Source organism: Styela clava, chromosome 5 (assembly GCF_964204865.1).
Source record: "Styela clava chromosome 5, kaStyClav1.hap1.2, whole genome shotgun sequence".
Taxonomy (NCBI): Eukaryota; Metazoa; Chordata; class Ascidiacea; order Stolidobranchia; family Styelidae; genus Styela; species Styela clava.
Window position 1 is genome coordinate 13,838,880 of NC_135254.1, and position 69,341 is coordinate 13,908,220.

The following is a 69,341-nucleotide window of genomic DNA, read 5'->3' on the forward strand; positions in this document are numbered from 1 at the left end:
ATTGTTAATTGGTATTATCCTACTATACGTAGGTAGACAATTGTATTGTTTCGTAGCAATGCGAGGTTAGCAGTAGTCTTGCTTGATAAAGACAGATGATGAGATTTGTCCATTCTAAATTAAATAGTTGGGATGCTGTTACATTTGTTATTGTAAGATATTCTTGGTTAAATTCAAATTTTAGCGAAGTTAAAAATTTTAAAGGTAGTTTTAGTCACAAATAATGTTGACAAACTGAAGAATACTCGAAAAAAGCCGCGAGCGTAAGATACGAAGGAGAAATTAAGTGAGAACAGAACACCGCACCTTCAGACATCTTTGCGTCTTCAATCAGTGCGGATCAACGCCCGACAAAAGACTCATCTCCTCACCCTCATCGGATAGAAATACATCACTCAAACCATCCTTATAAGCGGAAGTACAGCGAAACAATTATAAAGCTTGGTTTCAGGAAAGGAATTGTTAGGCGAAAAGAAAACAATGACAAAGTATCTCACAATCTTAGAAAAATCCATTAAGGCATTGTATGAAGTGGCATATTTAATCGCAAAAGATAAAAAACCACACATCATCGGAGAAACACTAATCAAAACTATTGCAATTAGTCAAAATAAGAATGGAGACAAGGTAACTAAGGAAATGAAAGAAATATCAATGTCTGTATTTACCATTCGCCGACGTCTCACCGAAATGGGTCAAGATATTAGGTGCCAACTGATTGATAGAGTCAAAGGAGGAAAATACGCTTTGCAATTGGATGAATCCACGGATACGTCTGGATTAGCGCAGTTGATTGTGTTCGTTAGGTATATAAGTTACTCAATTGTGACACTATGATGCTGATCCGAAATAAGCAACAGTGCTCTGGTGCGTATAAAGTATTTTTCTTCAACATTTTATGGTAAAAGTGATGCCAAAGATTACGTACGAACTGCTGCGTCCTTTGCAACTTCATTAAGTTGCAGATAACATAAGTTCAATTTTGGGAGTATACGCTGAAATATTTTGGGCGACTTACATTTTTGACTTTTCAGCCTTCTCAGCCACGCAAAAGAAATTTGTATATACACCTATCTGAGTTGGATTAAAAAATGCAGGATATGGAAGAACATTCGTTGAAAAAGACCAAGCGTGCCAATACCATCATCTTGCCCTGCACGGAAATACAGGCGACATTGAATGAGTTTATGAAAAGGAACTCAGATATGTCGATACCGAATGACCTGTTAAAATTTTAAAAACAGTGACTCCAAACCCGATGCTATCAGTAGCCTAATTAGTAGCACATTTTAAGCCACTAATTATGGTTATTGATAACCAAATGAGATTCCAGCCTACATTTACGAATGCCGTCAATCATGTTTTGTCGACGTACGATTGAATCATCTCAATGGCATTCTCGACCAGTATAACACATGGAAGTTAGTTTCAAGGTGGTAAAGTTTATTTTGACAATCGAGTGGTGATTATAGCGCCGTTAGGTTAAGTACTGAGTGGTATAGCCCCGTGGGTTGAAGGTGAGTAAGTTGAGGGAGGTCGGACAGTGGGTTGAGGGTGGGAAGTTTGAGGTAGATAGTGCATTGGATCGAGGATAGAAAAGTTGAAGGAGATAGGAAGGTTGGGAGAAATAGGACAGTGAGTCGAGGATAGGAATGTTGAGGGAGATCGGGCGGTGGAACGAGGATAGGGAGGTGAAGCAGATGTGCGAGGGAGGCAGATTAGCGGATCGAGAATAGGAAAGTGGAGGAAGTGGAAATCATATTTTGGAGTTGCTCTTCCAGCACCTAGGATTATCGCAGTGTTTCGTTGTTAAAGGGAGAGTTTGCAGTTATGAAGCCAATTATATTTGATACCTTGATATATTTGATCGAATTCAGTCTATGCATGAATGGATCAGTGATTTCTAGATGCAGTAATGGGACAAATATCGGCCGACACAGTAAAATGATCAAACTTTCATTGAAGGGTTTAGATCAGGCAATGGGTAGAGGATTTGAATTGGGATGACTGTATAACTTCACTGACTCTAAAGTCTAAACCAGAAGTCGGCAAACTTTTGTCGTTTGCGGGCCAAAATAAAGGTTGCAAGTTATTGGCGGGCCGCACGTATTTTTAGAAAGTTTAAAACCAAAGGAATGTCCATTGAATCAAATTTTTTCACCAAGATTTCAGTTAAATTTCAAGCAGTGCGCAAAGACTGATCATTTAAATATTTTCAGCGTCATTAAACCATTTGCGCTCAGCATCAACTTTTTTATGTTCTTTTGCCATTTTTCTAATTATATTCAATCATGGGCTCATTAAACGAGTGATTGTGAATTATATACTTGTTAGGTTATAATATAATTTAGTTTCTCGAAACGAATTCTGTCACGTAAAGAATATAATCGTCAATAAAGCTGTTTTGTAAATATAATTCAGTGAAGCGTCGCGGGCCGGATGCGGCCCGCGAGCCGTAGTGTGCCGAACCCTGATCTAAACCCTTCAATGGAAGTTTGACCATTTTAGTGCGTCGGCCGATATTTGTCCCAATACTGCATCTAGAAATCACTGATCCATTCATGCATAGACTGAATTCGATCAAATATATCAAGGTATCAAATATAATTGGCTTCATACCTGCAAACTCTCCCTTTAACAACGAAACACTGCGACAATCCTAGGTGCTGGAAGAGCAACTCAAAAATACGATTTCAATCCATTCATTGCTAGTAGATGATTTAACAAGTATTTCATGGTTGCCGTAGTATATTAGTCAACTCAAAGACGAGCAACGATGAACACAATTGAATTGATATGAAAAGACATTTTAAATTCTCGGGTCGGCCATGAATCAAATATTTTACGCAACAGAAATCTCGTTATCCGATGAAAAAGACGTTTTTTATAAAGTGGTCTAATCGCGATGTGTTGTTCGGGAATTTTCTAACCTGAACCCTCTCCCTTTTAGAAAACCATGGCTGCTGCGCCCTTGGTTATAGATAATGTTATATTTGAATCACTACCACATTTCGACACCACCGTCGTAAAACTTTATTATTGACGTTAATGCTTCTTCACAGATACAAAATTAACCAAGTCAGTTTTTTGTGAACGAATAGCTCGCGGAGCCCTGAGGCTCCGTACGGAGCACTTATAGCAGTGGGGATCAACGCCCGACAAAAGACTCATCTTTTCACCCTCATCAGATAGAAAAACATCACTCAAACCATACATATAAGCGGAATAACAGCGAACTAATGTATAAAGATTGGTTTCACGTTTATTCTTATAAATGATGATTCACGTCCTCAATGTGTTGTTTGTTCCAACGAACAAACGTTTCTCACGCTCTTACTAACAAAAGCTTGAAAGCAGCGATCTTGAAACGCAAAGCATCCAAAATTAATTAAAAAACCAATACATTTTTTCCCGCCAATCAGCGTTTTCATACATCAAATACAATTACAGTTCAAGGCTAGAGGTAGAAAAATATCTTCGTGCTGCCGTCTGCCAAATTAAACCTCGATAAGATATGTTGTGTTTTATGCACAAAGCTTATAATTTGCATTCGTCATAATAAACGCTATTATTCACAATTTTATGTGCTAAGTACCATATAATTTTGTGCAAGAAAAATGCTAGCGTCGACAATAGTCTTAAAATCAATAACTAATTACATGTTTACCAAATGCTTGGGTCGCAAGAATTTAAAAAAAATATTTTGGGTCGCACTAAAAAGCAGTTGCGGACCCCTGGTCTATACTGTGACAGATTGCATACCAGTACTAATTCGTTTTCGCCTATATATATTTGATTATCGATCACTTGTTTACATTTATTATTGGAGAGCGATCGGTCTGCATTCCGACGCTCTGCATTAGTACGTTTTTAATCATATTTTACACTACAGGTTAGGTGACATTCTATGCCAGGGGTGGGCAATTTACGGTCCGCGGGCCGGATCCTGCCCACTGGAATGTTTCATCCCGCCCACTTGTTCCGGCTAGAATTATGACTATAGTTTTTGTGGATATAAATTTCCGTTGAAAATATCGAAAAAATAACAAATCGTATGCCGTAATTCTCCTCGTATTATCAGCACCTGAATATAATGTGCAAAATCATCCATCCGAATTATTTATGTCATCCAAAAACCCTAGGGCCTGATATATCAGCGTTTAAACCTGCCCATTTTTGTATTATTTCCGCAACACATGTTCTTTACTTTTACCCGGTACATCAATTTCAGTACTTAAATCCAATTATTCTGCCTCCCATCACTTGCTAATCTTTCAATGTTATTACTGCACCCCCTGCTGCAAATACATACCTATTGCAAGGTGGTCCAAGGTTATCGGCCTCGAGGGCCACACTATTATTTTTGTATTATTCGCGGGCCACAATATTGCCAAGAATAGGTAAACAGTGCAATACAAAACAAACACACAGCAGTTAATAATTTAGACCAGCCAAGCACATTGTTCAACTACGCTAGTCTCAGCTAGCTATAAAACTAGTCAATTCAGTGATGTAGCAATAGGTCAAAAGATTTTTCTGGCTATTTTTATGACGAAACGACACCAAATGAGATTTTTTTGTTTACCCTGCCGGAAATGCGACGCGGAACACAGATAATGAAGCGACTGGGTCTGGACCACCCTGACCTATTGCTTTACATCAGTGAACTTGAATTTATCAAAAAACGTCTTAATGACTCTTGTTGTTACATTGTACTGCACTCACTTTTGCTTAATGGTTAAATCGGCGCTGACTACAGCATCCTTGATTTATTATACGCCTACAACTAAATAGAGTTAGTCACTGTATTAACCCAAACTGATGCTCTCAGTAAAATCGGGTATTAATGGTATTGAAGTTACGGTGAAATGCTATTTAAACGTTTTAGGACTGGCGATTTTAAACAGTATCACTGTTAAAAATGGCCAGTCTTTAAATATTTTAACCAGTATTTCACCGTAACTTCAAAGAGTAACGGATTAATGCCATTTAATTGTTGAACGACTGTTTTTTTTAACAGTATTACTGTTAAAAACGGTCAGTCATCACTTATTTTACATAGCATTTCACCGTAACTTTAAAGAGTAACGGTGAAATGCCATTTAAACGTTGAACAGCTGGCTTTTTTAACAGCATTACTGTTCAAAATGGTCAGTCTTTTAACGGTTAAATGGCATTTTTCTGTAAGGGTAATACTTGAAAAACGTCAGTTGTCAGTAATTCGGAGATTTGTTTTTTTATACATACCAGTATTTAAAATTGTAGTAGTGCACCGTTACTTTAATATTCCTAATGGCTAAATGCCCGAATACCGATTCCGGGATATCGGTACGGTAGTTGCACCACACTCAGCCACTCTAAGCAGAACAGTGTTAATTAAGCTTCTTACTAACACACCGACTGTACTTAGGTCTCTTCTATGTTCTCACGTCATAATGTTATGAACTTACTAGTATTCTGAAGCAGCGGCAATGAAGGTTCCTATAATTCAAAAGTTCAGTATAACCTGTCCAGGGCCGGATCATGCCTTTTCCAGTTTTAGAGGCCCTAAGTAGTCGAGCTGGGAGATTCGTAACAACCGGAACGCAGCTAATTTTTGAAAGTGTAATATATATTTACAACATGACGCGGACGCTACCACAAATTTTTGTCTGTCCTGAGATAGAGCCGAAGGACTGCAATGAAATATGAAGAAATTATCTGGTATATGTCTGTTCAAAATTACAAGAATATGTATACCAATTCAATACGAATGTGTTTATTAGAAAGGTATAGGATGAAATTTCACGGGGTCAGAGGTCGGCGAAACATCCATTACACGTTATTGCTGTGCACTAAATATTTTTCTGCTGTAATGTAAAAAAAGTTATGGCGTAACAAGACGTAAGTTAATAAGTAAGTTTACAAGATGTACTAGAACTAGACTTTCTATGACATAATTTTATTTCATCAACCGGAACGCAAATGCAATTAAAAGTCCAATAACCGGATCGCCGTTCCGGTGCGCTCCGGCTACAGCTCATTACTGCCTATGTGTTCACACAATAGAAGTGCTAGTTTTGTATTGCACTGTTTACCTATTCTTGATACTATTGTGGCCCGCGACCAATGCCAAAATAATTCTGTGGCCCGCGGAGCCCATAATCTTGGACCACCCTGACGTAGATGTTTGCATTGTTAATTGGTATTATTCTACTATACGTAGGTAGACAATTGTATTGTTTCGTAGCAATGCGAGGTTAGCAGTAGTCGTGTGGAATTGCTTGATAGAGACAGATGATGAGATTTGTCCATTCTAAATTAAATAGTTGGGATGCTGTTACATTTGTTATTGTAAGATATTCTTGGTTAAATTCAAAATTTAGTGGGGTTAAAAATTTTAAAGGTAGTTTTAGTCACAAATAATGTTGACAAACAGAAGAATACTCGAAAAAAGCCGCGAGCGGAAGATACGAAGGAGAAATTAGGTGAGAACAGAACACCGCATGCACCTTCAGACATCTTTGCGTCTTGAATCAGTGGGGATCAACGCCCGACAAAAGACTCATCTCCTCACCCTCATCGGATAGAAATACATCACTCAAACCATCTTTATAAGCGGAAGTACAGCGAAACAATTATAAAGCTTGGTTTCAGGAAAGGAATTGTTAGACGAAAAGAAAACAATGACAAAGTATATCACAATCTTAGAAAAATCTCAAAGGGCATTGTATGAAGTGGCATATTTAATCGCAAAAGATAAAAAACCACACACCATCGGAGAAACACTAATCAAAACTATTGCAATTAGTCCAAAAAGGTAAAAAAGGATAAAAAGGTTGAAGGGGATAGGAAGGTTGGGAGAAATAGGACAGTGAGTCGAGGATAGGAATGTTGAGGGAGATCGGACGGTGGAACGAGGATAGGGAGGGGAAGCAGATGTGCGAGGGAGACAGATTAGCGGATCGAGAATAGGAAAGTGGAGGGAGTGGAAATCGTATTTTTGAGTTGCTCTTCCAGCACCTAGGATTAACGCAGTGTTTCGTTGTTAAAGGGAGAGTTTGCAGTTATGATGCCAATTATATTTGATACCTTGATATATTTGATCGAATTCAGTCTATGCATGAATGTATCAGTGATTTCTAGATGCAGTAATGGGACAAATATCGCCGACACAGTAAAATGATCAAACTTTCATTGAAGGGTTTAGATCAGGCAGTGGGTAGGGATTTGAATTGGGATGACTGTATAACTTCACTGACTCTAAAGTCTAAACCAGAAGTCGGCAAACTTTTGTCGTTCGCGGGCCAAAATTAAAGGTTGCAAGTTATTGGCGGGCTCATTAAACGAGTGATAGTGAATTATATACTTGTTAGGTTATAATATAATTTAGTTTCTCGAAACGAATTCTGTCACGTAAAGAATATATTCATCAATAAAGCTGTTTTGTAAATATAATTCAGTGACGCGTCGCGGGCCGAACCCTTCAATGAAAGTTTGATCATTTTACTGTGTCGGCCGATATTTGTCCCATTACTGCATCTAGAAATCACTGATCCATTCATGCATAGACTGAATTCGATCAAATATATCAAGATATCAAATATATTTGGCTTCATAACTGCAAACTCTCCCTTTAACAACGAAACACTGCGACAATCCTAGGTGCTGGAAGAGCAACTCAAAAATACGATTTCAATCCATTCATTGCTAGTAGATGATTTAACAAGTATTTCATGGTTGCCGTAGTATATTAGTCAACTCAAAAACGAGCAACGATGAACACAATTGAATTGATATGAAAAGACATTTTAAATTCTCGGGTCGGCCATGAATCAAATATTTTACGCAACAGAAATCTCGTTATCCGATGAAGAAGACGTTTTTTATGAAGTGGTCTAATCGCGATGTGTTGTTCGGGAATTTTCTATCCTGAACCCTCTCCCTTTTAGAAAACCATGGCTGCTGCGCCCTTGGTTATAGATAATGTTATATTTGAATCACTACCACATTTCGACACCACCGTCGTAAAACTTTATTATTGACGTTAATGCTTCTTCACAGATACAAAATTAACCAAGTCAGTTTTTTGTGAACGAATAGCTCGCGGAGCCCTGAGGCTCCGTACGGAGCACTTATAGCAGTGGGGATCAACGCCCGACAAAAGACTCATCTTTTCACCCTCATCAGATAGAAAAACATCACTCAATCCATACATATAAGCGGAATAACAGCGAACTAATGTATAAAGATTGGTTTAACGTTTATTCCTATAAATGATGATTCACGTCCTCAATGTGTTGTTTGTTCCAACGAACAAACGTTTCTCACGCTCTTACTAACAAAAGCTTGAAAGGAGCGATTTTGATTCGCAAAGCATCCAAAATTAATTAAAAAACCAATACATTTTTTCCGCAAATCAGCGTTTTCATACATCAAATACAATTACAGGTCAAGGCTAGAGGTAGAAAAATATCTTCGTGCTGCCGTCTGCCAAATTAAACCTCGATAAGATATGTTGTGTATTATGCACAAAGCTTATATGTTGCATTTGTCATAATAAACGCTATTATTCACAATTTTATGTGCTAAGTACCATATAATTTTGTGCAAGAAAAATGCTAGCGTCGACAATAGTCTTAAAATCAATAACTAATTACATGTTTACCAAATGCTTGGGTCGCAAGAATTTAAAAAAAATATTTTGGGTCGCACTAAAAAGCAGTTGCGGACCCCTGGTCTATACTGTGACAGATTGCATACCAGTACTAATTCGTTTTCGCCTATATATATTTGATTATCGATCACTTGTTTACATTTATTATTGAAGAGCGATCGGTCTGCATTCCGACGCTCTGCATTAGTACGTTTTTAATCATATTTTACACTACAGGTTAGGTGACATTCTATGCCAGGGGTGGGCAATTTACGGTCCGCGGGCCGGATCCTGCCCACTGGAATGTTTCATCCCGCCCACTTGTTCCGGCTAGAATTATGACTATAGTTTTTGTGGATATAAATTTCCGTTGAAAATATCGAAAAAATAACAAATCGTATACCGTAAATCCCCTCGTATTATCAGCACCTGAATATAAAGTGCAAAATCATCCATCCGAATTATTTATGTCATCCAAAAACCCTAGGCCTGATATATCAACGTTTAAACCTGCCCATTTTTTTTTATTTCCGCAACACATGTTCTTTAATTTTACCCGGTACATCAATTTCAGTACTTAAATCCAATTATTCTGCCTCCCATCACTTGCTAATCTTTCAATGTTATTACTGCACTCCCTGCTGCAAATACATACCTATTGCAGGGTGGTACAAGGTTATCGGCCTCGAGGGCCACACTATTATTTTTGTATTATTCGCGTGCCACAATATTGCCAAGAATAGGTGAACAGTGCAATACAAAACAAACACACAGCATTTAATAATTCAGACTAGCCGAGCACATTATTCAACTACGCTAGTCTCAGCTAGCCATAAAACTAGTCAATTCAGTGATGTAGCAATATGTCAAAAGATTTTTCTGGCTATTTTTAGGACGAAACGACACCAAATGAGATTTTTTTGTTCACCATGCCGGAAATGCGACGCGGAACACAGATAATGAAGCGACTGGACCACCCTGACCTATTGCTTTACATCAGTGAACTTGAATTTATCAAAAAACGTCTTAATGACTCTTGTTGTTACATTGTACTGCACTCACTTTTGCTTGATGGTTAAATCGGCGCTGACTACAGCATCCTTGATTTATTATACGCCTGCAACTAAATAGAGTTAGTCACTGTATTAACCCAAACTGATGCTTTCAGTAAAATCGGGTATTAATGGTATTGAAGTTACGGTGAAATGCTATTTAAACGTTTTAGGACTGGCGATTTTTAACAGTATCACTGTTAAAAATGGCCAGTCTTTGAATATTTTAACTAGTATTTCACCGTAACTTCAAAGAGTAACGGATAAATGCCATTTAATTGTTGAACGACTGTTTTTTTAACAGTATTACTGTTAAAAACGGTCAGTCATCACTTATTTTACATAGCATTTCACCGTAACTTTAAAGAGTAACGGTGAAATGCCATTTAAACGTTGAACAGCTGGCTTTTTTAACAGCATTACTGTTCAAAATGATCAGTCGTTTAACGGTTTTCTGTAAGTTTAATACTTGAAAAACGTCAGTTGTCAGTAATTCGGAGATTTGTTTTTTTATACATACCAGTATTTAAAATTGTAGTAGTGCACCGTTACTTTAATATTCCTAATGGCTAAATGCCCGAATACCGATTCCGGGATATCGGTACGGTAGTTGCACCACACTCAGCCACTCTAAGCAGAACAGTGTCAATTAAGCTTCTTACTAACACACCGACTGTACTTAGGTCTCTTCTATGTTCTCACGTCATAATGTTATGAACTTACTAGTATTCTGAAGCAGCGGCAATGAAGGTTCCTATAATTCAAAAGTTCAGTATAACCTGTCCAGGGCCGGATCATGCCTTTTCCAGTTTTAGAGGCCCTAAGTAGTCGAGCTGGGAAATTCGTAACAACCGGAACGCAGCTAATTTGTGAAAGTGTAATATATATTTACAACATGACGCGGACGCTACCACAAATTTTTGTCTGTCCTGAGATAGAGCCGAAGGACTGCAATGAAATATGAAGAAATTATCTGGTATATGTCTGTTCAAAATTACAAGAATATGTATACCAATTCAATACGAATGTGTTTATTAGAAAGGTATAGGATGAAATTTCACGGGGTCAGAGGTCGGCGAAACATTCATTACACGTTATTGCTGTGCACTAAATATTTTTCTGCTGTAATGTAAAAAAAGTTATGGCGTAACAAGACGTAAGTTAATAAGTAAGTTTACAAGATGTACTAGAACTAGACTTTCTATGACATAATTTTATTTCATCAACCGGAACGCAAATGCAATTAAAAGTCCAATAACCGGATCGCCGTTCCGGTGCGCTCCGGCTACAGCTCATTACTGCCTATGTGTTCACACAATAGAAGTGCTAGTTTTGTATTGCACTGTTTACCTATTCTTGATACTATTGTGGCCCGCGACCAATGCCAAAATAATTCTGTGGCCCGCGGAGCCCATAACCTTGGACCACCCTGACGTAGATGTTTGCATTGTTAATTGGTATTATCCTACTATACGTAGGTAGACAATTGTATTGTTTCGTAGCAATGCGAGGTTAGCAGTAGTCGTGTGGAATTGCTTGATAAAGACAGATGATGAGATTTGTCCATTCTAAATTAAATAGTTGGGATGCTGTTACATTTGTTATTGTAAGATATTCTTGGTTAAATTCAAAATTTAGCGGGGTTAAAAATTTTAAAGGTAGTTTTAGTCACAAATAATGTTGACAAACTGAAGAATACTCGAAAAAAGCTGCGAGCGGAAGATACGAAGGAGAAATTAGGTGAGAACAGAACACCGCATGCACCTTCAGACATCTTTGCGTCTTGAATCAGTGGGGATCAACGCCCGACAAAAGACTCATCTCCTCACCCTCATCGGATAGAAATACATCACTCAAACCATCTTTATAAGCGGAAGTACAGCGAAACAATTATAAAGCTTGGTTTCAGGAAAGGAATTGTTAGACGAAAAGAAAACAATGACAAAGTATATCAAAATCTTAGAAAAATCTCAAAGGGCATTGTATGAAGTGGCATATTTAATCGCAAAAGATAAAAAACCACACACCATCGGAGAAACACTAATCAAAACTATTGCAATTAGTCCAAAAAGGTAAAAAAGGATAAAAAGGTTGAAGGGGATAGGAAGGTTGGGAGAAGTAGGACAGTGAGTCGAGGATAGGAATGTTGAGGGAGATCGGACGGTGGAACGAGGATAGGGAGGGGAAGCAGATGTGCGAGGGAGACAGATTAGCGGATCGAGAATAGGAAAGTGGAGGGAGTGGAAATCGTATTTTTGAGTTGCTCTTCCAGCACCTAGGATTAACGCAGTGTTTCGTTGTTAAAGGGAGAGTTTGCAGTTATGATGCCAATTATATTTGATACCTTGATATATTTGATCGAATTCAGTCTATGCATGAATGTATCAGTGATTTCTAGATGCAGTAATGGGACAAATATCGCCGACACAGTAAAATGATCAAACTTTCATTGAAGGGTTTAGATCAGGCAGTGGGTAGGGATTTGAATTGGGATGACTGTATAACTTCACTGACTCTAAAGTCTAAACCAGAAGTCGGCAAACTTTTGTCGTTCGCGGGCCAAAATTAAAGGTTGCAAGTTATTGGCGGGCTCATTAAACGAGTGATTGTGAATTATATACTTGTTAGGTTATAATATAATTTAGTTTCTCGAAACGAATTCTGTCACGTAAAGAATATATTCATCAATAAAGCTGTTTTGTAAATATAATTCAGTGACGCGTCGCGGGCCGAACCCTTCAATGAAAGTTTGATCATTTTACTGTGTCGGCCGATATTTGTCCCATTACTGCATCTAGAAATCACTGATCCATTCATGCATAGACTGAATTCGATCAAATATATCAAGATATCAAATATATTTGGCTTCATAACTGCAAACTCTCCCTTTAACAACGAAACACTGCGACAATCCTAGGTGCTGGAAGAGCAACTCAAAAATACGATTTCAATCCATTCATTGCTAGTAGATGATTTAACAAGTATTTCATGGTTGCCGTAGTATATTAGTCAACTCAAAGACGAGCAACGATGAACACAATTGAATTGATATGAAAAGACATTTTAAATTCTCGGGTCGGCCATGAATCAAATATTTTACGCAACAGAAATCTCGTTATCCGATGAAAAAGACGTTTTTTATAAAGTGGTCTAATCGCGATGTGTTGTTCGGGAGTTTTCTATCCTGAACCCTCTCCCTTTTAGAAAACCATGGCTGCTGCGCCCTTGGTTATAGATAATGTTATATTTGAATCACTACCACATTTCGACACCACCATCGTCAAATTTTATTAGTGACGTTAATGCTTCTTCACAGATACAAAATTAACCAAGTCAGTTTTTTGTGAACGAATAGCTCGCGGAGCCCTGAGGCTCCGTACGGAGCACTTATAGCAGTGGGGATCAACGCCCGACAAAAGACTCATCTTTTCACCCTCATCAGATAGAAAAACATCACTCAAACCATACATATAAGCGGAATAACAGCGAACTAATGTATAAAGATTGGTTTCACGTTTATTCTTATAAATGATGATTCACGTCCTCAATGTGTTGTTTGTTCCAACGAACAAACGTTTCTCACGCTCTTACTAACAAAAGCTTGAAAGCAGCGATCTTGAAACGCAAAGCATCCAAAATTAATTAAAAAACCAATACATTTTTTCCCGCCAATCAGCGTTTTCATACATAAAATACAATTACAGATCAAGGCTAGAGGTAGAAAAATATCTTCGTGCTGCCGTCTGCCAAATTAAACCTCGATAAGATATGTTGTGTATTATGTACAAAGCTTATAATTTGTATCTGTCATAATAAACGCTATTATTCACAATTTTATGTGCTAAGTACCATATAATTTTGTGCAAGAAAAATGCTAGCGTCGACAATAGTCTTAAAATCAATAACTAATTACATGTTTACCAAATGCTTGGGTCGCAAAAATTTAAAAAAAATATTTTGGGTCGCACTAAAAAGCAGTTGCGGACCCCTGGTCTATACTGTGACAGATTGCATACCAGTACTAATTCGTTTTCGCCTATATATATTTGATTATGCTCACTTGTTTACATTTATTATTGAAGAGCGATCGGTCTGCATTCCGACGCTCTGCATTAGTACGTTTTTAATCATATTTTACACTACAGGTTAGGTGACATTCTATGCCAGGGGTGGGCAATTTACGGTCCGCGGGCCGGATCCTGCCCACTGAAATGTTTCATCCCGCCCACTTGTTCCGGCTAGAATTATGACTATAGTTTTTTTGGATATAAATTTCCGTTGAAAATATCGAAAAAATAACAAATCGTATACCGTAATTCCCCTCGTATTATCAGCACCTGAATATAATGTGCAAAATCATCCATCCGAATTATTTATGTCATCCAAAAGCCCTAGGGCCTGATATATCAGCGTTTAAACCTGCCCATTTTTTTTATTTCCGCAACACATGTTCTTTACTTTTACCCGGTACATCAATTTCAGTACTTAAATCCAATTATTCTGCCTCCCATCACTTGCTAATCTTTCAATGTTATTACTGCACCCCCTGCTGCAAATACATACCTATTGCAGGGTGGTCCAAGGTTATCGGCCTCGAGGGCCACACTATTATTTTTGTATTATTCGCGGGCCACAATATTGCCAAGAATAGGTAAACAGTGCAATACAAACAAACACACAGCAGTTAATAATTTAGACTAGCCAAGCACATTATTCAACTACGCTAGTCTCAGCTAGCCATAAAACTAGTCAATTCAGTGATGTAGCAATATGTCAAAAGATTTTTCTGGCTATTTTTATAACGAAACGACACCAAATGAGATTTTTTTGTTTACCCTGCCGAAAATGCGACGCGGAACACAGATAATGAAGCGACTGGGTCTGGACCACCCTGACCTATTGCTTTACATCAGTGAACTTGAATTTATCAAAAAACGTCTTAATGACTCTTGTTGTTACATTGTACTGCACTCACTTTTGCTTAATGGTTAAATCGGCGCTGACTACAGCATCCTTGATTTATTACACGCCTACAACTAAATGGAGTTAGTCACTGTATTAACCCAAACTGATGCTTTCAGTAAAATCGGGTAATAAAGGTATTGAAGTTACGGTGAAATGCTATTTAAAGGTTTTAGGACTGGTGATTTTTAACAGTATTACTGTTAAAAACGGCCAGTCATTAAATATTTTAACTAGTATTTCACCGTAACTTTAAAGAGTAACGGATAAATGCCATTTAAACGTTGAACGACAGTTTTTTTTTACAGTATTACTGTTAAAAACGGTCAGTCATCACTTATTTTACATAGCATTTCACCTTAACTTCAAAGAGTAACGGTGAAATGTCATTTAAACGTTGAACAGCTGGCTTTTTTAACAGCATTACTGTTCAAAACGTTCAGTCGTTTAACGGTTAAATGGCATTTTTCTGTAAGTTTAATACTTGAAAAACGTCAGTTTTCAGTAATTCGGAGATTTGTTCTTTTATACGTACCAGTATTTAAAATTGTAGTAGTGCACCGTTACTTCAATATTCCTAATGGCTAAATGCCTGAATACCGATTCCGGGATATCGGTACGGTAGTTGCACCACACTCAGCCACTCTAAGCAGAACAGTGTTCATTAAGCTTCTTACTAACACACTGACTGTACTTAGGTCTCTTCTATGTTCTAACGTCATAATGTTATGAACTTACCAGTATCCTGAAGCAGCGGCAATGAAGGTTCCTATAATTCAAAAGTTCAGTATAACCTGTCCAGGGCCGGATCATGCCTTTTCCAGTTTTAGAGGCCCTAAGTATTCGAGCTGGGAAACTCGTAACAACCGGAACGCAGCTAATTTGTGAAAGTGTAATATATATTTACAACATGACGCGGACGCTACCACAAATTTTTGTCTGTCCTGAGATAGAGCCGAAGGACTGCAATGAAATATGAAGAAATTATCTGGTATATGTCTGTTCAAAATTACAAGAATATGTATACCAATTCAATACGAATGTGTTTATTAGAAAGGTATAGGATGAAATTTCACGGGGTCAGAGGTCGGCGAAACATCCATTACACGTGATTGCTGTGTACTAAATATTTTTCTGCTGTAATGTAAAAAAAAGTTATGGCGTAACAAGACGTAAGTTAATAAGTAAGTTTACTAGATGTACTAGAACTAGACTTTCTATGACATAATTTTATTTCATCAACCGGAACGCAAATGCAATTAAAAGTCCAACAACCGGAACGCCGTTCCGGTGCGTTCCGGCTACAGCTCATCATTGCCTATCTGTTTACACAATAAAAGTGCTAGTTTTGTATTGCACTGTTCACCTATTCTTGATACTATTGTTGCCCGCGACCAATGCCAAAATAATTCTGTGGCCCTCGGAGCCCACAACCTTGGACCACCCTGACGTAGATATTTGCATTGTTAATTGGTATTATCCTACTATACGTAGGTAGACAATTGTATTGTTCCGTAGCAATGCGAGGTTAGCAGTAGTCGTGTGGAATTGCTTGATAAAGACAGATGATGAGATTTGTCCATTCTAAATTAAATAGTTGGGATGCTGTTACATTTGTTATTGTAAGATATTCTTGGTTAAATTCAAAATTTAGCGGGGTTAAAAATTTTAAAGGTAGTTTTAGTCACAAATAATGTTGACAAACTGAAGAATACACGAAAAAAGCCGCGAGCGGAGGATACGAAGGAGAAATTAAGTGAGAACAGAACACCGCATGCACCTTCAGACATCTTTGCGTCTTCAATCAGTGGGGATCAACGCCCGACAAAAGACTCATCTCCTCACCCTCATAGGATAGAAATACATCACTAAAACCATCCTTATAAGCGGAAGTACAGCGAAACAATTATAAAGCTTGGTTTCAGGAAAGGAATTGTTAGGCGAAAAGAAAACAATGACAAAAAACCACATAATCTTAGAAAAATCTCAAAAGGCATTGTATGAAGTGGCATATTTAATCACAAAAGATAAAAAACCACACACCATCGGAGAAACACTAATCAAAACTATTGCAATTAGTCAAATTATGAATGGAGACAAGGTAACTAAGGAAATGAAAGAAATATCAATCTCTGTATTTACCATTCGCCGACGTATCAGCCAAATGGGTCAAGATACTAGGTGCCAACTGATTGATAGAGTCAAAGGAGGAAAATACGCTTTGCAATTGGATGAATCCACGGATACGTCTGGTTTAGCGCAGTTGCTTGTGTTCGTTAGGTATATAAGTTACTCAATTGTGACAATATGATGCTGATCCGAAATAAGCAATAGTGCTCTGGTACGTATAAAGTATTTTTCTTCAACATTTTATAGTAAAAGTGATGCCAAAGATTACGTACGAACTGCGTCCTTTGCTGCATCTTCATTAAGTTGCAGATAAGATAAGTTCAATTTTGGGAGTATACGCTGAATTAAAGGGCAGTTGGCAACGCTACATTTCATGGCTTAAAAATAGTTTGGAAGGGATTACACTCACTGGGCGACTAATATTTTTGACTTTTCAGCCTTCTCAGCCACGCAAAAGAAATTTGTATATAAACCTATCTGAGTTGGATTAAAAATGCAGGATATGGCAGAACATTCGTTGAAAAAGACCAAGCGTGCCAAGACCATCGTCTTGCCTTGCATGGAAATACAGACGACATTTGAATGAGTTTATGAAAAGGAACTCAGATATGTCGATATATAATGACCTGTTGAAATTTTAAAAACAGTGACTCCAAACCCGATGCTATCAGTAGCCTAATTAGTAGCACATTTTAAGCCACTAATTATGGTTATTGATAACCAAATGAGATTCCAGCCTACATTTACAAATGCCGTCAATCATGTTTTGTCGACGTACGATTGAATCATCTCAATGGCATTCTCGACCAGTATAACACATGGAAGTTAGTCGCAAGGTGGTAAAGTTTATTTTGACGATCGAGTCGTGATTATAGCGCCGTTAGGTTAGGTACTGAGTGGTATAGCGCCGTGGGTTGAAGGTGAGTAAGTTGAGGGAGGTCGGACAGTGGGTTGAGGGTGGGAAGTTTGAGGCAGATAGTGCATTGGATCGAGGATAGAAAAGTTGAAGGAGATAGGGCAATGAGTCGAGGATAAAAAGGTTGAAGGGGATAGGAAGGTTGGGAGAAATAGGACAGTGAGTCGAGGATAGGAATGTTGAGGGAGATCGGACGGTGGAACGAGGATAGGGAGGTGAAGCAGATGTGCGCGGGAGACAGATTAGCGGATCGAGAATAGGAAAGTGGAGGGAGTGGAAATCGTATTTTTGAGTTGCTCTTCCAGCAACTAGGATTATCGCAGTGCTTCGTTGTTAAAGGGAAAGTTTGCAGTTATGATGCTAATTATATTTGATACCTTGATATATTTGATCGAATTCAGTCTATGCATGAGCCCTGAGGCTCCGTACGGAGCACGTATAGCAGTTGGATCAACGCCCAAACAAAGACTCATCTTTTCACCCTCATCAGATAGAAATACATCACTCAAACCATACATATAAGCGGAATAACATCGAACTAATGTATAAAGATTGGTTTCACGTTTATTCTTATAAATGATGATTCACGCCCTCAATGCGTTGTTTGTTCCAACGAACAAACGTTTTTCACGTTCTTACTAACAAAAGCTTGAAAGCAGCGATCTTGAAACGCAAAGCATCCAAAATTAATTAAAAAACCAATACATTTTTCCCTGCCAATCAGCGTTTTTATACTTAAAATACAATTACAGATCAAGGCTAGAGGTAGAAAAATATCTTCGTGCTGCCGTGTGCCAAATTAAACCTCGATAAGATATGTTGTGTATTATGCACAAAGCTTATAATTTGCATTCGTCATAATAAACGCTATTATTCACAATTTTATGTGCTAAGTACCATATAATTTTATGCAAGAAAAATGCTAGCGTCGACAATAGTCTTAAAATCAATAACTAATTACATGGTTACCAAATGCTTGGGTCGCAAGAATTTAAAAAAAATATTTTGGGTCGCACTAAAAAGCAGTTGCGGACCCCTGGTCTATACTGCGACAGATTGCATACCAGTACTAATTCGTTTTCGCCTATATATATTTGATTATCGCTCACTTGTTTACATTTATTATTGAAGAGCGATCGGTCTGCATTCCGACGCTCTGCATTAGTACGTTTTTAATCATATTTTACACTACAGGTTAGGTGACATTCTATGCCAGGGGTGGGTAATTTACGGTCCGCGGGCCGGATCCTGCCCACTGGAATGTTTCATCCCGCCCACTTGTTCCGGCTAGAATTATGACTATAGTTTTTGTGGATATAAATTTCCGTTGAAAATATCGAAAAAATAACAAATCGTATACCGTAACTCCCCTCGTATTATCAGCACCTGAATATAATGTGCAAAATCGTCCATCCGAATTATTTATGTCATCCAAAAACCCTAGGGCCTGATATATCAGCGTTTAAACCTGCCCATTTTTTTTATTATTTCCGCAACACATGTTCTTTACTTTCACCCGGTACATCAATTTCAGTACTTTAATCCAATTATTCTGCCTCCCATCACTTGCTAATCTTTCAATGTTATTACTGCACCCCCTGCTGCAAATACATACCTATTGCAGGGTGGTCCAAGGTTATCGGCCTCGAGGGCCACACTATTATTTTTGTATTATTCGCGGGCCACAATATTGCCAAGAATAGGTAAACAGTGCAATACAAAACAAACACACAGCAGTTAATAATTTAGACTAGCCAAACACATTGTTCAACTACGCTAGTCTCAGCTAGCTATAAAACTAGTCAATTCAGTGATGTAGCAATATGTCAAAAGATTTTTCTGGCTATTTTTATGACGAAACGACACCAAATGAGATTTTTTTGTTTACCCTGCCGGAAATGCGACGCGGAACACAGATAATGAAGCGACTGGGTCTGGACCACCCTGACCTATTGCTTTACATCAGTGAACTTGAATTTATCAAAAAACGTCTTAATGACTCTTGTTGTTACATTGTACTGCACTCACTTTTGCTTAATGGTTAAATCGGCGCTGACTACAGCATCCTTGATTTATTATACGCCTGCAACTAAATAGAGTTAGTCACTGTATTAACCCAAACTGATGCTTTCAGTAAAATCGGGTATTAATGGTATTGAAGTTACGGTGAAATGCTATTTAAACGTTTTAAGACTGGCGATTTTTAACAGTATCACTGTAAAAAATGGCCAGTCATTAAATATTTTAACTAGTATTTCACCGTAACTTCGAAAAGTAACGGATAAATGCCATTTAATTGTTGAACGACTGTTTTTTTTAACAGTATTACTGTTAAAAACGGTCAGTCATCACTTATTTTACATAGCATTTCACCGTAACTTCAAAGAGTAACGGTGAAATGCCATTCAAACGTTGAACAGCTGGCTTTTTTTAAAAGCATTACTGTTCAAAATGGTCAGTCGTTTAACGGTTAAATGGCATTTTTCTGTAAGTTTAATACTTGAAAAACGTCAGTTGTCAGTAATTCGGAGATTTGTTTTTTTATACATACCAGTATTCAAAATTGTAGTAGTGCACCGTTACTTTAATATTCCTAGTGGCTAAATGCCTGAATACCGATTCCGGGATATCGGTACGGTAGTTGCACCACACTCAGCCACTCTAAGCAGAACAGTGTTAATTAAGCTTCTTACTAACACACCGACTGTACTTAGGTCTCTTCTATGTTCTCACGTCATAATGTTATGAACTTACTAGTATTCTGAAGCAGCGGCAATGAAGGTTCCTATAATTCAAAAGTTCAGTATAACCTGTCCAGGGCCGGATCATGCCTTTTTCAGTTTAAGAGGCCCTAAGTAGTCGAGCTGGGAAAATCGTAACAACCGGAACGCAGCTAATTTGTGAAAGTGTAATATATATTTACAACATGACGCGGACGCTACCACAAATTTTTGTCTGTCCTGAGATAGAGCCGAAGGACTGCAATGAAATATGAAGAAATTATCTGGTATATGTCTGTTCAAAATTACAAGAATATGTATACCAATTCAATACGAATGTGTTTATTAGAAAGGTATAGAATGAAATTTCACGGGGTCAGAGGTCGGCGAAACATCCATTACACGTTATTGCTGTGCACTAAATATTTTTCTGCTGTAATGTAAAAAAAGTTATGGCGTAACAAGACGTAAGTTAATAAGTAAGTTTACAAGATGTACTAGAACTAGACTTTCTATGACATAATTTTATTTCATCAACCGGAACGCAAATGCAAATAAAAATCCAACAACCGGAACGCCGTTCCGGTGCGTTCCGGCTACAGCTCATCACCGCCTATGTGTTTACACAATAGAAGTGCTAGTTTTGTATTGCACTGTTTACTGCACTGTGGCCCGCAACCAATGCCAAAATAATTCTGTGGCCCGCGGAGCCCACAACCTTGGACCACCCTGACGTAGATGTTTGCATTGTTAATTGGAATTATCCTACTATACGTAGGTAGACAATTGTATTGTTTCGTAGCAATGCGAGGTTAGCAGTAGTCGTGTGGAATTGCTTGATAAAGACAGATGATGAGATTTGTCCATTCTACATTAAATAGTTGGGATGCTGTTACATTTGTTATTGCTATTGTTTTTTTTTCATTTGCTTATAGTCTTTCTGTAATATATATTCAAAAGTGTGAGATTTAAAAATAAATTCTCTCATGTTTATTCTGTAAGATAATTTGATTAAAACTGTTATGTTCATGTTATGAAAAAATACTCTTATGTCTGTGTTATTGAGTAATATTACTATTTATTTCTTTCTATGTTTTTATATATAAAATCCAAAATTATCTATGGAATGGTTTATGGAATTTATTAATATTGTTTACTGCTATAATGTTCTATCATTTATGAAAATCCAAAAAATGCATGACCTATAGAGTGATCTGAAATGATATTGTTACTCATTGTTTTTTGATTTTGAACGATATTGTTTATTGCAATATTGTATTTATTTAATAAAAATCCAATAACAAAAAATAAATTACAAAATTTAAAATTTTTTTTATTCACAGTCTGACATATCATTGAGCTGAGTAAACCTAATAGGCTATACTAGGAAATTATGCTCACATTGAAATTAGTTAGGCGCGAGATAAAAATATTTGATTCTGTTCTGTATACATATGCAGCTGAGTTGCGGACATTTGCTTTTCATTTGGATAGGTTGTTCATATGAAAAACTCAATAATTCGATAACGGATACAAATACCATGTGGAATACAATGTGATCAAGACAGTCCACGAAAGAGCCACGAAAACTACACTGTTTGTGCATTGCTGAAAAAGTTTCTTAAGATACATACAAACTCATATCAAAACTATGTTGTAACAACTGATATATATTGCTGAGATGATCATATCTACATGGGAAATGGACACAAAATTTGGGGTATAGTTGGTAATGGCAGAATAGGGCTAGTAGTGTTAATAATAATTCTAGACAAGAGGAAAGCCGCCAAAGGGCTTAAATATTTGTCCGCTGTTCGATGATGAAGAAAGCTGAAACATCTATAAGCGGTTACATCCGCAAAATCTTTCAGAAGTCATCAGTGCGAGCAAAATATTTCTCCTTCCTAAACTTTTTTGATTAAACAATAACTTTATTTATACATTTACGGTCTAATCTAAGTTCATATTTGGCATATCGCATAGCGTTTCTTTTTTGACCTTATGAAAGTATTTGTCGGCTTTGACTGAATCTGGCAGAATTTATCTGATCAGCACCCCGATATTGCTTCTTCTGTATTATTTGGATTTTACATTCTTTTGTTAATTGTAGTATCTCTATCAATTGGTAACAAATTACATAACTGAATTATAAACTTACAATTCAAATGACCTGCTATCAGTAACTGCTACAACATTCGGTTTCATTTTAAATCTGAACACTGTTTGACTAGTATAAACGCTAACAAGTTGAATGATCAGAACCGTGGGTTACGGCACAGCGCCTTCTCGCCAACGTTTAATAAAAGGTAGCATACCTTCTTGTTATAAGTATAAGAAACACTTAGTTACTTGAAATAACTGTGTATTAAATTTTTGAAAGATCTTTCCCTATATACCGGAATATATGTGAGACTTTTGACTATCAAAGTCAAAAGGGGAGCACGCAGCCTACACATAGATTGCGGCTGTTGTCCGATTGTGACGCATATTCGGATCTTCAATCAAAGGAGTGGCTAGACTGTGTACTCCAGAATTTTATATGATCGTAATTAACATCGAATGTTGTTTGTACTCATTTTCTTTATATTATTATATTTACACTACATATCTGATGTTTTCACGCAGTAAACTAATAAAAACTAATTACTAAACGATAAATTGATTTGATTTTTATTTTCAAAAAATGTGAGAGTTCAGAATTCCACAGGCAGATTTAGAATAATTTCAAGTTCAGTGAAGATCGTCTGATGCCTATTGAAAGCAAATAAAGTTCTATAAATTCCATATATATCAACTCCATAAAAGATATCAGAATTAATTGTTCTTCAATTATAATATTTTGAATACTCCAACAAACTATTTATATACTGAATATTAGATAATTAAATTGATTATCCCCTGTAAAAATCCGGCTTCGTTCGTGTCGGTAGGATTTTTCCCTTAATGCACCATGTGGTTATTTAGTGAAGCGAAATACCTTCACCCTGGAATGTAATCTAATTTGTATACTTTGCATGCGTGAGTTGTGTTTTCGGTGGAAAAAATAAGACTGATTGTCGAATGTATGTACAATATCGATATATATATTAAGTTGATCGCACCAACATTGAAATCTTGAGCTAAGGTGAAAATCCTTTAACGGCAATTGGGAATAAATACTGCGATATGATTGAACTATACGACATTATTAGACGTACAAAAGAAAATTGGTTTGTTAATATGACAATGATTGCTATTCGGTGTTAATTTCACAGTTTTAAATAAAAACACTACAGATGTTGAATCATCAACATCATTTTGAAGAAACTTCAACTCCCATTGACTGTATTCGTCACCTCCACGACCACAATATACCTGCTCACAAAGTGATTCGACAGGGTAGACAATGCTGTGTGACTTTTGTGAATATCAAAACATCGCTTGAGCGCAAAGAAAGAAACTCGGAGAGTGTTGACACAAGCATCGATACGGTACTCAAAAGCACTCCGTCGACAATCCCGTACAAATCATTTTGTGTGCTTTTCCTCGCCAAATAGTGAACGTAGATTGCGACAGATAATAGGATTCCAAGTCCACAGACATTGTTTAACCAGGATCAGGTTAGCTTTGTATGTAATACGCAGAGATTTCAGGATCGGCAGTGGGACAAAACGAATGAATTAAAACATTATATTAGCAATATGTTCAGACCACCATAGTGGCATCAAAAATCTTGATGAGGAATGATTCTCAGTAAAAATAGAATTGGTAGATTCTCTTCTGGTAGCGAGATTTTAGACAAATCATGTTTACAGACAAAAATATACCGCAGAAGGACCATTTTTATTATAAAAAGATAAGATATAAGCAAAAAAAAAGTTATTGTTGAAGGCGGAAGTAGTGCAGTGGAATACACATAATAAACAAATCGCAGTATTATCAGAATATTGTGTATAGCTAAACAAAATGTATTTTGCCATCGAAATTTAATTTTAAAAAAAAAATTGAATTTTTCAAGAGGAATATAAAACCATTGTTTTATCACCTAATTTAATTGGTTTTAATTTTTTAACTAAAACTAACGATTTTTGTTGACGAAGTTTCGTAATGGATGAAGCAAATGTATAGATGTAATATGACTAGTTTGAGTAATATACTTCAAAGTGGCAAAAACGGCCGATCGTGCGGGTGTTGTTGGTGTGTGTGTCCTTGATTGTATAAGTAAATCTCCTTGGCCACTGTTCGAGAACAATAATTGTTAGAAAGATGACAAAATCAGACTTAAGAATTTTGTGGTAGTACAAGTGACAGAATCACTAGTTAGAAAGGTCCCTTCATTTCAATACTCACTGCTACAACTTTGATAATGATGAGTGAAATTTTCAAGACGTCCTTTTTAGTTTATATTCTGGAATTTGTTATGCAAGCTTTAATTTCTATCGAACAAAACTGCCATGAAATTTTTTATTTATTATTTTAAAACCGTACAAAAATTAATTATTCTAAAATGCAATACATACAATATTTTTGTACAATTTCAAACGTAGATTCATATTTCGTCTTGTTACTTCTGGTGACCTCCATACGCTACAGCAAAGACGCGTTTCTAATATGTTAACTTATGTATATTTACAAAATACACTAGTTGTTAGTGATCTGTCAATAATATGACTCCTGAGTACACGGATGACGTGATTACTGGAAATCAAATCAGCGGGCACGTAACAACAAGTTCCCCGCATAAACACTATAGAAGGGGAAAGACAGGGCGCCAAAGAAAGTAAGGGTATATATTTTGTTGCGATCTATTGAAGCCGCGAAGGCTTGTGTTAATAGCTAACGGTTTATTGGTTAACCGTATAGCCAACATTAAATAACTAATCGATTTTTAAGTATATCGTTGATATATTCAACATATGGTCTTAAAAATATAGAAAACGTAAGGTGAAATAGACAACTGATAAACGTAAATGGATAGTTATTTTTGTTATATACAATAATGTGTTAGTCACTAATCTTGAATAAAGTCTCAAATTCATTTTGACCGATATAACATGACCTGTACCAAAAGGGCGATAAAGGATACGCAAAAAGTATAAGGTGGCCTTTTGTGTATTGTTCAAATTGGCTGCGTTTAAATCCCATTTCCATTGTGCGATTCCAAACGAGTGAAAGAGTACGTTTGACGTATGTTTGCTCCCCACATTACTATAGTATCAATTTCATAATTAAATAAACGTTCGTTTCTTTACAAATACATTAAGAAACACAATAGTACATTGTGTCTCCAACACAGCGATATATGTTTCTCCGCCCACAGGTCAGTCGAAGGCCACACAAGAATCCCGACCAATAGCAGTGATCTGATAAGTTTTGAGTTGTTGCCAATGCTACGATATTTCCCATGTTGCATTTTAATGTTTGAACAAACAAAAATTCCCAAATAGATTATTATTAAAACGGAGGTTAAAATAAATGCTCATAATGTAGGTTGTTCAGTTATGGTAATATACAAGGATTATCATGATGAATCCTTCTGGAGAGATCCAGTGGTCTTTCTTTTTTCCTCTAAACTGAATACATGAGAGAGAGACCGTCTATTCTTATTAATACCTCTTTTCATATCAGCATTTTACCGGTGTAACTTGTGGTTTTGGAAATTTTAATTTTCTCCTCATTCATCGCTGCGATGCACTATGCTTTCTGAAAACCTTATCGTCGTTATCTTACAAAGTTACAAGATATGCAGAAAATCTATCCAACATGAAAATATAATGCTTTTTTGCAGAAAACGCAAGCATTGGGGACTTTTCTCAAGGTGGAGAACACAAGGAGATAGTGATGATGAGAATGATATCGGTAAGTTCTTTTTCTATATATACTAACTTAACCTGTCTATATGCATGGTCAACATTGAGTCTTTAAGGCGCCATTCATAAATGACGCATTTCGACTAAAAACCAATCAATTGCGCCCATACACTGTGTCACACGATGTCGAGTTAAGATTCACATAGGTCAATACGTAAGCACTTTGGCGGTGTTTATTGATTGTCCGTGAACTCTTTAATATCACATGAACTGCGTTACCTCAGAATGCTAACCAACTGACGTCTTAACAGGTCAAAGTCCAGCGAATATGTAATTCATTTGGTTACGAAAGAATTGATTTGCATCACGTGCAATGTCCACTTGTCACTTTGTTTCTATTATCATTCTCAGAACTTTATCAATGGAGTAAATCACGAGGCCTTACATCACGGAATCACTCTTTTTCTTCGGAGACTACAAAATCCGCGCCAGTCCAGAATCGAACGAAAGCTTTAAATGCAGTATCTCATTCAAAAACTATACATCGTTCTAGTAGCACCCACAATGTCTCTACAAGCGGTAAAAACCAACCGACAGAAAACAGCAGACGCATTCCGTCAGCGGATGCGACGGCCACAGCAGCACAAGAAAGAATATTTTTGGCCAAATTGTGTTCTTCCATCGACGACAAGAAACTCTTCATTGAACGAAGCCAAAATCCAAGAATTGAGGGCAATGACAAGCCAAAGAAAATTACTACTGAACAATCATCTCCGAATCCACCAAAATCGAACTATTCCGTACGTTTAGAAACACGTTGTGTGAAAAGTGCACGGATTGACTCAACAAAACCAGACCGCAAGTTCCAATCTCCCACAAAGGAGATCGTGGAACCCAAAATTGAATCAAACGAAAGAAAAAATTTCACTCAGTCAAAATCCACCGCAACAATGGAGAATATCACGTATGACGTGAATGGAAGGAGAGTGGTACAAAAACCAGGGTAATGGCGTTAATACGAATCCTTTTACAACACTCTTCATAAAATCTTACCTTGTGGCAACCTCAAATTCGGTTTCGGTTTGGGCATCCTCTAGGATTAAAAAGATTTATTTTATCCAGTTATGGTTTCTTTTTTCGGAATTAGAGACAATTCCTGGTTACTCCGAACTTCCATGTAAGGTAACAGTAAATCACTTGACGTTTGAATGTTCCTGAACTTGAATGAGTACAATTCAAATCGATAAACTAGTCCTTCACTTGTGTTTGTTTTTCTATTCCGTGACACTTAAACACCGATATGCTTTCAAAAGTTTTTGTTGGTGGTTTATACTAAATTGACAATATTATTTGACAAAATAGTTCAGACATAAGTACAACGACTCAGTAAATAGTCTAGCATTTAACTTTTGTCAAGGTCACTCGCTGCCTAAAGGGGAGAAGGGATAACCATACTTTTATTTAACATGACAAAACATTTTATGAATGTCTACGCGAGATCCAATTTTGCGACAACCTATAGTTTTATCATAAATCCCACTTCATACGCTTTTTCTATTCATATGCCAGAAGTTTATATCTATTCCAACTTCTGACTATATTACCTGTAACTATTCTCATCATGCTGTTGGTCGCACCGTACTGTAAAGTAAACCATTTTCTGGTATTATATTGATAATTGCATTTTCCCCTGTATTATTATTATTGTAGGAAATCGGGAGAAGGAACGACATCACCAACTATGCTTAAAAAAGAGTGGAGTGCAAAAGTAGAGAGTGACATTCTTCATTTATATGAAAGTGGCTGTTATACATCATCAACCAATGTTGGTACAAGTTTGGTCAGCAGTTGGGCAACTCCGGGAACTCACAAAAAAGATGGCCGACAATCCGCATATGATTTAACAACAGATATATCTCACTCCATTGATAAAAAGCTAGAAAACACAGAACAGACACCAAGCTACGTCCAGTCTCTGGCAATTATGCTAAAATGTAGGATAAAGGCAAGTGGAATATATATAAATATATATCATATGTAAAAGGGTAAATTACATTTCAGACATTTTTGTTTCCCTACCCTGATTCCATTGCCTTTTACATGGTCATTGAATGCTCTAATACTGTTAAAGGCAATTACCAAAAGTTATTTCTTGCCACAGTTTCGACTCCAGTTTGATATTACCGGTACATTCTTAAAATCTCATTTTTGTACAGTTGCGGAAGGAGCGTGAACAAATTCTTGAACATAATATGAAGAAGATGGAACGGCTTCAAGTCGGAACAAATAAATCCCAAAATAGCGACAAGAGAGAAATAATTTCCTCTGATTCAACATCCACTGTTGAAATGTCGCATAAAGGTGAGGCTTTCTTTTATCATCGCAGGCTAGCTATGACAAAACAGCCGAAAACTCTAAAATTCAATGACACAGCATCTCCGATAATTTAAAGCCAATTTCAGAGTGAACACACGTTAAGTCACCAAGAGTTGTCAGAGGCTCCATTGAACTCGGGGACCTTGTCGCCTCATTATAACCTGTTATGTATACCTAGTTCGAAGTCGTTGTGCGAATCAGCAAAGTTATTGTTTTAAAACGAGATACATTCCAATATGTCTTTTTAAACCTCAAAACAAATTAGTTAAATTAAATTTATACTTATTTATGCATTTTGTAGCTCCGTCTTCGTCAGCTCATCTTCGTTACCGCCATATTGACGACAATCTGCCAGGAAGTGTTGGCGGTTCTCAATTTCAGACTGAAGATAAAAGATTCAGTCCAACCTATTCTCTTGCCTCACAGTCTTCGTCACTTCGTCCATTACATGATGTCTCTTTCAAAACTAATTCCGCAGATTTCAGTGACACTTACTCAAACGAAAACAGAAGCAGCTGGAATTCACCGCAGTTGAACCGACTTGAGCGAAAACAATCTAATGTAAAACCGCATTTCAACTCAAGAGCTATTTCGCCTAAATCCAGTAAAGTAGGTCAAAATCAAATGCGGTTGCCAGATTTTACCTGGGATAATGCTGCTCCAGGCACTATTAAAAAACAAGTTCGGTCTCAGTTGTGGGATGACGATGAGTTTGATAACAGTGAAATGATTATTAGCACCATTACAAAACGGCTGGAAAAAGAAGCAAGAGCTTGTGCAGATGACACTCGGGCGTGTAGATTAGGCAGTGGAAATGAACACCATGCCACCAAACTTCAAAAACCTACGCCGATGTTATATTATATGGAAAGCACTCGTAACCCAGTTCAAACCGTATCCAAAAAAGCAAGAATGTGCTTGGAGTCAAATTCTCGATTAAAAACAAACTTTACTGATGAACGAATTGTCAAGCAGAGAAATGCGGACTTGAATTCAATCTCAAAGACAGATTTAAAAAGTGTTCGAGTTGGAAATCAAGTGCACTGGCCTGCTTCTACTGGAAGTTTATATCTCCGTCCTCCAGGAAAAACTGTCCTTAAAGCACCCGTCCAAAAGGCATAATATAAGAACATTGTTTTTTTCACAAAAAAGCTAGAGAGCATATCCCCAACACCGTCATCCATTTGACAAATACGCCCATAAGCCATACGGAAATAACCATTTTTGTTTTTCAGTCTATGAATCTTTATTAAAATTTGTATCGTTTAGGCTAAAATTGCATCCAGAATATATACTGTATAATGATTTAGTATATTAATTGAGTATATTTTCTAAATCGAATTTGTTACATTTATGACTTTGGTATGGCCTTCTATTCATTCGTGTTAAGTTTTAGTTGACTGCAACTTTAATTGACCTATACGTCTTGAGCGCTGGCGACAAAAAAGAATGTTATGAATAGTATCCGACTTCTTTTTGAATCAATTGGTCGTAGAGCAGAACCTGAATCAATTCCAATGAAATTTTCCATTCGTACGTAGCAAAATGATTAACTAAAAACGAGGTTATACAATTACTTACTCGGCGATTAGATATGTTTGTCTGACATCATAAATTTACCAGTTATTTGACAACTGTTAAAGTTTTTAAAAAACGAAGCTAAAAGCGAACCTTGTAATAGGGTATACGGCTTCCAGCAAACTATTGCAAAAGACCGAAACAGGACTGACTTCAGTTTAGTTAGAATAGTTTTTTTTTCTGCATTGAGGATAATTACGATAAGCACTCAATAAACGAGTCTATTTTTTTTTCTGGGATTGTAGAAGCCATCGATTTGGAAATGTAATTAGCCTAGCATAGCTCAGGACATGAAGTCTGATAAAAACTTCGTTATTAATTGAATTGTTATCAAGGAGTTGCACGCATTTACAGCTTCATTGTTTTGTCAATTTGCTTTATCTGTAACATCGATTAAGTTAAATGTATCCTTTAATAGATGACTGGTATTAAAAAAAATTGTTTTTAATTTACCAATCAAGCCTGATAAGTTATTTGTTTGCAAATAGTTATAAACTGAATAATAAAAATAATAAAATAAATTTTATTACATTTACATTTTAAATGGATTACAATCAAAATTTGTGTCTAACGACCTCATGCTACCGAACGAATTCATGCATTCGTAAAGATTGTTGTTTGAGTGACTTTCCTCTCCCGAGATACCTATGAGAATAATACTTAATGAAGTCCTAAGCTATGTTTAACTCGAGGTATGTAATGGATACAAAACTTATTATTTTATATGTTTTTATTATAATATAAGTGCAAAGACAGTGATGATATAAAGCACAACTAACAGCGACAAAACAAACATTACATTAAAAATAGGAACAGTGTGATTATTCAGCGTAAAAAGGTGTTATCTTGACATTGAAACGATTAAATTCTCATAATAGAGTAAAGATTTTACTACAGTTAAACAGCAAGCATTTCAAATATTTCATTTTCCTGCTAAATTGATCAAGTTCAAGATAGAGTAAACCAGAAAACCCTTGAATGAAAATGGAGCTTTCCATCCTTATCCTAAATTTGCAACGCTGCTATTCGTGGTCTTAGATGGATTTGAATTTATAACAGTAGACTCGTTATTTCATTGTTTTTGAGTATTCCAAATCCCATATTATGAATCTAGTATTACAGGAAATATTAAACAAAAGATTGGACAGTTTGCCATTTTGTTTTAGTTTTCAGTTGTTTTGATTTTCTTTGTCGTCGTTGCTGAAGAATCACTTTCAAAGTTTCTTTTCTGTGAAATTTTTGCCATTTTTATTTTCTTTTTTCTGCTTTCCGTAGCCAATTTCATTTTTTGATAAACGTCCGATTCTTGAAATCGTCGATATGAATCTTTGTTCATCAAATCGTATATATGACTTTGAGCTTCGTGGAATATTGAACTATCTGGACTATCCAACTTTGCTTCAATGTTTTTGCGGATTTGAACATCGACGTTGACCTAGAATTAATAATTCACTGTTATGTATTGCTTGTTGATATCGAGTTTTGGGGTTCAAAAAACCGACCTGACATTGCTAATCAAGATTCATGTTTGGAACCTTCCGCTAGACGATGATAAAGTGTCCACAAAATCTGTCACGATAGGTATGTCAAGCTCAACAGAATATGATCGCTTAGATTGTGATTATTTCTAATTAAAATTCATTATGAGACTAGATATTCAGTAGCTGATATGCTTACTTCTCTCAGGGCATCAGTTGCCAGATATTTGGCAAAAATCTTTGTAGCTGTCTTAGTTTGTCGGGATAGTTTTTGGTATTTGTAAGCTTCACACTCCAACCAAAAGTCCAAATTTTCTTCACTGAATTCGGATTCGAGAAATGTTCGGAACGACCATGCAAATACTGAAATAAGTGAATTGTATTAGATAAGATATATGCATGAATATATCATAATTGCGATAAGCTAAAGAATTCCGATGGAGTTTATTTACGGCCCATCATTTTCGACGTCACACTCAATCAGATTAAACTTTTGTATGATTGATGAAAACTACTTACATTTAATTGAAAGAAAACTTCTTAAATTATTCATTTCGCTAAGCTTGTCAAGATTTCTGTAAAAAAAAAAAATTTCAAACATTAGTATATTTTTACACAAAAAGCTATAAAGTTTTCTGAATTGTTTTCAAGGTAATAAAGTTCTAACAAAATCAAATTACTGTAAATTATTGAATATGTAAACAATGTTCCTGTAATTCTGGGACGTTAGTTCGAGTCATTATTTTTGTACCATTACTTGCAGTGATATAAACCAAAGATTGTAAAGTTTTGTAAGGTTTTATCAATTTCTCAAAAAGTGATATAAAATACTCACAGGCCCTCTCCACTTGAGTATTTCTTTTCAAATGTTCTTGTTGGTGTATGAGGCAGACTATTTCGTCTCCATCTTCCTGAGTATCTTATAGCATTGTCTGAACTTCTCATTTTGAAGCCAAGTACTTGTTTCGATAGCTGCCTGCAGAAGTTAGCCATGGTTAGTTAACTATTATTACTCTCAAACTTCGAACTTCATATATATATAAGGTATATAAATGTTTGATATCGGAAATTGGTAAAACAATGTCTGCAGGTTCTTGTATATACAATAAACAATCCAATTTTAGCGTAAGGGAATTTCACGTAGAGTCATTGTAGTATTATTTGGTTTTACTTGTAAAGCGCGCACACAATATATTCGGAAGTTTATTGATGACATTAGTATACGTTTTCCACAAAAACAAACACACATTTCATTGTGTCCGCACATCGTTACAACTTGCGTCGGAAGTTGATGACCGTTAAGTTTCAAATAGTATAAATAACATATATACAAATGCTTACGGTTCATCTTGACCGGAGTTTGTGATTTCGGCGAATTCTTCCCACAAGCGCTCAGCAGACAATATGGAGATTTCGTCTTCTTTTTTTTGAACCGATTTCAAGTTTAATTTATCGTTTATTTTACAAGGGTGTGGCGAAAAAGTTGTTTTGGTTGGTTCTTGTGTTCTTCTCTTCGTCAAATTTTGAGATTTTGTGATAGCTTTTGTTTTTTGCACATTCGGTGAAGATACGACGTTGTTGTCCGAAATTAAACGTCCGCTTACGGATTTTCTCGCCCGTGGTTTTCTCCATAATCTAGACTTTGTTACTGCTGACAAAAATCCCTTTCCTTTGACTTTTTTTGATGCACACACACTGAGAGTAGAACCGAAGCGGCGGCGAGATTTGAGAAGTTCCATGACTGCCTCGCTTGCAACAGGAATGTAATTTTCATCCATTCGTTGATACTGGAATAAGAATAAGAATTTTTGAATTAGCAAATTTGTAGGATCGTCTCGTTTATGATTATATATCACTTTTTACTGTTAAGCAAATTGTGAGGATTTTAAAAAACGAATAGATAAAAATACCTTTGGAGAACATGATTCATCAATATCAAATCTGTTGATGTTTCTATATTGAGCTGGAGGTGGGGTGGAGAACATTGTGTGTAAACCCATATTTTTAGTTTCTTTTTCTTTCAATCCTGATATATTCTTATTCAGTCTTTCGTCCACAACGCTTGTTACTTCCTGATCCAATATTGGATATCTTTGAATAATATCGTTCGCACAATCACCACAAATACGGGAACAGCCTAAAATAATATTTCTAAATAAATTTGCTTTAAAACTCTAATCGTTGTTTTGATTTTGATTACAAAATGAATGACCTACATTCTAATTACGTTACTTATATACCACAGACGCTAAAATAAACAACTTTTTCGTTGAATTTGCTTAGAAACCTCACGGGTCGCGTTATCGGCGATTTGAAACGATTTCAGTGCCCCCTATTGTCATGCATTGAGGATAATTATGATAAGAACTGAATAAGCGCGTCGGTTTCGCTCTTCAAAGGGTTATAAGGTGTGACCGATATCATGAGGTAGTTAGCATCTAACAAGATAAGGATTTTGCCGACGTTAATTGTAATGTTATCAGCTAAATTGAACGTTATTACAGCTTTATTGTTCTGTTAATTAGTACTACCGGATAAGTTCAAGCCATTTTCGTTGAATTAAAGGTACTGAAAATTAATGTCATTCCACGAAAGAAAATTGCAACAGTTTGGCAGATAAGACTGAATGTAATGTCTGGAACGGCTTATGTTAATTAAATAAAAATTTATCTTGATTTTTATAAATTGGCTGAATTATTAATCGTAAAATATAATTCATGACTCTAAATAGATCTTCACTCAAAACTTGGTTTGTTGACAGGCTCATTCATACCAAAACATGCAAAACTGGGAAGTAAACAGTATAAACATTAATAAATGAGTCCATTTCCTATTTCTTAATTAGTCTTATCAAATTGTACAAATAACTAGAATAAAAATTGTATTTATTGTATTATATTTTGAGTTTGTGTTGAATATGTGAGTGTACGAATTACAAGCGAAACAGAGTAATTATTATATTTTTGACGAAAACCTAATTTAACATTTCCGTTATTTTTGAGTTTCTACCACTTTGCATTGGACTAATCGGTTTAAAAATTATTTCCATTTTATTTGTGCAAAAAACGAACATTTTATTTTGAATTCAAATGGATAGCATTCGCAGACATAAAAAGATTTGTTTTTCAATTCAACTTGTTTTCAAAATACTTAAACGTATTTGGAAACTTTATTCAATCTTACCATGATTTTGTCTGCAGAACATCGACCTTTCTTCATACGAATCCTCGCGTATTCTCGAAGTTGGAATTTCATTCCATTTTACAGAAATGGCTAATCCTGAACTTCTCCGAGTATGAATTGCACGCACAAGATTATTCATTTTATCACTGGTGGGACTTTCTTTGCGTAACACCGCAACTGAATGCCTTCTGTTTCCGACTTCCGTAACTCCAGATATTGGTCTGTGGGAATTCCGACCCAAACGAAATGCGCCTGTCCGTCGAAGTTCTGCGCTTTTGATCAAATGAGCAGAATTTTCTCTTCTCGCTCGTACAAACGATTCCCCTCCTGCACTGACTGTCAAACAAAAAGAAAATGTTATTATCCGTTTAGAGAAACGGAATTCATAAATAGCAACAAATAATACCCTTCGGCCAGTATTTAATAATTCAATGAAATTAAATCTTTTTGTATAGGATGTAAAAACAATAGAATAACAATGCTTGGAACTAGGTTAGGAGAGCATTCAAAATCGATATAAATTATCTGATTGGCCAAGTTTATGCCGTGGATAAACCTCGACCAAAAATGCTAACAATAAATATATAAAATATTCACCACGTCTTGAGTTGATGACGTCACTAGAATTGACGATTTTTGCGACTTTGGATATATCGGTTGTTGAAGTAACAGCGTTGCCAGGTTTTGTTTTCGTTGAACGTCTTCTTGCTATTTTTATAATACGGCCATTGTTGTTTGAAAACGCTAAAAATTAGAAAATAGACTGGAATTAGCGCTTTTAAATTGAGCATTTTCATAAATTTGTTCTGAACAATGCACGAAACTTTATTCAAATTGCAACCCGGAAAGTTAAGGGCTTTATCTATCTAACTAACTGTATAGCTAGTTACCCTTGTACAAACTCGGATTATCTTTCTTGCGTACGTAAGACCCGGCCCGACTAGTATCAACACACTAATAGATTTTTCAATTACTGCTCATTCCTCATTCTTGCCCATCTCTAGCGCTATAAGATCAATTCAGTAATGTCCAGGAGTCTTATAAAAAAAAACAGTTCTAACTAAGTACGCAACAGAAATTAAAACGGATTATAACATTGTAAAATAATTTGAAAAAGATGTTCACAACAATAACCAATCAAGTTATTAACGAATCTTTCTCTTGCGCGAGAAATAAATTATGCAGCATTACCTTCAGAAGTACGCCGGCAATGTGTTGGTCGGATCATTGGCACGTTCTCCACACTCTAAAAGATTATAAAATATTAAAATAATTTGTTGTATTATTAATGATACAGCCAGCAAATGGACTAACTAAAATCCAATAAAAACACTCAATTATAGAACAAACAAAAAAACACAATTTATACAAGACATGGGGTAATCGCTTTATGTGGTCACAAAAGGGAAGACGTCTTAATGGCGCCATGGTGGCTGAATCATTTTATCGAACGGATCAAGTAAGTATTATCAGCATTTTAACTTAACTTCAGAGCTAAAAAATTGACGTCTTTTTACCAGTCATATTGCATACGTGCTTTCATAATATAATAGGATAAGATTACCTCTTGCATGGAAATGCAAACTTCTCCCATTTGTTTGTCGACCGATAGAGGCAGTGAATGCATTTTCGCCCATCTAAAATATCATATTCGTAAACGATTACGAGTTGTGATAATAGTATAATTATTATAACAATTATACTGGTGGTATGTCCGAGGAGGTGATAATATTGTTAATTGCCATTTCCGTATACCCCAAATATTTTAAGTGGTGCTTAATAATGAACCATGACGATACAATTTTAGGACATTTTTAAGGTTTTGAACAGTATAAAAATTAAAATTTTACTACTATTAGCCTAATTCCCCTGGCTACCAAGTTTTTGCTATAGAATGCATCGATATTTTTAAAGACTTATTTATTCAATTATTATTCGATTTCGCTACTCTGGCCGATATCCAACCATCGTTTCACGTATCCCTCTATTACCATTTTTGTAAAAACGAAGAACAGGTCTACACGCAATTGTAGTAAGTTTCTGTTTAGTAAAAACAAACACTGTGCAAATCAATTGTATAAACATTTTTATCGGAAATTGCTGAAGCAGCATTTTCCACACAGCTTCAAATATAAGCCTCCAACTGTGATTGGTACTTTATTTCATGTTGTGATTCCGGCTATATATTCAATTATTATAAATTGCGTGTAAAATTACAATCGTATGGCGATGTGTTTCTGGGTTTATTTAGACCTTACACCCTGAACAAATTATCCAAAAATGAAATTCGGAGCATTGAGAATGTTTGAATGAATTTCAACCCAAAGTTAACCTTACGAACAAAATAACGGCTGTAAACAATCTGCTCGAATTATTCGACGATTCTCGCTCTGATAAATAGGATTTCTAAATCAACGCCCACCCAAGTTTTTTTTATTCGCAAATGGCCGAAACTAATAGATATGTGGACACACCTTTTGTGATATGTAAGATACCATGCCTTGTGCTATCATATTGAAGATCGGAATTGTTGATGCAGGTAATGTTACATAATTAGTGTGTTCTCGTCGGTACTGGTAGATCTCCTTACCTTGTTTGTGACCGGCATATATTCTCTCGTCTGCATTTAGCACAATGCAATCTTGCAGGCTGAAAAATTGAATCAACTCGACCAGGTAAAGTTGCCCTTGACTTTGATGCACGCAGAAATGCTCTATCCAACGTTGCCATATTTGTAAATCATTAGTTCTAAAGCAAAAAATAGGAATAAGTATATCAATTGTATCAGAAGTGATTGGAAGCCGAATCTGCGAATCGCTATGAATCTGAAATGTTAAAAAGGGTAGAACAGCATAACAAATTGATTCTACACATTTTAACTGTCCAACCTAAAAACTGAATGTTGATAATAAATAACCGATGTTAATATGAGTTTACCTGGTGGCAATCATGCGTTATCTAAAAACTGAATATCATAGTCTCACTATATAAAAATGATAGTGTTTTCCCCCGCTTTCAATAAAACTTACCTTTTTGTCACATTAAATTATGAAATTTATATTCTTATATATATCTACCGGTAGTATCAATGTTTCCCTAACTAGATCTAACTAAAAAGTACCAGTAGCAGACTCACCAAAATTGAACCTTGTAACTAGAAACAGAAATTTCACAATTTGGTTTTATACTCAACATTAGAAAAAAAGTTTAACGAATCAACGTGCTCATCACGGCATGCGTTCAACAAATTCTTTTGTATTTGGCGGCACGAAGTTGAGAAAGTTCAACGGGCATATTTGTTAAATAATCTTGGCAAATTAGGGCCGAATAATTAGGGAGAAGCACGGTTGGTTACCTCGCATTGAAACAAAGAACCGCTTCAAAGTTTGTGTTAGCTTCGTGGCAGATTGCAATAACAGATGAGCACACGCTCCAATTCTCTGACCGATGTTTTCAACATCACAGCTGGACGCTGGGAGGGCTCCGTAATAGATTTTCAGATTCTGTGAAAAGTTATTGAAAGAGAATAATCAAAGAGATATCGGATCTATGGATCTCAAATTTGTGACATGTTCTAATTCTGAGGCATATACGCTCCAAATCACATAGCCTTTATTCACAAATTGAAGCTTCCCGTCCCTAATTTGCATCTCGCTATCAGTTAACAATATGTCCTGTGAATTAGACTCCATGTGGCATGGCGTCACGGGTTGGTGGCCTTAAATTTAGGCGCCATGCCATGCACTTCACCCAGAGTGGTGTAAATTCGGTAGGCCATGCCCGACCAGAAAGTTTCGACCATTCCAAAAGTTATCTTCATCTAAACTACTTCAAGAATCAAATTATTGCAAATATTTTGATATAAATTACAAAAATTAGGTTATATATGAACAAGCTTTTACTCCAAAATTGAATATTCGCATACATTTAACCTTGCTGAGGGGATCTCTATAAAAACCGTCTACTTTTTTATCAAGAAGAATTAGTAATAATAATTTTAGCAATAATAATTGCCATCATAATGATGAAAAAACGCTCCAAAATACCCGAAGAGTGTTTAGAAATAATATTCAAAGGCCAAGGATTCACACAGAACGAAAATGAGAACAAAATCTGACTGAATAATTTGAATTATTTTATATTAAAATTCAGATCTATAATTTAATTAATACTATCATGTTCTTGCTCATCATTGTATTTGAATCGACAGAGAAAGGGCTCAGAGAAAGAAAAAGTTTGATAATTATTCATACCACTTAAATCATGATGTGTAATGTATAGTTTTCTTTTTTCACTTATGTCCCTAATCTATTTTTATTCATTATCCTTAAATAGTAACCACATGACACAGATCTTAAAGTTGATAAATGTAGTCATAAGACGAGTTTATTGACATGAATCATCAAGTTTATTTTTGTTTAGTTTCCCTGCGGAGTAGGGACACTTTTTGTAGCTGGGATTCGCTGGGAATGCATCAGTGTCGTCAAAATTTATATATGTGTTACTTGCGCATATTTAATGCAAAAACATTTGATTCTACTTTTTATTAAAAATGGGGAACTTCACGCAATTTAATAATCCAATCCAGTTCAATAGATTCAAAGCTCACAGAGTTTTGAGTATACATCGAAGTTTCAAATAAATGTGTACGGTCCGCAATCAAATTCGTTATCAGAATCTAGCTAGAGCACTATCTGAATCACCTGCAACAATTATTCTTTTTGCTTACTCAGTTTTTCTTTTGGAAATGGAATGGAAGGAAATTTACTGTCCATAAATATGAAAGCGCCTTGATGTAAAAAGACAAGAGAATACGTGCACTACACTTTTCCTTTATGTCGATTTGTTGGGTCGGGATAGGCAAAAAATAAAACTGAGGTGGGCTTAGTAAAAAGGGAATTCATGTACACGTGATTAAATTTGTTGATACCCGAATAATCAGAAAGCAGTATTAAACCATAGTCCCTCGGCTCTGAAGCCGTATGGTTATTTAGAGAAATAATGCTCAAGCAATTTCCATACTTTATGTAAACAATTCGCGTCGATGCTAAATTGCAATTCTTTGTTATGTTTGACCTATTCAAAACAAACTGTCGTTGGATGGATTTGCATAGTCAGTAAAATGAATTGCATATCACAGCGCCAGATTGTGTGCGTTAGGCGTCGCGGCAGCAGCGATTCTCTTTCGACCGTCTTTACAACGTTTCTAATAATTCCCTGCAGCGTAATATTAGGTAATATCTATTCTGTACTTTCGGATGCAATTTGCATGTTTCGGTGCATTTCCTGGTATAAAGTAAGTTCTGGTCGAATTATGAGTGTAGCCGAATATATTATGTTGCAGATGAAAAATTGGATGCCCCAAATCGATGATCGGCTATTAATTAAAATCTATTGACCTTATAGCTTTAATAATTAAATATACGTCTCTAGCATTTTGTTCAAACAGCCAAAACAGAGTACTTCAGACTAATCTTTTATTCAAGTAACATAAAAATGAGTATAACCAATTTAATATTCGAAAAGGTAAACAGTCCATTCCACTTCAACCGTATATAGAAAAATATGCATTGTTTCAATTCAACTCATGACATGTCCAGTTGTTATTCATAAACCATGTCATTGTCAGTTGACACAGTAATAATTACGTTTATTTCTATTTCTATATACATATATGAATAGTTCGCCATATATAGAAACGCCCGTATAGCGTTCATATTAAAAGTGTTAACGAAGCAATAAACGTCTTGTTTCGGATGCTATAATTGGGTAATCTCTTGAAGTCACATTTTAGTTGTTTGGATTCTTCTGATATATTAAAATTTCAATATTGTCTTGTTGAATATAACCGAGAATAAGCAATACTTTCATTCACATCACATGTTCTAATTCTTAATTAGGAGGAATCTGAACTCGAGTTATGGCGTTTCAGTTTCCACGATTCATCCATGCCAGAACAACATTTGGTGAATGCATCACTGAATTCTTGTATTTATGAAAATCGAGTATATTCAACTCATATTCAAGTGTAATCCGCCCACAGAGGAATTCTTTCAAATGTCGATTGAGATCATACAACCCTGCCTAACCCCTAACTAGATAATATACACTACGTGACACGTAGTACTGATCGTTATTCTAATTGTTCCGCAAAACGTCGAAAGCAAAACAGACGATAATTATAGTTATTATTGGGATCATTATTTATAGAAAATTGACATTGACCTAGTTGTTTCGAATTGCATTTCGATTGATATATTTTGAAACTAAACACGTTTTTTCTGACGTAACCTAATAATTGTATATCTAAATTGTGTTTTTAAACATAGTATTGTTTCGGTACCGGAATGTTGTGCGAATACTTCGTGCAATCTGCTGATATGAAATATAAACAAAATACACGTATGTGTAGGGAACAAGGCAAGTTTTAGGCCGCATATACGTTAAACACTTTACTTTGCATTTGAGGCTGGTTAATAAGTTAGTCCGCGACGGACCCCCTGTTCAAAAATACCTGGTCACGCCGCTGTGCAATAATATGTGGTATCTTGTAACTGTCTGCTTCTATTTGCTGGCAATATTATTTTAATGTCTGTTGTATTAAGCAATAATTTTTTTGAAACTCTGAAACAATAATCGTACCAGACAGGCAATAAATTATAAATTAATTAAATAGTCAAATGCAACGTCATGTAGCAACTGAATGTTGTAAATAAGTTTTATCATGGATAATTATTATTCGCCAACGGCAACCTTATTTATCTCTATTTTAACCGACATGCTGTCTTTTATATTTAAGCAGAAATTCTGAATCCTATAGAAGTTTAAACTCGATAAAGAACCTAATTTGGCAATTTTGTTTCGCTCAATACAAGTTAACACGCAAAAATAATTATTCTACGTAATATGCGCGATCCAACAGCAATGAAACTGGCCATGACAACATGTCCAGACGAAACGTTTTTTTTTTGACAAATGACATCATTAAATATGATTAATAGTAGAACGTTAAAACTTAGTGCAGTTCATCAGTCACACAGTCCATTCACAAAACGCATGCGTCTCGTACTGCCGCGTAACGATATATATATGTTTTGCTATTTTGAATTGTTGACATGTGCCACATTAGTTGACTTTGAAATTCAACGAAACGTCATATAATCTTTTTAATGTTAAATTTCATCTAAATTGTTGCAGCTATGTTGCTTACAACCATGATGCTATAATGGACTATATATTATTTATATTTATGTATTGAATTTAACCTTATATTTCAGTAATGCCGTCGAGTCAAAAATAGGTCGTCAAATATATTAGAAAGCAACAAAAAGTGACTAACAATAAATGCCCCAGCTAAAAATGTCGGCGTTGCAGTTGCGAGAGGGTATTGAGCACGCAGACTTAGAACTAGGTTTCTACGTTTGTGGAAGACTACATACGAGTGCAACGTAAATAAAATCGCTCATAGAAATAGAATATGAAACAAATCAAATTGATGATAATATTTTGCTTTATATATTATTTATTTATAGTTTCCCAAATCTAGAGCATTTTAGATCAATATAAATGGCAAAGTGATCTCTTGTACGACGGAATGGAAAGAACTCTTCAATTGAAGTTGCCAAATGTAAGGCCATTTTATAAATTGGCATATCCGATAAAGTGTACTAACATCCCAAATAATAATAATGAAATGCAATTAAACTGGCGCAAGAATTATTTATGTGTGTGTCCTTTTAGGTTTCTGCTGTTGATGAGCGCTAGATGCTTCCAGTCACCTCTTTGCGTCGTTTTTTTTTATTTGCCTTTGCTGCTGCCTTGGTCTCTTTCACATGCCCTAAAGTTTAGTTTGCACATACATATTTTGAAGACTAAAATCCTTGCGTCCGACATATAGGCTACCTATATCTCAGGTATGTCAGATTAGGGATTTTGCTGACAAATAGCTTAAGTCAAATAAATATAACGCAATTATATGATATAGTTGGTTAGATCAATTCGCTAGCTCACATAGAGTGACTATTTTCTAACTATGACAGTTTCATATTTTTGAACGGGCTACTTATGCCCAGGCCAGGAATCTTCTTCGAAGTAAAATTTTTAGAGGACACTCAATAAAAAATATACTGGCAGTCAATATACCTTTGAGCGTGTGTTCGAGGGAGTGACATGGAGCATCAAATACATGATGAAAATGTTTTTGTGCCAGCCGATCAGCGGTAAACATAACATCATCCGATCTTTAAAAAATAGCTCTCGGTTATTAGTGACAGACATCGTAATCATGCCACGTTTCCGTTTTCATACATATATATTCAAATCAATCAAAAGAATGTTTTTCCACGAAATACCGACATGAAATTCACCAAAGTGCGAGCCAAAATTTCAGAATGTTTTCCGTTGCAGTATTGCGGTTTTTCACATGTGTATAATATATGATTGTTACATAATTATTTAAAGAGATAAAATGCTGCAGGTCTAATCTACTTTGTCAAAAAACTTGGCTCGATCGGATTCCCAAACAATTTGTAGGGACCATTAGCCTATGTACAAGTTGCCAGATTTCACTTAAGACAATAATAAGTGGTAAATTTTTGAAAGGCAGTATTAAACAAATATCTGATAAAATATGCCGCGACAGACTAATTAAACAATATTAACATTTATAAACAATTCCTTTCTCAATATTTGCATAATAACAAAACATGAACCATTGCCACTTCTCAGTGGGATCGAAAATCGTGATTTTCAATGAAAAGTCACATTGACGCAGAAATTCTACATGTTTTTTACAGTCGTTTTATCTCTAATCTCTCAATTTATTGTGTGATTTGATATTTATTGAGGAAAATAAACATACATACAATTACATAGCCTTACCTCTCATACAGAAAGGGTCGAATCTACGATATCAGTATTTTTTAAAAAAAATTGAATTATACATGAAAATATCATTTGAATACCCAATTTTTTTTGTTTGTAGAGGTTTTCCTCGCAGACAAACAATTATTTCCAGCATACAGCAATTAATTATTATAGGATACAGAAACTGACTCAGACGTTTACGTCTGGATTGCAATTTTCGTGTCGAACAGCTGATTCAGAACTTTCTGCGAAACATAGTTGGTGATTTTCTAGTTTCGACCTTCTAATTTTATCAAGTTCACAGCAACTCAGGATATATTAATTTTACAATTTTTCACATGATAGGGTATTCTACACGATATATGAATAACTCTAGGAATACAAGCCAGTATAAGTTCTCAAATTTTACTAAATCATCGATGGTGGTAACGAATGCCATTCAAATTTAAACAGGTAATAGGCATATCCTATTTGAAATTGTTTTAGTGCCTCGATGCATTGATACAACGCCACGAAACGAGTCAAAAAATCGGCTCTAGAAATGACACATTTGCAGGCTCATCGCATATGATGAACGAAACCTATTCACAAGGTCGGTTGGTATTGGAATTTTCAAACATTCATGTTTACAATGTCCCTTTTCAATATACATTATAAAAAACCCAAGAAAAGTTTTGGTCACCAAAATTTACTTGTTGCGAACACCCTTGCAAATTTTTATCACATAATTTTCTCTTAGAAAGTCTTGCTCGCCTATGTATGAACTCTCAACAAACTAAAGCGGAGTCCTGGATTATTGTTGTGTAATATTCTTTCTCGGAAGAGTAAGAATGGCAAATAAATTTGTGACTAGAATATGAGTTTTATTTAAAACACTGATAACTTTCTGTTACTTCCAAGTTATATATAATTTGTGTTTTCTATAGGCAGAAAGTTTGCCCCTTGATTACTGTCGCGACTGTGACGAATAGGCGGGATATTTATTGAATGATATAATTGAATCAATCTTTGCATATGCCTACCGCTTGCAGTTACATTGGTCGCAGGAAATCCCCGGACGAATTCAATAAACTGTTGCCAGAGTTTGTGAAAATTAAAGATATTGATTTCACATTATTTTGATTTAAAATATATATTCAGATTTCCGGATTTATGATGTTTTTTAATTAGAATGCAGCGTTATTCATGGATTAACCTCTTTCACATAAATGTAGAGCTTTTCGAATTCGGTGACTGAAAATGTGGTGGTACCTAAATTCAGAGCAGGATTATCATAGATTAACAGTATAAGACAATTGTATTTGAATAATGAAACGTTTTGCGAAACGAAATTTGTTGTAGGATGTTCTCGTAGTCCATATTCATGTGAATTGATATTATAGAAACAAATATAATTCATTCATTTCCACTTGAGATAGTCCTGCTGCGACCGTTACCGGCATTACGTGGAAAAAACCGTATTTCTAGGCACACCGCGGTCTAAACCTATTTTAAATGATGCCAGAAGCATTTCTCTTTGTTCATAATTTATTATTGCAGGGGTGGCCAACACATCGATCGCGATCGACCAGTCAATCGCCATGTCTCGAGTAGTCGATCACGTCTGATGTTGAGTGAATTCAATAACATACGCTAAAAATTGCTTTAAAGCAATTTCATGCAGAGCCTGCTGTGTATATAAAACTGGACAAATATAGTACTGTACATGCGCAAAATACGATATACACATTCAGTACAGTATACGAGTCAAGATTCGAATGAATTTTAAAAGTGATGAAAAGTTACCCCGGGTACAATTGCTTAATCAAGTTAACTAATTAGATGGAACATAAAAAATGCAAATTTTTTGGCGTTTTAATTAAAAATACGCCCACAGAGTCGAGCTTATTGGCAGCGGTGGGATTTTTTGTAGGCGCGTGTGCAGTTATATATGTATATGCAGCCAATGCAGTACTCATTCATTTTTGTTTATGACCTTATTTACCGATCAGTTGATCGCGAGCGATTTTGGAGATTTTAGTCGATCGCAGTCGAATGCAGGTTGGCCACCTCTGTACTATAGCCTCACAATCTCGTATATGCTTGGAAATGGATTACCTCAATATAGAAAAACTACTGGCACTCAATGGCGGTTCGGATTTACGTATTTAAAACGATTCCAAATACAATAATTTCTTTTGGTGGCGTTTTTTTTAGAGTTGATTACAATGCCCCTCTTTACAACAAAGCTACCGGCATTTCATAGAGAGTAAATTTAAGTCGAAGCGATGGGAGTTATTGGTGTGTTCATCCTTTGGAGTTGTGTGACCGGTCTGCTATCTGTACCACAAAGTAACTTGAAATGGAATTTCTTCATGAAATAAAGGCTAATTTACAATCCTCTATTAGTGCCATTCTCTCACAGTATATAATCTTTCATAACTTTGAACAATCAGTGAAATCAGTATTAGACTACGCTTACGAAGAGGACGCTGAGATTATGCTGCTAGTCTGCGAATGTAGTTCAATTTATCACAAAACGAACAATGTAAGGGTTGTTTTATTTATATAAATAAGTTTTTGGAACGAAATTTAAATAAAATATCTGAAAATGGAGAAAATACAAAGTAAATAATATAATAAACAAAAATAAAGCAAAAAAGTTGCGATGATAATCGGCAGTGATATGTGTTAAATCGTCAAAAATATCAGTCGCTGGTAAAACGTCATGATGGTATTGTTACGTCATCGATCATGGGTCATATAACAAATAATTTCACACAGACCTCCCGATGCGATAAATGAGTTTCGAGTAATGCAAATGGAAATATTGATAACATATAAACGCAATGTTGGACAAAAGCACGAATGACCATATGTGAGGTGAATAAGAAACAATTCTAGCAAGGATTTTCATGCTTGATTTCAAATAATAATTATTTTTAAAAAAATTTGAACTGGTCAATATAATATAACATATGAATTGAACAGTAATCGATCAATTTTGATGATTTCCGAAAACAATTTGCCGCTCTACGAGTTGTAAAAACAATGTAAATTGAGCACGGAATTTTTTGCTTGCGATAAATAATTTTTAGTCACTTTTATAAATGTGCGGTTTCGATTTTCATGTCGACGGACGAAAAGTTTTAAAACACGCAACCGTGCGAAATATTTGAGTTTTGATTTTATGCAGCAATTTTGCATTTTTGAAAAATTGCAGGAATTCAAATTCGAATGAATCGAGTATGGTACAATATTATCTTCCTAAATTGGTGAAATTTCACATAAATTTCAATTCCACGCACGACTGAGTAATGCGTCTTCCTTTTACACACAAATGAGATTTTGATCCCATCCTGAATTGTTTAGCATGACTGTTTGGAGACAAAAATAATAATAAAACACAGTGGACAGCTATGCAAGAAAAATATATAAATAAAAATGTCAGAAGTGGCCAGATTTGGCAAAACACCTTGGCCTATACAATTCGATGAGGTTGCGAAAATTGCATTTAACAAAAGATGCAATTTTGCAAAATTGCTACTTCAGATTCCTGCCCGGTAGTCATTCAAAAGCAGTTTGGCAAGCATATTTAAAATAGTTTTGCTGACAGTTTTGATCATACCTCACTGACTCTTACACAAATACATGTGTAGCAGCCTTTACTGCTTTGTCTTGCAGTTACTTCCGGCAACATACTTTCTCAGCAATGTTCTTGACCATGTCTCTGTCATGGTATTTAGTGGAAAGCGTCATTTAACGTGACGGTTTCTTCTTTTTTGATCCATTCATAAAACCGATTTTTAGCGTATTCATACGATTTTCAAAGACGTTTTTGTCGCTCGAAATAAGGGGCTGTAGCTTTGAAAATTTTTCCGAAGCGAGAAATCTACGGAATGAATCGCATTTCATTAAGCTGTAAATACAGTTTTGTGGTTCAACGAACGTTTCTTTATCCGGATTTTTCAGCCTTTCCTCTGTTCTAGCCCGAGTTTCAAAATCAATGTTGATCTGAATATAAAGGGAATTTTGTTAGGATAATTAAAATTTATATCAAAAAGCATAAATTTGTGCAGATTATATATATATATATATATATATATATTAGAATGTAATTATAATGCAGGCAAAAGAATCGATTTTGAATTAAAACCAATACCAGTCGCCAAATAACATTTTTAAACGTCAAATTAGAAAATTTAATTCATAAGTAATTTGTTTCATCGACGGCTGATATAAACTATAAATACACTGATGTATTTGAATACCACTTACGCATAATGACTTGTACTATTCGAAATTATATATATACCATAAAGGGAAATTATGCATTCAATTCCAATATACCATATTCCAATCTTTTTTTTACAAACTCTTAAGTGATAATCAGTGATTCGGGAAGTGTTCCCGTATTAAAAAAATAATTCATCATACCTCTCTTGGAGCAGATCTGGCGAGATATTGGGAAAAAATTTTAAACGCCATTTTCATTTGCTTTGATGACTTCATTGTTTTGTATGCTTCACAATCTAGCCAGAAATCTAAATTCTCCTCACTGTATTCTGATTTTAGGTAGTCACGAAAAGCCTGCATTGCAACTGAAAAGTGAATATAAATATTTTAATACTTTTAAAATTAGAATTTGTTTGTGAATTGTCTTGTTGGTTGTTACAATGCGGCTTACTGCTGGTTGTATACTCCACCCTTTGTAGTGAACACTTGAAAATCAATATCCACTTGTGATATATGTTGAGTTAAATGATGTTTTTAGAAATAAGCCAAATACATTCAAATCGAAAATTATTATTATGAAGTGTATAAAAATTTCAAATCATACATACCTTTATTTTTCATCATTTCTTCTAAGGTCATATCAGCGGGTTTCGCATTTTCGTCCATTCTGGAAAGGAATTTATAATTTCAATTTAAAAAAGGGAATATGTATATAAATGAAGCATGAACATTGGCAAATTTCCTTCGCTTATTAGTAACATTTTTAATTGATCTGTTGCTGAAAATTAGCTTTACGTGTCGATTTATCTCACTAAAACAGCAACTTGCTGTTTTAGTGAAATGAATGTATGTAAGATTATTTTTTTTGTTCATAGAAGTTAACAAAGTAAATGCTTACATCGATCGTTTAGATTGGCGAAATGATCTTTTTGACATTGATCTTCTTCCACTTGTAAAAGAATTTCTTCTCAGTACAACATCACCAGTTTCATCTGAATCAGCTCTCTTTTCTCTATTGACTGATAATCTAAATAAAAAAATAAAGTTTAAAAATAATTGTAACCAAAACTAACCCAAACCTATAAAAACATTTCAATACAATTACAGTCACAACGCTTAATTTGACATAAATACATCAATAGGTTATTGGATTGATAAAAATCTTCAATGAGCTATAACTTACGTGTCATTCCGTGAGAAAGATCTCGATCTTCGCGACAACGTTGACGAAGGTCTTCCAGAAATGCTGGCACTCCTGTGTCCAAACGGGGAAGAGTCTCTGCTTTCTGGTGACTTCCTCTGGAACCAAGTCATAAGAGTTCCCCTGTATAATAAATGTTTCTTTATAAACACCCATATTATATGTACTATACATATAAATAGATTCATGTTCAATTGAATAGAAAAACAAAGGTACCGAAACAGCAGTCAAGTTCCCAATTTATGTAAATCGGAAAAGATATTTGGTCTTTGAATTGCAATATAATGGCATGAAAAGATACAATTCCATAAAAGATAGCAAGTTATAAATACTCACAATGCATTACTTTTCCTATTGACTTCTTCTGAATCGTCATTGGTATAGTTTTTCGATGAATTATCTCTCAGTGAATAAATATCAGCTGATTTACATTCCATATTTCTTCTCGTGATATGAACATAACTTCCGGCTTCGTCTCCCAACTTTCTCGATCTCGGTAGTCGATTCAATGTCATTGAAGTAGGTGAGACATTTGCGGCCTCCATATGCATACGAGTTGATTCTTCATTCGCCGAATTTGAACGATGTTTTCTTGGAGATTCTATTTCAATTGCGATTTCAGTTATTAAGTTTTTACTATCTTCATCACTAGACGATGAAATTTTCGTTTTGAAAAACTTATTCTTTCTCATTTTGCGGAAACGTTCCATTGCTGATTTTTCCCGTCGAATGCGATAACTTCGTTCCGAACACAAACTTTGGGATGAGCCAAATATTGGTTGAGATTTTGAAAAGAAATTTGCGGTATCTTGAGGAGTAATGAAAGGAATTTTCTGGCAACAGGGAGACGATTTCTCCAATAGAGGAATAAGATCAGCGGCGACGTCGTCAAATGAGGTTGATTTAATCTTGTTTGAAAAGGTTGCATCCATGAATGACTTCTGTAAACATAAAATGATAATCAGAATGATAAAGACATTTCAAATCCAATGAAACAATGAAATCGGACGGTCACAATTACATTTATCGCTTTTCACTTACCAAAATATTTCATTGAAAGGAATAGTATACAATCCGTTTTTACTATATTTAGTTTTAATTTTAGAACAATCTGCCAAAAATATTGTGTATTATACATACCTCTGCATTTCCTCTGAATGGTTGTAGAAGAGCGATCAGGAACGATGGTCGTCTTCGTTTTTTGGGCATTGTGTCGTCACCATGGGGTGCACGTGACACATCGTTCAATGTTAAAAGTTCAACTTGGGTTTTGAGTGTATCCAAGTTATCAAGATGATCACACTTTTCCAGCATGGTGTGTGTGGAATGAAGTATAGTCGGAGGAGGTGAGAAAACGGGAGCCATCTCGTTCGAATTTTTCTGAACTTTAAATAATTCAACAACTTCGTCTTCGTCAAATTCGGGTTCACTATAGTAACCTCGGTCCTCGTCGACCTTGGTAGATATTCTCTTCCACCTGCGCGTTTCGATATTATTGTTGTTTTCAGTTTCCAAGTCAGTGTTTGATAGGTTGAGATCTTCTCTTTCGTCTTCAAAAAATCAATAAAACAAATAAATTGAGTTTTCAGCTAGAAATCTATATGGTAATAATGAGAGATACTGTTCTATTTGCGCAACGTTTTTTGGCTTCCTTCCGGGTTAAGCTAAAAAAGACCAGCCACTTTCCCTTGCTGCAAGTACTAGTATTGGCAATTGAATCGGTTCAATATTTAAATATAGCAAGATCAAGGCGCTAATATTATTTTTTTTATTCCACCTAGTTATATTTGCATTGCGGTGTTACAGTAAATGTTATTTTGATGTATAAACGAATACAAATGAATGTAAACAATGAAAATTATCGAGTGAGGCAGATAAATACCCCGATCAAAAGACAAATCGCGCGTGAATATAAGTTTTAGAAAGTGCGTCGTTAGTAATGGGCAGTTTTTTGGAATAGAATGCGTGTTCCATTTTCGCACACGTATCTTATCAATTAAAAATTTTCATTCCAGACTTATTGATGTTCAATTCAAAGTGGCAATTATATATTAAATTGTTAATTGTTATAATAACTAAAACAAGCAGTATTTGGAATGTGACGTAACGCAAGAATGCTTCATGATTCAGTAAATATAAGTAGTGGTCGTTGATTGACTCAAAACTTCCATATATTGTTATGTTTTATAACCATGGCCGATTCCAGAGGGGAAATTAATCTCACATACCTTATTATGAGAATTCGGTTCCACGTAACTACGGAAATAGGATGACGCCATACTTAACGCTCATAAAACCCGATCTAACCTCTGAAATTTTTTTATTGTGTGTCGATGACGCGTCTATTAACTACCATTTACCTTCAACGCGAGACCAAATATGTATAAGTAATATTTTGATACCCTTTATGATTTAACGTATATCTTCATGTAAGTAATTCATTAATTCCCCGCAATAATTGTTTTGGTTAATGACGCGTACTAGTCTACGTCTGTCCGATCAATATAGGCTTGAAAATATAGCCGGACATCATTTAAATTGAAACCAAATTTCATGGACATTATGATGTTAGTTGCTAATTGATAAAATGATTATATCGACTGGAGATTTATTTGCATAACTTTCTGTCATCGAAAATACACTAGTAATAAAACAAATCCCAATATTTGAAACTTTTTTTCAATTTACCAAAAATGGAAAATTCTCATTCAAAAAATATAACGTACCATCTGTAGTGTTTGCTGCCTTTTGTGACTCCAAATAAGCCGCCATTCTTAGATGTTGCTTTTTTGCTCGAACTCTTCCCGTTCTAGACAAGGTGAGTCCATGTTCCAACATTGCAGAATCAAATTCCAAAGTAGCGGGATCAACATACATCATGTCCGACTGAATTGCAGGCATATTATCGCTTTGACTCGAATCTTTTTTTCTTGGAATGCTCAGATATTCAGAAACATTACCAATAATTTTTTCTGTTTTGCAATTTACAGGTTCAAGTTGGGTAACAGTTTTCAACGTTTTTAAATCTGTGAAATTGAAAATAATTATTAGAGATTGTGCATACTACTGCCAGCAAAGATGAAAAGCTGGCGTCAAAATTGCATATGAGTGTATATGCGTCAATAGAGCGAAACATCACAATTGAATATTCCCAATCGAACAATTAATAGGCATTATGTTCATTTCCGCCTATTATTCACCAAAACCAAGACAGAAACGTAAAAACATCTTCAATCGGGTTGACACAAAATTAATCGTGAATCCGTTATGCTTTACAATATATTGAAAATGTCATCTAGATATCTCTAAACCCAGTTCATTCTATCATATTAGTTCTTCAGTTTAGAGGTATAACATATTAAATTCCTTTTTTTCCACCTTTGCAACTAATGTGTATATATCTAAAACCATGCAAATCACGGTATGCCATTTGGGATGTCTTTAACTGGTTCTTATTTCAATAAACTATACATGAATCGACATTTCATAATAGCCCTGTAATCAACCTTTCTTCGAAATATTTAGCATAATCGATTTCTTAAACGTGAAATTAAAGCATGCAACATGCTGTTTAATACTATCCTAATTTTTTCTGGTGAAGACTTTTTTGGTTAGATATTTAAAAATACATTCAACAGCATTGCTCCGAACAATACCCCGACTCAATCTATTGGTCTGAATCTGAACCGATACTACAATTGAATAGCGTTTGCCACAATCCTTACTCAACAATCCAGTGATAAGTCAATACAATCGCATGCAATTGGGTCATTGCAGTACCTTGAATCGTCTTGAATGTTGCAAATGTACCCTCGACCTTCCTCTTTTAGTTCTATACAATGAATGAGTTGCCTTTTCGATAAAAATAGCCAACGTATGTCAATTCAATCACTTCACGAAGCCTTCATCGCAACTAAAACAATACGAAGCCATTCGCTATATTTTGTGCGTCATCAAGACACGACACCGTCAACTATATGGTTTACACAATTTTCCGTTCAGGAAATTACTTTACTACCAAACATAGTCGACTCTACCTTTACAATGTTCCTAGCGGTCGTTTTATGGAAGCCTCGTGCATAAATTGAGTCCTATGTCGTTATTTAGCCTTAGGAGAAACCCATATCCAAATATTATTGTTATAAAAAGACTAATTTTAGATTACACCAGGGAGCCCAGCAAATAATTTATCGTATTTTATCGCAACAGCAAACACCGCTAAGCCGCTTATATAATAAGGGAAAATTACCAGAACGCAACGCAACGATATTAATAATTAAACGCGGAAATAACCCATTATGGTATATCATATTTTGCCAAACAGAACTATATTAAGCGTAAATTGGAGAGAGTTGTCTGATGTGGTTACCCCCCTGATTAAAATATTGGTAGTAAAGAAAAAAGCATACGGTGCTATATTTGTGTTTCTTGTCTAAAGCCTTTGTCGGAGCGTGGGCGTGAAACACTCTATAAACTAATTATATGGTGAAGTTTATTGCTATATAAACAATTCAGCATTCGTTTACCTCACAAGAGAATTCCTACTGATTATCTCCCAACAGAAAGCTCAAATCTGAAGTAGTTTTTTTTCTGGACCTAACTATCAAGAGCTCATCTGTGTAATAGCTCACTATATATATTTACACTGGCATCACCTATCTTAAGTACTAGCAGTATGTAATTAACATTGCGAAATTGTATACGTAATTGTTATTCTTAAGATTTCCTGTTTAAAAGTTTATCTGTCGCTAATCCATAAATTGCAATCACTTTTGGGCAAATCACAGTATTGATACAGTAATACCACAATACGGTACAATATCTGATACCCAAAATCAGAAACATGCAATCATTGCGAAATGAGTAACTTTTCCGATACTACCGGTTCACTTTTTTTCTAAATACAATTCCATATTGAACAAAACTAAAAAGATGTTTTTCACTATTTTTGATAATCTGATTAAAAACTACACTTATATTATTTCGTTTCCTAAAAACTAATGCTTGCTGGAAACTATGTTTCGTACATGCGTCCGACAGTCGAGCTTTCTTTCGTGTAAAAATATAAGCGCTTTGATTTTGAACACTCGAGAAATGCTAATTAAACTAATTTCCGATTGAAATGCCGGCGGCCGTTTTTCGGTTAATTTACTATAAATGCGCGCTGTATTTTTTCACAGAATAAGCCCGGGATCAATAAGAGATATCTAATTAATCAATAGAAAAATCAAACGAATGATAGGCTGGTCTGATATATCACAATTCGTGTTAGCTATGATGTATTACGGGATCCGGGCTTGTCTAAAAATAGATCGACCTAAAGTCGAACTGGCGCGTATTCAAATACGAATTCGAAACGTGAAATGCGTACATACTGCACCCATACATTTTCAAAATTGTTAGGATTTACAAATATGTTTTGAATCGTTATTGGCTAGCGGGGGAAATACGGGGGACATTTCACATATTCCCAAAAGGGAACGTGTACGATAAACTCAATATAGGAACGCAATCCAAGTATTTTTCTGGTCTATTTTATTTTTGTTACCAAACTGCTGCGAATCGAGTTCGTTTTTGCATTCGAGCCTTCGCGGGTCAAATCGAGTCTTGAAATTTAAATATTCCCCTACAATATTTGTAATATATGGTTTGTAATCAAATGTTAGTAGATATACACGGGCATTATGGTTTATTATCCAAAAACAATAAACTCGCTCACCCTGTGTTGACGTACCGCTGACGTCATCTTGACTGGAAATTGATATTGGACGAAAATTGCTGGACGAAGATTGGCATTCGAGTTCATCGGAGTATAGAATTCGAAAGGTGCTGTTGTTACTTTCTGCTTGTTGGCCTCTAGGTTTGAGTTTCAGTTCTGATTGGCGTTTAGAAATTATTCTCGCTGATTTTGTACGGTGAGATCTGACAAAAGCGGGACCCATTACAAAATTTGGTGAATTTGACAGGTCTCTAGCGCCTCCTCGTTTGGGTGTCCGGCTCTGGTGTGATGGGCGAGAAACGGGGACGATAGAATTTTCCCTCTTCCTGTTTCTCTCGTTTCTCCCAGTTTCTGAAAGATATCTACGTAAAGCTGGACTGTTTCTTGTACGAATCTCTTTCTTGCGACGTACAACTTTTACGTCTCGTTGTTGGCTCCTCACGTTTTCGTTTTCTTGGCCTAGAAATTTGACAAATAGATTTTTGACGTCACTATGAAAACCTGTTTGAATTTGAAGTATTAATTTATCAAGTACGTCACATACCTGTCACTCTCCTGAGCGGTCTTTTTGTTTCTTTAGGTGAACCATCAAAATTGAAAAGATTCTGACGAAATAAAAGATTACCTCGTGAACTAGCGTCGTAATTAGGCTAATTATTCAATCCATTATTGCAAATTATATTTAAATGATATTAATTACTATAAATTTGTTATCTAACGATCATTATGCTTTCGTCCATGCTGGACCACAAAAACTACCCCAAAAGTATGTATCGGTCATTAGACATTACTTTGAAAATGCCTGTTTTATAGATATTATGATGACATTCGTACCTTGTAATAAGCATCAATAGCGTTGTCATTCGCTCTCGCATTGAGCTGATGTTCTGCCAGAGGCCGCAGTTTTGAACAGAGAGTTGATTTGCTTCTTGTCATATTGACGCCATGTCTGTGTTTTAAATCTCTTTTGTGAGCTTTCTGGATACCTTGATTTGTATCTAAAAATTAAATTGTGAAATTAAAAAACTAAATTTATAAGAATGAGCATTAAACAACAAGCTGTAAATCAAATTTTCAAGCCTCGAAAAAGAGATATGTTACATACTATTTTCTGGCATCGTCCTTGCTGCCAAATGTTTTCTTCTACCTAGAATTTCACCCAGTAATTGATACCATCCATGTATAACCTGGGATAGGAAAAGATTACAACTTTATATGATTAACAAAACAAAATGTTATTGTGAGTATACTGGCAATACATTCATTACTTTAATATGTTATAATAAAAGAATATCATAGTGTCATTTTCTCTGACAATAGAAAAATAAATATTTCTTGACTTTTCACATTTCAAAAATCAATTTGTCATCTTCAATTACAATTGTCGACTTATTCAGAAATGACTGACAGACTGAATGAAGATAGAGTGAACGTACTTGAATAAAACGTGAATAAAAGGACCATTACCTTCTGCTGAAATTTCAACTTTCTGACGCTGAAACTCATACAACCAATGAATTCGGAGTTCTCTCTGTGTTCGAATCGTTGCCATGCTGAAATCAGTAGTCGCCTACTTGTGGTTTCATTTGGTAGTTGACTATAAAAAGAAATTGAGAAATCAGTTTCAGGTCAAATTATTCAACTTTTGTTGCAAATTTTGAGTTGGGATCTTCCCAAATACACAGTAACATAAAATATCTTGATCCTAATATTAGTTGATACAAATATTCATATTCTTGGACTGTTTTTAGTGCGTAGCATATTGACACAGTATAGGTTAGTCAGAGACATAATACCACAAAAACGCAGAGAGCGCGACCCACGAAACCAAAATTCTGTTTACATAGATAGACTTGTCGTCTGAGCAAACACATTGAATAATTATTTTCTTCATATTTATCAAATCTCGATATTTAAAAGAAGCTCGGCTATCACAAATATACTTACAAAGTAAAAGTCTCATGGAAATTTACAGTATGTCCAGTGATCTTGTTTACGGTAGTTTTGTATCTCTCATTTTCGTATGCATCAGGAGACAGAGAAAGCTGTAAGAACAATGAATAAGAAATTCGGGACAATGAAAATTTCAGATTTGGAATACTTAAAATTATCAAAAGTTATGCTGATGAATTTACACTCACCCTTATATAAACCGATCTTCCTTGTCTGTTGGATATCGGCTCCAATCCTTTCAATTCCAAAACTGTAACCGTAAGACGGCGCTCGCTTCCACATATCACAAGTTTGAGTTGACCTAAATGCACATTACAAACATCTACATGAATATCGATCATTGTTATGAAATTGCAAATTAAATGTTTGCACAATGCGAACGAGGTATTTATACGGACATATTTTTTTTCTTCAAAAAGTACGGTTCCGGGGCTCAGACAAGTCTGAAACACCTGCTATTATAATGCAGTCCTATTCGACGGGCCACGGAAAACAGACGTATTTCGTGTAAGTCGTTTGTTTGATAACAATTGCCACTAATTAAAGCTAATTACGCTGAATTAGAAAACTTGCCACACGAACCAGCCGTTCATAGAAAAGTTACATTTTGTTAATTCCTTATGCATGTATCTATAGATGCGTGAGCAAATTACCACTTTGTTCGGAACACCGCTAAACTCAAACGCTAGCCAGTTTTCTAGCCTAGCGCATTTTTTCTTCTAATTTTCATGAGATGTTTTGTAGTCTCAGTATGTAACAGTTTACAGAAGTAACAGTCAAAATGTTTATCGCATTATTACTAGAGTAATATATCAGGAAACGACAATGAAATATCTGTACATAAATATCTTTAATTAAACAAAATTTTAACCTGGATACAAAATATGTTATTTTCATATTCTTACCTAGCATCATAACGTTCGAGGCCTTGTTACATTAGTTATTATAATTGCATTACATATTATGTATACATAATCATATATATAACTACAAAGATAACCACTTTCTGATACAAACAAAGAGAACAATTACATTTTTTGTCAACTTTCCTCGTGTGGCGTTTATTGTACATGAAAATAGAGACTTATTAGGAGACAATTTTTTATAAAAGTTTCAAATACTAAGTTAAGGTAAAATTTTAAACTTATGTTACTCTGTTACAACGAACTCTACCCAACAACAGTTGCCTCAAATAATAACAACATTGTTGAAACGACTCATTTGAAGTTACTTATGGAGTAGGCTCTTACTGAAGCTAAAGTGTATTACTGAAACACATGTGCCTAAGCAAGGGATGCGGCTCAGACACAAGTTTTATGTATGATCTTGAGTTGGCCTGACGACCTATGTCACTCTAAAACGAACAAGTAAAGGGTTGTACTTCTCGGCGACGTTTAAAACGGAAAGTACTCGAGGACGCTATTAAAGTAGCTGACGACGATGATAACAATTGTTTACTTTATGGATTTTCGAGATAGTCTCACGAACAGGCTCGAAGCAAATTCAACTCAGCCATAACCATAGGCTTTACGGCTACTTTAGTATTTCCTGCCCCTAAACATTATTTCAAATCTTTCCTGAACTCATGAAACTGAACTCTGCACTCATAGCCGAAACCCGATGTAATTTTTACCCAAACTGAGATAACATGGTAGAATATTCCCCCGGCTTATTACGACAATGTCGGTTCAGCTCTGAGACAGTATAACTTGTGCAAGACACTGGTACGCCTAAAATGTTATTAATACAACGAAATGTTTATTGCCAACCTCAAAGTTCTAAATATTTGTTCATAACTACAGATTTTTCCATCTAAAAATTTTGATTACGCATTATTAACGATAGTGGATTGGGTTTACGGGGCTAATTAAACTGTCGTGAATAACTAAGTTTTCACCTCTAACTGTGATAAAGTATTTAAACTATGTCATTAGGCAGGAAGCAACATTGCACAATATGTTAAATTAACCATGAATCCTTAAATCCTAACTATAACAATAACTTTTCCAGAATGGGATTAGGTAACCAGGTCTATTCTCTACAGGGATGCATATTAATCTCCATTAATTCGCGTTGCTAATCGTCCACTTTTTATTTATTTGAATAAAATCAGTGTTTACATGCGGATATCTTAATAAGGTCGTCATGAACAATCACAGAACGACTTTGTTAATCGTCGCCTTCGCAGAATAATGACTTTATGTGATGTGTCACGTAAACAGTTTCTAGTTTATACATATTCAAGTCGAAATGTGGCAACCATTTATACGCAAAATATCAATCTATCAAGCATCATATTAGTACCGTGTAGTAAAGCGATTTGTTTCGAAGAAAACTATAACCGATTTGACGGCATTGTTCAATCAAATGAAAACATACTAACTATTCACGTTGTTTGAAACATGAATCAGGTTCTTTCCTATCCACCACAGTGCGTCATACATACAGTCTTGCTTTTCAACAACTAGATTTTTCGTTAGCCTGTCGAACTCACTTTCCAGGAATAATTAATATAATATTTTAATTGCAATAATTTACGATGACCGCAACACAGAATTTCGTAATCATATTACTTTTTATTAAATAATATCTCATCAAACGGTTCCCTAATGAGTGGTTTGGATAAACGATCCATTAAGATGTCATTTGAGAGAGGATCGGAAAGACTCAGTTGAAACATTAGTGAAAATAAAAACTGATGGACTATCAAGCCCGGCCATTTATAAGTAATAATAACTATACGCTGGTTATCCACAGCCAAGCTGTGCTTGGGTAACACTGACAATGAAAATATAAAAAAGACAGGTGACCTCTCTTACCTCGCTTTGAAAAAGTTCCTTCAGAGTGACAGCTGTCAGTCGGACTGTTTGAGCAATGCCCGGAATCGATTTGCTGCGTAACTCGACTCGGGGGCGAAGGGTGGATTGACGTGTAAATGTGGTTTTCTGTACTTGAAGGGGAATCCGAAAAAACGTCATCGTCTTCAATTTTCAATCTAGAGAATTAGAACATTATATACATTTATTTATATGTAAATATTGGTAATTTTACTCTTTTACTAAATAATTTAGATTTACTTTCGAATATATTTATAAGAAATCTTCAAAAATCGTAAAATGTTACCTTTGAAGCCTTTTTGATGCGATGCTCTTTCTTGCTAGTCGCTTACTGATCCTTGTCGATTTCCTTGTTACGTATGATCCGGGCGAAGACGAAGTATTGGTTGACGACGAATAACTTCTGTTGTACAATAATCTACACCAAGCTAACGATTCGTTTTCTGATTGATTTTCAACTTCCATAGTTGTTCTTAACGGCCCTACGTCACCGAAGATTGAATTTCTCTGAATTGATGCGCTGTCGGAATCCCGTATGTTTAAATACTGCAACGAGAGCGACGTCATTGCGTCGCCTGCGTCACTGTCGTTTCTCTCCCGCGACGCAAAACAATGGAACTCAGAATCAACTTCGACGGGTAGGGAGTTGTCTATTACTGAATTTATAGACGGAGTCTGTGGGTCATCAACCGTAGTTCTCTCATGTAATTGAATTTGTCTTCGTATTCCTCGTCTGCTGAAGTCGTATAATTTGTTTATAACTTTACTCATATTGTTTATAAATAATACTAAAAACAGGAACATCGTTCGGTTTTACAAAAAGCATCTTTCATTAAGGTTTTTATTTGAAATAGAAAGAAAAATATATCATTACACATCCAGTCTCATCGGCTTAAACTTCTGAACAACACTGAAATGCGAGACACATGTTGTACTTTTCTTTATAAAAGCTTTCCAAAACTTTAAAATTAAAATCGTATTATAATATGGTAAGAGACATAATTGGAACTACATTCGTCGGACATCCACATTGCGCATCTGAATCCCAAAACAAATAAAACAAAGTTATATTTTCTTTATGCAAGAGCGGTTATTATGAAAATCCCGTCGCGTCCGTCCCGACGGCTGATGCATCCTTTGTTCGTTCTAGTTCCTATTGTTCTCGATGTATCTCGCATGACTAGAAGACGTTCATATGGGAAACGGCAATTATGTTTATCTCTGAATTTAAAAGGAGTTATTCAGACTAACAAAACAAAGCGGAAATGATTTTAAAATTCGACAAAGTGCCTGCGTATTACAATGTGAATGGCAAAAAAAAATATACGATATATTCTGGAGTCCTAATCTTTTTTAAAAGTTTAACCCTGTCATAGACGTTGATTTGCTGGAACATATCTAAATAATTTGTGATCAATTTAGAACCAGAATTCATAGTTTACATCACATAATTTGGAAAATATTTGCATCATGGAGAAAAAGTCATATTATGACATCAAAATTTGACGCTTGCAAAATTTGTTGTTCAAAATTCACTCCAGCTATACAACAATATTGAAATTAAAAGTGCTTCCACGGGGTAGTACTTCCATATAAAGTACACAAGTACTTCCATATAAATTTCAGAAAAACATTGATTGGAAAATGTAAGATATTTTCGAATTTAACGCAAGGAGAAGAAGGCTAATGATGAAGATGCTGTTTTGCAGTAACCTAGCTGATCTTAATACGATACTCCACACTAAAAAATCGACCTATACAACACAAACTACGCAAATGAACAATTATTGCAAAGGTTTCGTGAAAACTCCATTACAAAACAAGCAGAAAAAAAAGGTAGTGGAAATAATCATATTCTCAAATAGAATTTTGAAGACTGATTAAATTTTAATCGCTGTTTATCATCATGTTTTTATATTATGTATTTGCATAGGTGAACTAATATGTATGTTAATTGAAATAAAATCGGTGAGAATTTTGACTTGCGTTCTTCACACCTATTTAAATTCTTTTTAATCCTATTTGAACCCGCTGCTAATCTGTTTAGTATTTATTTTCTACTTTGTTTCAGACGAGTTTATTGATTATTTGTTCAATGGACTGTAACACCCTGTAATGAATATAATACCAAATCTTACACACTGTCAAAAATATAAATTCATATGCATAATTTCGTCGTTTTCATCTTAAAGAAAACAGTCCTTATGCTTATAGTATTAAATAGTCATATATAGTAATTTTCAGTTTATTCGCTACGTTGCATCCCAAATGGCATTTCTATATAAAATTACTTGATAACGTCAAAACAACTTATCTTTATGTAAAGATGGAACCACTATAGTTTACCATAGAAACTTGAAAATTGAAATCATACTATGTAGAATAAAATGTTTTGTTTTTGAATGAGTGTTTTAGGCCCACGATTGACTACATGGAAACGAAGGGCAACACTGTTTAACCGAACTTGGTATTCTTGATAAAGAATGAATAAACCATAATGCATCATCACAAACTCAAGTACAAAGTTATAGCAGATGGATGACTTTGTGGAGTACAACAGGATGTCATATTTATCATGACATGACAAACCCGATAAGACAGCTTATTCATGTAGAGAAACGCGTTCTTTCGTCCGGCCAACACTCCGGGACAGAGTTGATTATCAGATAGATATGCATTTGAATATCTGAAGTTGAGAAATACCACATAATATGCGATGTGGATCATGTTCGAGTGATTTATGAATAATGCACAATCACACAAACAATGTAGCGTTTGAAATTTGCGACCATGGATACATAAAACGCAAAGGCACCAACACAGGATAAATGTGGATAGTCGCCGCAAACAGTTTCTATTTCACTTTTTGATCAGTCGGTCGGTGCCCAGGGGGAATAAGACTGTAATCAGCTGTCCTAAAATTTAGGTCAAACCTTTTTTTTTATCGACAACACGAATCCATCAATCTACTTCCATGAAGCCTCCGCTCCGATCTTCTTGAAATTCGATCGTCTTTTTAGTTTCCGCATATTCTTTTGTTTCACTATCTTCCGTTTCCAGACTTCTCTTGTTCTAAACTTCCGCTATCTTCTAAAGTTGAGCGATCAATGCGGCAATTATTGTTTCCGACCATTTGACGAGACAGTGACTACGGGCTATGGCGGCAAGATTGCTCAAGTTCAAACAACTAATGTATTTGTTCAGCAAAAATCGAAAATTTGGGCTCAGCCTATTCATCCAAATATAGTCTTTGTAAGACTATACTATTTGAATTAATCACTTACATATACATAAATTTACCAAGTAAACGTACTTGGGTAATTGACCGATATATTTAAAATGTATGATTGCGAGAATATTTTCAGTTTGATTGTTCAAAGTCGCAGGCTGGAGATCTCGGATAGGTTATTCCAAAATTCTAACTCATTCAAAAGTTAAATTACAAGTTACATACGTTGACAAATTTCAGTAATAGGTATTATCAAGTTTGATGTTTTATATATTTCAGTGATTTATTTTACTATTGATCTGGCTTAGACAAAAGTAATTAACTGACTGATTGTACGTTGGCAAACCTTTAGTGTTATCCAAACCCGAAATAAGATCAAGAAGGAAACAAATAAACAATTCGAATTTTAGACAAATTTACATTCAATCAATAATAATTTGAAAGTTAATTTATTTCTAAATGTGATGCGTCAAATAGCATTTGTATAATGCAAGCTAATTCAAACAAAATCGATGAGAATTCAGGTGTGTACACTTCACACCAATTAAATCATATTTTAATCCCATTTGGAAATATTTTTAATCCGTTTACACATTTATCTTCTATTTGGTTTTCGAGTAAAGTAAACAGAATATTTTTGCTGTAGAATAACCAGATACTTTTGTTCGGTACGTTTATACGTTAGTTGGCACTGTGTTTAGGAAAGAAGTTATTAGTGCGAATACAGTTTGAATTTGTCGCCACTAGATGGCAGGGACCACAAGTTGCATATAAGATTGGTGTGTCCAAAACGTACTGGGTGGAGAAGTCGACCAGGTTTCAAGTGAATATGTAATCACGTATCCTTATCACTATTTAACAATTTTGTGCAGCACGTCAAATTTTATTGTTGTTTCATTAAATTCGTTAAATTAAACATGATATTCCAGTTTCTGGACATGTATGTATTCAAATAATTCTTCCGGAGTTATTGCAGAGTTTTGACTCTTTTTGTATTTATTTATTTATTTTATTTATTTTTTTTATGGGGAGGGGGGAGTACATTCATTATTTTTTTCGTTCTGTATTTGATTTGATTTATTTCAGATTTTTAGATATTTATATCGGTCTCACATATCTGATGTCATTTTGATCTATTTTTACACAAAGTAGCTCACACGAGTTTAACATTACCGACCAATTAAAGTTCAATCAATCAACCTCTTCCCAGGTCACTAAGAACAAAACATGGAAAAGATTTTCTTTGTTACGATCGAGTCAAAGCGATATCGAGGTGGATGTTATGACAAAAAGTAACTCGCCAAACTGTATTCGTTCTTATCGGTTTTGACTACCAACAACCATGCTGTATTATGAAAGACAAAAAAAGTACAACTAAAAGCACTTGTTTCACAAGGTAATCAGTTGTTTATTTGAAACGTGAAGATGAAGACTCTCAGAAAGGTACTTCACATTAGTTTATTGTCAAACCAGGCCGAATATGCTGTTATTATACCGCGCATTATTTCTGAATTTATTCTGAGGTTAATAGAATTGTATTGTTTGAAACGTAAAAGCCAGAAGATGCACAGTATTTCAATAAAAACATCGTGATTGAAGAAAAAATGTTTTTATTTCATTTTTATATTTTTTATTTTTTTTTTTCATTATTCGCATAAATGACCATTAAAATGGGGAATATTGTATGACAGTCATCATTCGCAAGGTACACAGAACATTGCTTAGAAAAGAATATTTTTATTTGAACTTGTTATGAGAAATGCAATTCGCCCTTTCAGTAAAATCAAATTTTAATATACTTTTTCATATCTCATGCAAAACGATTAATTTCAAGTTCAAAGCAGTGAGATTTATGAAATTCAAGTTGATTGGGCCGCTGTGGAGGCTTACATTCGAAACTGTAACGCTAGAAGGTTACTCAATCTTAAAACAAAGTAACAAGAACTTGTAATTAGGGTAGTATCTTTATTATGTATAGTAACTGCTACAAGATTTCAGAAGTAAATATATATAGTGTCCTTCATTATTGTCCCACGTGAAGACATTCTGCAAGAACCCATTGTTACGACAAGTTGTGGTATTTATTATTTGCAGATTGGCTGTCTTCCAAAAGCCTGTATGGTGAACAGAAATTTTTACATTACGTTTTCACAGCTTCTCGCAGTTCTTGAATCTATCTTCACAAAGAATCTATTAGTTTGATATATATATTTAACATTGCCAATTAAATAATAATAAATTCTGTACAAAAAAATTTCTGATGAGGTCCAAAGTGATTATGATTAAGTTTTCCATCATCCGTTCCTCAAATATTGATATATTTTTTCCATTTTAAGATGGGATTGCATCTTTGTTCACAAGAAAATTCAGATTTTTATATCTTTCTGTTATTGTCAATTATTAATATATTTTATAACTTTTGATTTGAGATAACAATGTAACAGAGAATGTTTTAATCATTAAATAAATAAAAATTGATAATCCCACTTGTCGTTTTGATACGGCACTTGTATTTAAAACTGTGATTCCACTGAATGCTATTTCAAATTAATTTTTCTTTGTTGCTAGGCTTTACCGACATCATTCTCGTAACATCTCTGAGAATCTTTTGTGTTTTTATAATATTTTCACGATTTTATAAACAAAACAAAAAACGGATTTATTTATTTTCCGAGCACTATTTTGAAATGATTTAACTGTAAAGAGTTCATTCATCAAACGTTTATGATTTTCTTTTCGTAAGATTATAATTTCATTATTAAATCGCTCACTCACAAATTACGCGGTTTTCTCAAAACAAAAAGAAGTGCACTTCCTGGTTGAATATAAGACAAATATAATGAGTCTTCCTCCCTGTGAGATAACCAGTAATTCTATTTCTAATAGTGAGTAGTTTCATGCATTGTATACACGTTGGTTGACATTGTTTTCAATAAAGAGACAAATTATTTTTTGTGCGATCACTGTCTTGAATTTTTCACTCGCTAGATAGAAGTGAGAACTAGTGCCATATGAGATTCATTGTGTTCAAATGGTACTTGATGGAGTTGTCAACAGTACAAAGACCCGAGCTTCCCAGTAATGAAGTATCCCCGTCAATATTTATCAGTACTGTACACTAGAGATAGTTGTGGTTTAATTAACGTGGCTTAATTAATTATTCTATTTTGGATAGGGAAATAAATTAGTTTTACGGAGTTGGATGCACTCCATTTTGGATTAGGTACAAAAGGCCTGCTGTCTAAGGTTCAGTCTGCCAAAAATGATCCCGCCAGCTCCGTATCTAACTTGATTTCTTCTAGAGAGAATTTTAGTTCAGTGCTGACAATACATTAAGATGTCGAAGGGAAAAATTGATCGTATTTCTGTTATGAGTATTTTCCTCGGTTCCAGATAACTGGTGCCATTATGATCTATTTTTTACACAAAGGGGCTCACACGAGTTTAACATTACCGAACAATTAATATCCAATCAACAAATCTCTGTCATGTCACTCAGAACGAAACACGGAAACAATTTTCTTTGTTACGGTCAAGCCAATGGAGATCGAAGTGGATTCATACATTGTATCCGTACAAGCTCCAATTACATATAAATTTTAACTACCGACAACAACGCTGTATTATCAAAGACAAAAAGAGTACAAATTAAAGTACTTGTTATAATTTAACACTATTTCCCAAAGTATGCAGTTGTTTCTTTGATGATAAACACTCTTAGTAAAAAACTTTATGTTTTTGAAGTACTACGAAAGTTATCGACAAATCAAGCTGAAGATCGCTCATTCTGTTATTATCTGCGCAGTCTTTTTGAATTAATTCTGGGTTTAATAGCATTGAAAAACGTAAAAGCCAGAAGGTGCAGAGTATTTTAATAAACCCCGTTTTTTTTATGGTGAATATAGGGTGCTCCTGAAGTATGCGCACCAAGATGTCGCACAACCTGAACCCTAATCTGGTACACAACCTGAGTTCAGTTTGTGCGCCATCTTGGTGCGCATACTTCAGGAGGTCCGAATATAGTATGAGAATCATCGTCCACAAAGTTCATGAATCTTCGCTCAGGAACCAGTAATCATTTTTTTACTTGTTATGAGAAGTGCACTCCGACTGTTTAGTGAATTCAAATTTGTATATGCTATTCACATCGCATGCAAAACAATACATTTTAAGTCAAAGTGAGGGGTTTACAAAAATCCCTTTCAAGTTGATTGAACCGATATACAGTTTCAAATTCCCAGACTTTTACGGTAAAGGTTACTCAATCCTGAAATATAGTAACAGGGACTTAAATATAATTAGGGTAGAATCCTCACTATTGTGGTACCTGCTGCAAGATTGAAAAAGTAAATATAAATAGTATCATCATTATTGTCCCACGAGAAGACATTCAAGAACCCATGGTTACGACAAGTCGCGGTTTTTACTATTCGCAGGATGGCTGTCTCTCAAAAGCCGCTATATGGTGATAGATAATTTTTACAATGTGTTTTAAATTTTTTAATTTTTCGACCTAACGGTGATAAATACAAAATACTGCTAATTCCTGATAGCTTTGATGTTCAAGACGCTTGAATAACATTTCTGATGGCAATATGGAAATTGTTTTTGTTTCATACGCGTTAGTTGGCACTGAGTTCAAACAAGAGACAAATTGTTTATTTGTGCGACCACTGTATTGGATTTGATCACCCGCTAGATAGCAGTGAGCACCAGTTGCATATGAGATTCAGTTTGTTTAAAAAGTACTTGTTGGAGAAATGAACAGCTGAATAATCGGTGTTCCAATAAGTTCATATGTAGTGACGTAAGCTTATCAATATCCATCACTACTGTGCAGCACATCAAACATGGTTGTTTTTATTTAATCTTGTTCAATTAATTTTAGCTTCTAAAAAATTGTATAAAAATGTTTCTAGAAATACGCGGGTTTTAGCTTATGTTTCCTTGGGTCGACGAAAATACGGACTTTCAAAAATTGAATACATCCCATTTTGGGTTGGGGACCACAAGTCTGCAGTTTGAGGTTGAGCCCGCAAGAAACATAAATTTATAATAATTTCCGCAACTAACTTGCTTTCTTCCAGATAGGCGGATTGTTCAGCGCCAACTTTGCCTTAAGATGTCAGAAGGAAAAATAAATGGGATTGCTTTTATAAGTATTTTTATAACTGATGCCATTCTGATCTATTCAATAAATAATGTTGCTCACACGAGTTTAACATTACCGAACAATTAATATCCAATCAACAAATCTCTTCCCAGGATACTAAGAACAAAACACGGAAACATTTTTTTTGTTACAGCCGGGTCAAAGCGAGATCGAGGTGGTCAAATGGCAATAAGTATCTCAACAAACTGTATTTATACGAGTTCCCGTGTCCAGTCTTTTATCCATTTTAATTACCAACAACAACAGCAACACTGTATTACGAAAGACAAAAAGAGTACATCACTTGTTAGAGTTTGACACTATTTCCCAGGATAATCAATTGTTATTCGATAAAGACTAATAGGAAGATAAGATACTTGGTGTTAATAAAGTACTATGAAAGTTTTAAAAAATCAAGCTAAAGATTGGCTATGTTGTTATTATACTGCGCATTATTATTGAATCAGTTTGGAGGTTAGTATAGTCCCAAGTTGTATTGAAGTGAAAATCACAAAGATGTAATCAGTTTAATAAATACCGGTATATTTATGGGATATAGTACGGAAGTCATTGTTCATAAAGTTTAAGAACCATTTGTCCGAAGCGAATGGTCATTTTTGCTTTTGTAATTAGAAATGCACTTCGAATCTTTTGTACAAAAATAGCCTCCCTATTTCCAGGTTTGTTGCTTCTCCAAAATCTATCTTTATGTTAGTAAGAACTCTCTACTTTGTGTTTTACAGCAGTTTCGATATTTTGCTTTAACGATGATAAATACAAAATGCTGTCGTTTTATGATTGCTTTGATGATTATGACAATACTGTTCTTTCTGCAAGTCAGTGCGATTTCCGCACCCCCATCGGGATGTAAGTGCTTTCGTTGATGTTTCGTTGTAGTGAAAGTCAAGAATTCCTGGCGACAGCCTTCTATAACGTTTTCAAATTTTCAGATGCAGAGTGTTTGATTATTTCACCGCTCAACATATGTTCAGAACATAAATGTAAACAAACTGTTGAAATATGATAGCGACACGTTCTCTTCTCGCCGTATTCGTAATCTTCAAAAATAATTCATTTCTTATTTTTAACTTAGTTATCAATTGTATTCAATACTCAACACTTGATCACTTTTTATTTTTACAGTTAGGAATGTGGATAAGTTGGACGAAGTTCCTTAAAATCACAAATGTAGGTATCTATATTTTAATAATGTAGTTTTGAATTTGGCACCAATATATTATGATAATTATAGTTTAACACCTTTTGGTGAGATGTATGGTGGCCCATCGTTGTCACGCGTAAAGTTTGAAAAAAAAATGAAAAAATAAAATGAAAAAGCGAAAATAAAAAA

General features: G+C 35.1%; 3 protein-coding genes across 4 annotated transcripts; 1 reads left to right on the top strand and 2 right to left on the bottom strand.

Moving 5' to 3' along the window:
• Positions 1-24,929: 24,929 nt before the first annotated feature.
• On the top strand, positions 24,930-30,281 carry LOC144422898 (uncharacterized). Its single transcript, XM_078112869.1, has 6 exons — positions 24,930-25,174; positions 26,183-26,253; positions 26,616-27,207; positions 27,915-28,209; positions 28,421-28,565; positions 28,882-30,281. Exons 1-6 carry the CDS (start codon positions 25,062-25,064, stop codon positions 29,700-29,702), a joined length of 2,037 nt encoding a protein of 678 aa, XP_077968995.1. The 5' UTR covers positions 24,930-25,061; the 3' UTR covers positions 29,703-30,281.
• Positions 30,282-31,288: 1,007 nt separating this feature from the next.
• On the bottom strand, positions 31,289-37,929 carry LOC120344126 (uncharacterized). Its single transcript, XM_039413211.2, has 12 exons — positions 37,849-37,929; positions 37,410-37,567; positions 36,384-36,456; positions 36,011-36,065; positions 35,417-35,563; positions 34,820-35,155; positions 33,547-33,773; positions 32,978-33,423; positions 32,472-32,612; positions 32,156-32,211; positions 31,836-31,999; positions 31,289-31,593 (listed from the first exon to the last, which is right to left on the bottom strand). The coding sequence occupies exons 2-12, from the start codon at positions 37,547-37,549 to the stop codon at positions 31,321-31,323; spliced, it is 2,058 nt and encodes a 685-aa protein (XP_039269145.2). The 5' UTR covers positions 37,550-37,567; positions 37,849-37,929; the 3' UTR covers positions 31,289-31,320.
• Positions 37,930-46,207: 8,278 nt separating this feature from the next.
• On the bottom strand, positions 46,208-60,395 carry LOC120344125 (uncharacterized). Of its 2 annotated transcripts, XM_078112846.1 has the most exons (17): positions 59,896-60,395; positions 59,592-59,767; positions 56,961-57,073; positions 56,767-56,864; positions 56,287-56,416; positions 55,925-56,006; positions 55,654-55,817; positions 55,364-55,424; positions 54,820-55,278; positions 51,827-52,126; positions 50,241-50,650; positions 49,437-50,041; positions 49,083-49,223; positions 48,798-48,926; positions 48,508-48,566; positions 48,101-48,264; positions 46,208-47,677 (listed from the first exon to the last, which is right to left on the bottom strand). In XM_078112846.1, the coding sequence occupies exons 1-17, from the start codon at positions 60,378-60,380 to the stop codon at positions 47,423-47,425; spliced, it is 3,831 nt and encodes a 1,276-aa protein (XP_077968972.1). In that variant the 5' UTR covers positions 60,381-60,395; the 3' UTR covers positions 46,208-47,422. The 2 variants fall into 2 exon arrangements, with proteins under 2 accessions (XP_077968972.1, XP_039269144.2); XM_039413210.2 differs by lacking the exons at positions 59,592-59,767; positions 59,896-60,395 and adding an exon at positions 57,678-57,795.
• Positions 60,396-69,341: the final 8,946 nt, after the last annotated feature.

Excerpts from the sequence above, each read along its gene's own strand:
- LOC144422898 (XM_078112869.1), top strand. The coding sequence starts at position 25,062 with ATGACTCCTGAGTACACGGATGACGTGATTACTGGAAATCAAATCAGC. Across the intron at positions 26,254-26,615 it reads TGATGATGAGAATGATATCG|AACTTTATCAATGGAGTAAA; the intron begins GTAAGTTCTTTT and ends TATCATTCTCAG. Across the intron at positions 27,208-27,914 it reads AGAGTGGTACAAAAACCAGG|GAAATCGGGAGAAGGAACGA; the intron begins GTAATGGCGTTA and ends TTATTATTGTAG.
- LOC120344126 (XM_039413211.2), bottom strand. The coding sequence starts at position 37,549 with ATGGCAACGTTGGATAGAGCATTTCTGCGTGCATCAAAGTCAAGGGCA. Across the intron at positions 35,564-36,010 it reads TTGCCGGCGTACTTCTGAAG|CGTTTTCAAACAACAATGGC; the intron begins GTAATGCTGCAT and ends TCTAATTTTTAG. Across the intron at positions 31,594-31,835 it reads CAACTGATGCCCTGAGAGAA|GTCAACGTCGATGTTCAAAT; the intron begins GTAAGCATATCA and ends TATTAATTCTAG.
- LOC120344125 (XM_078112846.1), bottom strand. The coding sequence starts at position 60,380 with ATGAGTAAAGTTATAAACAAATTATACGACTTCAGCAGACGAGGAATA. Across the intron at positions 55,279-55,363 it reads ACCGCTCAGGAGAGTGACAG|GCCAAGAAAACGAAAACGTG; the intron begins GTATGTGACGTA and ends TCAAATTTCTAG. Across the intron at positions 47,678-48,100 it reads CCAGATCTGCTCCAAGAGAG|ATCAACATTGATTTTGAAAC; the intron begins GTATGATGAATT and ends CTTTATATTCAG.